The 72089-nt window shown below is 47.5% G+C and overlaps 1 protein-coding gene across 2 annotated transcripts; it reads left to right on the top strand.

The window, feature by feature from the left end:
- Nucleotides 1–27639: 27639 nt before the first annotated feature.
- LOC146822547 (endogenous retrovirus group PABLB member 1 Env polyprotein-like) lies at nt 27640–46875 on the top strand. 2 transcript variants are annotated; one of them, XR_014962840.1, is made up of 2 exons: nt 27640–28184; nt 43743–46875. XR_014962840.1 is itself a non-coding variant. In XM_085609472.1 (2 exons), exon 2 carries the CDS (start codon nt 44499–44501, stop codon nt 46044–46046), a length of 1548 nt encoding a protein of 515 aa, XP_085465598.1. In that variant the 5' UTR covers nt 27666–27809; nt 43743–44498; the 3' UTR covers nt 46047–46875. The 2 variants fall into 2 exon arrangements, 1 of the variants encoding a protein (XP_085465598.1); XM_085609472.1 differs by having other exon boundaries at nt 27666–27809.
- The last annotated feature ends 25214 nt before the right edge of the window (nt 46876–72089 follow it).

Here is a 72089-nt window from a genome sequence, read left to right as displayed (position 1 = left end):
AAGTCCAAGTCTCGAGCGACAATCACACACTGGCAGCGACATTCCACGTTACGGAAGGAGGCACGGTCACGCTAATAAGTTGCCACACGGCAGAGGACCTAGAGCTAGTATTCTTCGCCGAGCAAATCCATGAACACCATACCGAGGACATAATGAGAGAATTTCCTCTCCTCTTCATGGGCCTGGGCAAGCTCAAGAACTACAAGGTGTAATGGCATATCGACCGCGACGTCCAACCGAGAGCACTCCAACATCGGCGAATACCACTGCACCTCCGCCTGCTCGTGGAGCAGTAACTAAAGTCCCTGGAAGCCATGGGAGTAATCGAGAAGGTATCAGGACCCACCCCATGGGTGTCACCCCTCGTGGTGGCACCTAAACCAAAGCAACCTGGCGCCATCCGCCTATGTGTGGACATGCAGCTCCCTAACCAAGCCATCCGCAGAGAGCAGCACGTGACACCGACGATGGATCATCGTGGCGGACTTGAATGGGGCTCAGTGGTTTTCTAAGCTCGATCTAAACTCCGGCTACCATCAGCTGGAACCAGCTCCGGAGAGCAGGTATATAACCACCTTTTCGACACACTTTGGCCTGAGGAGGTACACAAGACTTAGCTTTGGGGTGTCGTCTGCGGCTGAGGTTTTCCAAAACGTGATCCAAGAAACCCTGTCCGACCTTGTTGGAGTGATCAACCTCAGTGACGACATTTTAATATACTCGCAGAGCCTCGAAGACCACCATGCTCGGCTGAGAGCCACGCTGCAACGACTAACGGACTGTGGTCTTACGCTGCACCGAAAGAAATGCGCTTTCTACCAGAGCTCCATAGACTTCTATGGGTATGTGTTTTCCAGGGAGGGGCTGAGAGTGGACCCCCAAAAAGCGGCAGCGATTCGGAATGCTCCAGTACTGCAGAATCCAACAGCAATCAGGAGTTTCCTTGGCATGGCTACGTACTGCGGGCGGTTCCTCCCAAACCTCGCCACGATCTCGGAGCCACTACGGCAGTTGATGAAAAGAGGAGCACCATGGACCTGGACGCCTCGCGAGGAGGCCGCATTTCAAGGAGTCAAGAAAGCGCTCCTGGACCAGATGACAATGGCATACTTTCACCCGGGCAGAAACATATACCGGGCGCTGTCACCGACCGAGACACGGTACGCGCAGATTGAGCGCCAGGCCCTAGCCATCCGCTGGGCCTGTCAACATTTCCACCTCTACCTGTTTGGCCACTCTTTCCGGGTCGTAACAGACCACAAGCCCCTACTGCCGTTGTTCAGTGGAACCAACAGATTGGCACCGCCCAGGATTGAGCGATTGGCCGTAAAGCTGCAACCCTACTCCTTTCAACTGGTATTCCAGCCGGGTGCCAACAACCCGGCGGACTTCCTGTCGAGGCACCCGTCACAAGCTGAAGATGGTCAAGTACCAGAGGACAGCGTGAAGACGGAGGCGTTTGTACGAAGATCGAGGATGATGCCTGCCCGCTGGCGGTCACCAAAGAGGATCTGTGCAGCGCGACCAAGTTGGATCTCACACTACAGCAAGTCAAGGAAGCTCTAACCACCGGCAGGTGGCACAGGTTTCTGGATGGCGTGTTGGATCTCATGGAGGAGGAGCAGAACGCTCGGAGGCAGTTATGGAGCGTGCGCCATGAACTCAGCATCGGAGAGTCTGGACTGGTGCTCAGCGGTCAGAACATCGTAGTCCCTCAAGGCCTTCATAGTCGCGTAGTGTCTCTAGCTCACCAAGGTCACTAAGGAGTTGCAAAGACAAAGGCCAGGCTCAGGTCCAAAGTATGATTTCCGGGGATGGACAGAATGGTTGATGAAGAAGTACGGACCTGCCACCACTGTGCCATCACCGGGGCCGATCCTGTTCTAGCGCCAGTCATCACTGAAGAGCCATGCAAAATGCCCTGGACTAAAGTGAGTGTTGACTTCGGCAGCTTTCCAGACGGACGGCACACGCTGGTCGTTATAGACTCCTGCACCAAGTTCCCGGTGGTCGGGTTAGTGACATCCACGGCATTCACGCACGTCCAGCCCGCTATCAAAAAGTTCTTTGCAATCTTTGGGCTGCCGGAAGAAGTGAAATCCGACAAAGGGCCAACCTTCCAAGGGCAGGAATTTTAAAACTTTCTGCAGAAGCGAGCGATCAAACACCGACGAATCACACCTCAGTGGCCCCCGGCCAACGGAGAGGTTGAGCGATTTATGATAACTCTGAATAGGGCACTGCGCATAGGAACAGATCAACATCAAGATCCAGAAACCTGTCTCCATCAATTCCTGTTCGCATACCGGCAGACACCCCACTCAACGACGGGGTGCGCCCCGGCAGCACTCCTTCTGAAGCGACTGCCTCGTGATCTCTTCCCCGAAGGCCCCAACTGGGCACCACCAGGTTTGGACTCGGAACGAGCTCAGCAGAAGCGCCAGCAGACCAACGACAAGGCCGCCATCAGCCGAAGAGCCAAGGTGCCAGCCCTTCGGGTTGGGTCTCGGGTGATTCTGAAGGATCGTCATCCCAGCTGGAAGTTTTGCACACCCTACGAGCCAGAAGAATGGACGGTCAACCAAGTGAACGGAATGATGGTCACCGCACAGAGAGGGCGACATACCGTGGTGAGAAATGTGTCGTGGTTCAAGGTGGTGACGAGTAAACCGCCATTGACAAGCGTAGCATCCGGGGAAGATGATGACACTTCGAGCCTCCTGGACGCCCCCGACGCCAACCCACAAGAGAGTGCATGACCGCAGCCACGGCCGGGCCCCGAGGACCACGCTGTCCCCAGCCAAGAGAAGGCGGTCGAAGGCTCCGACCCGGAGGGTCATCCAGGAGTCAGCACTACCGACTGAGGCCGAATCCCGCACCCAGCCAGAAACTACGGGACTATGCCTGTCAAGCAGCTGAGCCGGTGACAACATCATCTGGGTGCCTCCCCAGTGACTGAAGGGACATTTACCGCAGCCCTGGCTGCCACTTTCCTTTCTCCTTCTCCTTCTCTTTATCTCTCTCTCTATCTCTCTCTCTCTCTTGATCTATCTCTCTCTCTCTCACTTCACCTGAAGATCTGCCTTCACCCTGTTCTTTCCTTAATGCCTCTCATGCAGCTAAAGGTTTGAAGAGATGTAGAGTACCACCCGGCCTCTACGACAGTGTGTGTACGCACAGCACCCCTCGCGACCGGGCTCGGTCCGAGGGTATAAAATAAATGGGTCGAGGTTGCTCGTGACCTAACGGCCAAAGCATAACCACTGTGGACGTGTCCCCTTATTGCTCTGCCTGAAGTGTAGGCTGCTCCCTGTCCCAGCACGCTACTGATGATATTATCACCAAGAACTACAAAATGACGTGATGCTGCCAGGAAACAGTAGTTTTCTTTTACTTTTTATTTTTGGACCTCAACTAAGTTTATCGACACCTTGTACGAAGTCGAGACTCCGCAAGATAACTCGAGTCATTTATTAGCAGACTGTATACAGTTTGCCTTGTTCCCATGTTTTAGCTGTTAAAGTTGTTAAAATATGTGCAACCGCACTAAAGACGTGCTGCAGCTAGGGTATCACCATATATTATACTAATGTTATCTGGTGATTCTAAATCCATAAAAAGGACAACCCTCATCTGGCTATGTTAAGAGTAAGTGTAGCAGGGCAGTGTGTTAAAGGGGAAGGCGGCGTGTAATGGTGTCGTCAATGAGAACTACAGATTGACGTCACGCTGCCAGGAAATTGTGGTTTTCTTTGTCTATTTAGACCTCAACTGAGTTAGTCAACACAGTGTACGGAGCGAAGACCCCCAAAGACCTTCTCAAGTCATGTACTTAGAAGCTGTATACAATCAACTTTGTTCTCATGTTTTTGTGGTATTACGCTCATGAAAATGTATGTGCAACCACACTAAAAGCGAGCAGCGCCCTGGGCACAAACATATACTGTACTAATGTGATATGTTGATTCCAACTTTTCTTTTTGTGTGCATATTTATATAGCGCAAACTCGACCGGAAGGTATTGGAGCGCTTTACATGAGCACCGTATTTACATTACACATTCAGGCACGGGGAGATAGAGTGATTTGCCCAGAATCACAGGATGTGGACGCGACCCCGAGGCTCGAACCCTGGTTTCCAGCACCAAAGTCGACATTTTAGCCGCCATTGACATTGGCTCCAACAGACCCTGGATCCAAACGAATTTTACTAATTGCAATAGTGAAAATTGTATTTATTTGCTGAATTGCCCATGTAACATCAAATATGCGGGGATGATGACTCGCAAAGTGAACTTTAGAATGTTAGAACACAAAAAGCACTTTTAGATGTAAGACGACAACTACTAAATTGATAAGGCATTTCGTAGAATGCAGCCATCAAGCCGAGGATTTCTCATGGACAGTCTTAGAAAAACCTTACATTCCTACACATGTAGTGATGTGGCTACATTTCTTTTTATTAGAGAACAAAATGGGTGTTTAAGCTTCACAGTGACACACAAGGTTTGAATGTGCTCCAGGTGGTAAGGGCAAATTTACATATCCTCCCTGCGTCACAGACTTGTCATCACTCTTATTCATACACGCATTCATTGGTGGGGTCCATAACACCAACACTCATACGTCTCACTTTAAATCTGCACACAGGAGTAATGAAGCACTGGACATGTGGGGAGGTACCTTATTACCTATAGAAAGAAATATTTACAGTATTTACATATTATACATCTGCACTTATAGAATCCTAACTTTAACATCAATGCACTCCACCACTTGGTCGATGGGCCAATTAGTTGGACTGGTTGATGGTTATTAAGAACCAGCTACAACAAATTTAAAGTCTCAGAATCTTTAATCAATACCCTTCAAAGAATCCCAAACTCATTTTCAGTAAATAAATGTTTAGTTTATCTAATTAAATTCACTCTCATTGGCATAATCAGCGTCATAGTCTGTCAGAATTTTAATAACATTGGCATAAATCAGGATAACAATTCTATTTACCTAATTTCTGGTATTGGCGACCATTCTCCCGAAACCTATCAGCCCTGCATAAATCAAATCCCTTCTCGGTGTGACCCTCCAATCGAATGCATGCTACGACTCAAATCAGTCCGTTATGTTCTTAATATATTTCTTTAAATCTTGACTCTTGTCAGGAATATAAGTACAACAATGTTGCACTTTCAGCATTCCTCAGACTCTCCTTCTTTTGCCAAAATAATGTCAAGGGCAAGTCGATTTTGCATCACCATGGCTCTCATGGCTACCATTTCGGTATTTACCAGTAGGAACCCTCCAGCAGTGCTTGTCGATAAGCGATCCACTACTGTAGACAATTTTCTAATTTTATGTGCATTCAGAGATATTCCAACGGCTGGTATCAGTGCTCCAAAAATATCCCCTTTAACTTCTGACCAACTTTCCCTCCTTCTACGTGTTAGTTGTCTACCTATCTCATGCGCATCATTCTTTACCCTTCCCACATGAAATATCTTTTGGGAAGTCCAGGCCTAGGTAACATGTGCCATACCAATGGTCCGGTAACCGATAATACGCTTTGTTCCCGCAGATAAAATATAACCCAGGGAATACCGGATCGTTTCCTCCTTTGAATCCCGTCCTCCCATGATTCTATATGTATCATGGCATTCGCTCGCACCTATAAAATAGTTATCATACACAGTTTCATTTCTTCTGATACACAATTTCCCTCTCTGAGGCCAATCTAAAGCCATAGCCGGACTGGTTTCTTCCTTTAAATGTTTTTCTCTTTCTACGTCCCAAACTGTCTTTTCTCCTTTTTCCTCAGGTATCTTTCTTTGCATCTTAATTCTCCTCTCTTCCACCATGTCCAAGAAAGTCTTTTCTTCCTTCTTCAGACTACAAGTAAGATTATTCTTAAACACTGCTTCTAAAGTCAATTCTCTAGTTTCTAAGAAATATTCACCTAAAACTTTACCAGGTTTTATCTTGTTTAGTTCAGGAACTACAGGTACTTGTGAGAAAATATTATCTACATCCGAGAAATAGTATTCTAATTTCCCTGTTTTGTAAAACAAACTTGCTAACACACTACATGTTATTCCATAGGTCACAGGAAGGTGGTGATATGTCACCCCTTCTGACACTGATGCAGGTAATTGTATTCAAACATAACAATCTCTAACGTCCATGGTTTTTACATATTCATACAATAATTTTGAGAAAACGTTGTTAGAAAAATCAGTTATAGACCTATACTTATGTAAGTCAGTTCTGTCCCACAATCTAGTTGTATGAGTATCATGAATCTTTTCTACATTAGTCTTATTCTCAGTATGATCCTCTATCGTTTCGAAGGTTACTTTAAATGAAACTTTTAAGGCTAATACACTCCTCAGAAGCATTAGTAATCCTGCACAACAACAACACACTTTGCACCATCTCCGAAGGAACACACACGTAGATTTTCTACCTTCTGTGTTTGCCATTCCGGAAATGATCAGTGTCTTTTGTCTTAGCCTCTTCTACTCACAACTAGCTTTTGTCTAAACCCAAGGCTTGGTTCAGAATTTCCTGAACAGCCGTCTCTTCTCTAACTCTCAGGATTTCCGAATCTTCTTCCTCCTCAGCCACTTCCGGTATGATCACCCCTAGACTTTCTTGGCTGTCTGCTTCCTCTTGTACTTCAGGAAGTGCCACATACGTTCATTCTGGTGACTTATACCTCTGGTTGGGTCTCTTAATTCGTTTTCCCTTCTTCAAGTGAGTCTGAGCGGTGTCTTCAGGTTTTTCTTGGCTAGACACCTCATTCACTTGTTCTGCTTTAGATGACTTCACTCGTGTCAATCGATACCTCAGTCTTTTTATTTTGTTTGGCCAAACCTCCTCTTTTGCTGACCTTTTCAGTTTATTTCCCTTTTCACCTCGCTCGGCTTTCCAAGCTCTCTTTCTCAAGACTCGTCCCTCTTGTATTTCTCCTTCACTTTCCTCTGATTCGGTCTCAGTGTGACCTTCACCTTCCGTCGATTTTTCTTCCACAACTTCCTGTTCCCTATCTATACTTGGCCCTCCTCGTGTTTTTTCCAAGCAATCTTCCTGCTGACTAACTGTCCCTTCTTCTACCTGGATGTGTGGTTTCCCTACACCTCCTCAGGGGTCTTCCGCAACAATCTTACCCTCACTCTCTGTATCTAATTATTTACCTTCTACTTCTATGACCTCAGGTGGAATTTCTCTTGTACTTGCATGTGGAGCTTCTTTATCAAGAATTTCCTTAACAGTCTCTTCAATATTTCCCTTTACGTTTTCCTGTACTCTCACTTGTTCAGTATCTGATTCTGAGCTGGTATCAGAAATCTCCAATCGCCTTCTTAATGGCACATTCTCTGGTTCTGTCACTTGGCTTGGTTCCACCTCTTCCCTTCTCGGAGTTGGTCTTGCTCTTGTTTCTTCTGAGTCTGACTCGGAACTGGTATCGGATTCTCCAAAATATTCTTCTTCAGGTCTACTCACTGGACTAGGGATTCGCAGAGTATGACTTGCATGAATCCAATTGTTTACCCTGGCACATTTCACAGCTGTCGTCGTGGTCAAAATCACTTGACGTGGTTTTCTCCAACGTGGGACCAGACTATTTCTTCTTCTATGTACTTTGATTGTTACCCAGTCTCCTGGACTCAAATCATGAGATGGCTTTTTTTCAAGAGTGGTTGCATCCGATCCAACCTGATGAAACACAGAATGAACAGAATCAGCCAACCCCTTGCAATAATCCAACACAAAGTCATCAGGCATAGGCAGTAGTTTGTTGACAGGAATGAAAACATGTCTCATCGCCCTACCCATAATAATCTCATGGGGGCTCAGTCCAGTATTCCTATCAGGGATAGATCTAATAGTCATAAGCACTAGAGGCAAGACATCAGGTCATTTCAACCCTGTGGCAAAACACATTTTTCCTAATCTGTTTTTAATGGTGCCATTCACTTGTTCCACTACTCCAGAAGCCTTTGGACGGGAGGCACAGTGCAGTTTTTGTTGTACATTTAATGCTTCACAAATCAATTTTAGGATTTCATTCTTAAAATGCTTTCCTCTATCTGACTCGATCGTAACTGAGAAACCAAATCTAGGGATACATTCTCTCAATAGAAATGTTGCTACTGTAACCCCATCACTCCTTCTGGTTGCGTACACCTCTACCCACCTTGAAAACAGACAAACCACCACTAAGACATATCTTAGTTGATTACACGGGGGCATTTCAATTAAATCAATCTGCATTCTGGTCAAAGGACCTCCTTCCCGGACTATTGTTCCCAAACTCATCACGGTCTCTCTTCCTGGATTGTATTGCTGACATGTGAGACATCTTTGACAAAGGCTCTCAGCTACAAGCCGAAATTTGGCATTATACCATGTCTGTTTGAAAAGTCTGATCATAGCATCCCTTCCTACATGTGCCTGTCCATGGTACATCCGTGCCATGGTAGAGTCCATGCTATCCTATGCACATCCTGATTTTATCCACTGTTTCTTTTCCTCATCTCCTGCCTCTTCCTGCAACTGTCTCACCTCTTCCCACATATTTACAGTGTTAGTAAAAAGTAAGGGACATGAGTTCATTTCCTTTTCCCTGTTACGGTTGCCCGAATTCTTGTTGCGCGCACAATATTACGGCTATGTCGTTTGCGAACTCGTTTCCCGCCGACACATAGTCAGCAGTCTTCGAGTGGGCAGCACACTTTACTACTGCCAATTGCTTAGGCAGCTGTATCGCCTCAAGCAACTTCCCGACCACTTCAGCATTCCTTATAGGAGTTCCACTCGATGTCAAGAACCCCCTTTGGGACCATATCTGCCCAAAGTCATGTACTACTCCGAAGCCATACTGACTATCGATAATCACAGTGACTCTCAGATTCTTTCCCAATTTGCATACTCTGGTTAACGCAAACAGTTCAGCAACCTGAGCTGATCTCACTCCTTTCAAACAAGACGCTTCCAATACAGCCGCTACAGTACACACTGCGTATGCTGCACTCAAAATCCCTTCTTCTGTTCTCAAACATGACCCATCCACAAACATCACATAGTCACTTTCTTTCAGAGGCACATCTTTTATGTCCGGACGAGGCTTAGTGCAAAAGTCAAGCACTTCCAAGCAATCATGATCCACGTCATCCTTCACTTCCACATTTTCAGCATCAGGCAACAACGTTGAAGGTTTCACAGTGAGACACCTTACAAGGCTCACATTCGTTACACCCAAAATGACTTTCTCACACTTAGACGACTATACGTCATAAATTGGGTGCAGCTCCTTGTTAAAAGGATCGCCACATCATGCGGTACAAACACTCTCACAGGATATCCCATCACAATTCCTTCACTCTGTTCCAAGCTCTTACAGGTAGCAGCCACTGCTTTCAAACAACCAGGCAATGCCACAGCTACAGGATCTAATACAGCCGAAAAATATGCAATTGGTCGTCTCAATTTTCCATGTTTCTGTACTAACACAGAAAGTGCACATTCATCTCTCTCACTACAATACAGCTCAAACTCCTTTTCAGTAGTCAGGCATTCCAAGAGCTGGGTCTTCACACAAACTGTCTCTTAATTGCTTAAAAGCCTTCAACCCTTCCTTGTTCAGTTCAAGGGGGTCTTTCACATCACTCTTTGTCAATCGCATCAAAGGTTTTGCAATTAGTGAAAAGTTGCTGATCCACTGACGGCAATATCCAACCATTCCAAGAAACATTCTCACTTCTCTTTGAGTCATTGGTGCCCTCATTACTTATATTATTCTGATCCTGTCTGTAGTCACTTTCCTCAAACCTTTCTCAATTTTATGGTCTAAATATTGTACTTCCTTTTTGCAAAATTGTAATTTCGATGGGGATATTTTAAGTCCTCCATCTGCCAAATGATTCAACAATGCCACTGTATCTACCACACAGGATTCTCGGGTTCTCGATGCCACCAATAGGTCATCGATGTACTGCACTAGTACGGAGCTTTCGGGCATTTTTAAATCTTCCAGGGATTTCTTTAGAATCTGATTAAATATCGATGGACTTTCTGTATATCCCTGCGGGATTCGGCACCATGCCAAGGTACGTTTGCCGAATCGGAACGCAAAAATCTGTTGGCTGTCAGGGTGTAATAGGATAGAAAAGAAAGCATGACACAGGTCGATGACCGTGTACCATTCTGCATCATGAGGAATCTGGTATAGGATCACTGAAGGATTGGGTACTGTGGGACAACATGGTACAACAATTTTATTCACTTTTCTCAGGTCTTGTACTATCCTGAAAGTTCCGTTTCAAACCCATGATTGGTGAATTACATGGACTGCTCATTATCCCTCTCAAAATACCCTGCTCAATCATTTTATCTATTATGGGAGTGACTCAACTGCAATTATATCGGGTGTCAATTTATACTGGGGAATATTCTGGTAACTTATTCCTTCCTTTACAGTTATCGTTACAGGGTCTACGTTTCTCATCAACCCCATATCTTCTCCTGTAAAATCCCATACTTCGGGTTTCACTGTTTTCTTCAGCGCCTGAGGCAATTGTTATGGGTCAAATACAACAAATGCCTCAGTAACCTCAGGTTCCTTATTGGCCATGGTCATTTTGTACAGTACATCCTCATCAGGAGTTTCAAAAGCTATGCCATCCTGAGTACAGAAAATCGTGCAATTCATTTTACACAACAAATCCCTCCCTAACAAGTTTGCAGGGCTGGTATCACACATGCCAAAGCGGTGCATGTCAGAAAATTTCCCTATTTTAACTTTAACTGGTTCAGTTAAGATATGTTTTTATCTGTCTGTTTGAGACTCCGACTAATTGGATTGTGTCATCCGAGAGAGGAAGATTTTTGACGTCAGCTGATCTAACAGTTGAATGAGTAGCACCAGTATCTACTAGGAAAGTAATATTTTCATCATTTACCTTTCCGTCCACAAAAGGGCCTGTCTGGTCTACCTCTAAAGTCGTGCCAAGTACGCACTCTTCTTCCTCTCCTCGGCACCGTCAATAACTCTCTTCTGACTCACTCTCATCGCGTTGCAGCCAATACTGCTAAACAGCACTAGCGCGCGGTAGCTTTGTTACCTGTTCCTCGGTGTAGAATCCTGTCTCATTACTGTATCTCTGAGGGTTTACGCTCTGTGGAAAAGGTGTCTTTGGCACCTGACACTGTTGGGCAACAACCTGCTGTGGTCTCTGTGGTTGACAACTCACTTAATTCTGCACCTGTGGATTCAATGATGCATTATCACCTTTAGCACTTGGGGGCAATTTACACTCGGATTTCCAATTCCCTACCTTGCCGCAATTATGACAAGGCCACTTCTTTTTGGCTTCGTTTAAACTAATCTGTCCCTTTCCTTTTCCAATATTAGGGTTTTGTTTTACATCGCCCATGCCATTTGCTTGTTTAATCAGTTGGGCTTCCTGTCTTTCGCTACCTTACCCTGAGCCCACATGGCCTTCTCTTTTAGCTTGCGTTGCTTGGCTTAAATTTCGTCACTAAAATATTTTGCATGTCTCAGTACTTCATCTATCGTTTTATTTGCCAATCTACTGTATGCTGTTTAATCATTTCGCTTACCTCAGGTCTTAACCCATACACAAATTGATATACAAAATGACTTAAATCCTTCTCACTCAGTTTTTCATCACCACTGTATTGCTTATACGCCAATAGTAATCTCTCATAGTAGGCATGTACAGATTCTTTTACTTCCTGGTGAGTTCTATCAATCTTCACCCAATCTGTTTTTCTCGGAGGCACTTTATTTTTCAAAAAGGTGATTACCTGCTCATACTTTCTCATTCCCTCTGGATCAGGGGCACCTGTTTTAGGATCCCTAGGATACTCTTGAGTGGGCCAACCGACTGTAATTTTACATTGTGCCCATAGGTCTGCTGGCACAATTATGTTGAATAAACCATTCAAATCTATCCACAGTACTTTTGATAATTTGACAAACCTCTATACATGTCGATACCAATCCACCGGCTTTTCCCTTAGTTGGGGAAAATCATTTGTAAATGATAAAATATCCTGTCTAGTCCAAGGAACATGCACATACCCGCCTCCTGGGATCTCCCTCATGGGACAGTCTGTTACCACCATCTCCTTTTCTCTTACCGGGAACGCCGAAAAGGTCTTATCTGTTGCCTCATCTCTCTTTCGAAACCACCTACTTTTCCACCTATCTACATCACTCCATTTCCTTAGTAAGGCAGTCAGTTCTTTGATTTGTGTTAACCTTCCTGCAGTATTTAAATTTTCGATATCCTTTTCAGAGAAATGTACTCTATATGGTTTTTGTAGTGTTCTTATTTTTTCAAAATCAATACCCATTTCGCTTGCTTTCTCTTCTAGTTTCTCATGCAAACTTATTGCTCTCCAAGTTATACTCTTACACAGAAACATTAACTCTTCATCCTGATATGCTTTTAATTTTTCAGTTGGAATAGTCCCTACTATTAATTCATCCAGTGTTATTTTTAGTTTTGCCACATCTAAAGGTTGAGGTTCTGTATCTTTTCGCTGTAAACTCCTTAACCAGTCACTCAATTCATCAGAAGTTGGACCTACAGGAATTGTTTCATTTCTTATTCGCTCTATACTTTTCTCTGGGGTCTCTGGTGCTGATTCTGTTGTCATCAGTGTTTTACTGGCTGGGCTTTGATTCATTGTCAGATTTTTAGGAGTACTTAATCCTGAGGTTCCTACAAATTTTCCCCATGGATTTTCTCCCGAATTGCTTTTTCCTGTCTCAATTGGTTTATTACTATGGTACGGACCTGTCAAACAATGCTCGCTATCCTTCTGTTTATCAAAGACAGGCATCACTGGTCCTATAGTTACAGGTAAAGTTACGGCTTCCATATTTTTGGTTAATTCCCTAATTTTCTCAGTTAGTTCCAAAGTAGTCCTAGCCAATTCAGCTGAATTTTCATTTACCATCCTAACAGGTTGTACTATTTCTGTTTCTCTAAAGGCATTATTTTTCCCTAAATCAGGTGGCGTTTGCTCAAAAGTTTTATTTCGTGATACTTCTTTTACTGGCGCACTCGGCGTCAGCAACGTGGAGTTTGATTAATACGGGGGAGGATTTTTATAAAACATGTCTTCAAGCACATCATCCTCCGACTCATTCACACCATACTTGTAGCCTTCTGACCCTGTATTGTTTCTCTTTTCTGTACATTTTCTACCACTGGTTTCTTCAGCATTTCTCAACGGAAACATTCCATCAGCCATGTTTGCACTCCGCCATCTCCTCATCCTGTCATCATGACTTTCCTGTCCACACGGCCTACCAAACATGTAATAATGCCTTCCGCCACTCCGCTGTCGTTCTCTTTGGTACATCTCATCTTCCCATTCCGTTAAAGCTTCAAACTGAGTAGGTCTAGGTCTCGGTTCTAACCTCATCATACTTTCTCTTAAGTTCCTTAATACCGCTAAATTAAATGAACCATTTTCTGGAAACGCTAGAACTCCATCTTCTTTGGTATATTTTGCCCAATTATCTAGCCAAATACATGTATGATACCCATATTACGCTAATATGAAGGATGCGGGTGATTTCGGTGGAGGAAGTAACTGCCCCTCTCTAGTCACAATCGGCTTATCCTTTTTAAATAAGTTCTTGATTTTCCCAAACCATGACTTTTTCTCTTTCTCTGGTGGATCGTAATACATAATTTTCTTATTCTTTAATCTTGTCTTGCTAGACTCCTTGAATCGCTTTTCTATGACTATTCTGCTCGTTGCCCAATCGTTGCGCGACTCACACTAACACACCAATCCTGGGCGTGTACGTCACACCGGCACTTCTCTACTCCTAGTCCGTCTCACACCAACGCACCAATCAGTGAAAGCTTCATCTCTCTATGGCTGGCCAATCCCAGCGTGGTCTTTCGGACGTTAGTTTTTCTCACTTCTCCGGCTTTTCCCCACCCCTCCTTTACAAAAATGTATCGGCAATCTTTCTCTCAAATTCTCTTCAATCAAACATCTGTTAGTAATGACATAAAAACACCACCATTGCCTGTTCCGCTAAACCAAAGAGATAGTTTGTCCAAATACACAAGAATTCTGTATTTCTCGAGAGCAGCGCTTACCTCTGCCCTTCCACAGAATTATTCAGTTTCGCCAATAAAGTAGCACTTCCCTCTACCTTACCCTTCTAACAAGCAAAAAGTCTAACCGTTTCTCTGGGGATAAAACACATGTGGAGACTACACTGCTCCTGAGAATTAAGGCCAGAGTTTCACGAGAGAACCTGTTGCTATTTCACCCACGCACTTTCACACAGAAATATCCCTAACAGCAACACATGACGATGTTACCAATTCGAACCCACACAATGTGTTGTGCGACTCCCATCGCCACACGTTTTCCCAGTGTACCTACAGGGCAACCAGACAATACACCGTGCGACTTCACTTGCTACATGTTTTTCCGGAAGTCTTTAAAACAACATAGAACGCAACGCGACTCAACATAGAATGTTAGAACAAAATTAACAATCAGTCAGTCAATCAATCGATCATCAATAATCACCAAACCAATACAATAAAATCATCAATCTGCTACCAGAAAACTGCTCCAGGGGGTAAGGGCAAATTTACATATCCTCCCTGCGTCACAGACCCGTCATCACTCTTATTCATGCACGCATTCATTGGTGGGGCCCATAACACCAACACTCATACGTCTCACTTTGAATCTGCACACAGGAGGAATGAAGCGCTGGACATGTGGGGAGGTACCTTATTACCTATAGAAAGAAATATTTACAGTATTTACATATTATACATCTGCACTTATAGAATCCTAACTTTAACATCAAGGCACTCCACCACTTGGTCGATGGACCAATTAGTTGGACTGGTTGATGGTAATTTAGAACCAGCTAAAACACATTTAAAGTCTCAGCATCTTTAATCAATACCCTTCAAAGAATCACAAACTCATTTTCAGAAAATAAATATTTAGTTTATCTAATTAAATTCACTCTCATTGGCATAGTCAGCGTCATAGTCAGTTAGAATTTTAATAACATTGGCATAAATCAGGGTGACAATTATATTTACCTAATTTCTGATATTGTCGACCATTCTCCCGAAACCTACCAGCCCTGCATAAATCAAATCCCTCCACGGTGTGACCCTCTAATCGAATGCAGGCTACGACCCAAATCAGTCCGGAGAAAAGTTCTTTTCGCTCGGCACGGCACAGTCCCAAAGCTATCCGGGGGACCCGATAATCGTGCAAACAAATCAGTCAGCGGGGGTTTCGGATCACTCTTCTGGAACGCAATACAAATAACCCTTCTACTTACCCCCCTTTTATAATACATTTTTGGGTAACATGCTACATTTGCTGAGTTGGGAATGGCTCTGATTGGCTAAGCCATAAAATTTTATAATATCGGACGAGATTCACAGAGTCCCTTGGTTCTCATGGAACCGAAGATGTCATGTCCTGGTTTGGACAGTTCTCATACGAAAGGGTCCGAAGTATCAATGTGCAGGCCTCTTAGGACAGGTTTCTATTGTTCTTCTCTGTCATTCACACTGGTTGAGCTTTGGCAGTCCTCCGCGTTCCTATCCTTGACGAGTAACACTGTGCCCTGGCCGGAGGACGTATGGAGATCATCAGAGCCATCCGAGTCTGCGCAGTCGACATTGCGCTCACAAGACGGTGGCCACTTCCGAACTCCATTTTGGATATTGCGGCCTAGTAGGCCCGAATGCCAACTTAAGCGAAACAAACATAAAAAGTAATTAATATATGGAAATGAAGATTCTAATGTTTAAACCAACACTAATCCCTTTGTATATTAGTATTTTCCTAGCTTATAGCAACGTTTAAAGCAATAATACTCACCATTTCGTCACACTAGGAACGCAAACATTACAAAAGCAACATAAATCATGTAATTTTCTATATCGACACAATCTACTGTCAATATGCGTGCCACAGTTATTCATTAGGGTTATTTGCCATGCAATTTTGCCTTTTGTCCTGAGTGTAATTCGTGTTTATTAATGTGTAAGGTTGATTAATACCAACACTCCAAACAATTAGTACAGGTTAGTATTTAGAATGATTACGTAATTAGTATTTTCATGCAAAATAGCGAAGGTATGCAAAATGTTGTTTTACCTGCTCCACCAAATGACGCAATACCCTGGACAGCCCTGTGAAGTGTCTTCAGTATATTTTCCGGAATGGCTAAGAGCGATGATGCAGCACGCGGTAGGATTTGCAATTTCATGTAGCTTATTAAGACTTGGACCTCCAGCCCCTGCAGACACAATAACTATCCTACTGGTGAGGGTGCATGTGGGTATGCCTCTTGGTTTCAATTTAGAGAAGTAGGAGATACGGTTCCATATGTGTATTCCCTGGTTAGTTGGGTTTTCTCTATCTTTGATACCTAGAACTTTACTCATACTGTAGTTATGTTTGTCTGTATGCATGGTCACAAATATAGTTCACTCTGAGTGACTATAGCGATCACTAACAGCGGACGCATTAACAACATACTGCTATACATATTCTCATGATAGCCATGCTAGGGACGTGCTTTCTATCTAGTTGGAATCAACATATCACATTAGTACAATATATGTTTGTGCCTACTGCTCACTTTTAGTGGGGTTGCACATACATTTTCAAGAGTGTAATACCACAAAAACATGGGAACAAAGTTGATTGTATACAGCTTATAAGTACATGACTTGAGAAGGTCTTTGGGGGTCTTCGATCCACACACTGTGTTGACTAACTCAGTTGAGGTCTAAATAGAGAAGGAAAACCACCATTTCCTGGCAGCGTGACGTCAATCTGTGGTTCTCATTGATGATACCATTACACACCGCCTTCCCCTTTAACATACTGCACTGCTACACTTACTCCTAATATAGCCAGATGAGGGTTGTCCTTTTTATGGATTTAGAATCACCAGATTACATTAGTATAATATATGGTGATGCCCTAGCCGCAGCACTTCTTTACTGCGGTGGCACATATTTTAACAACTAATACATGGGAACTAGGCAAACTGTATACAGCCTGCTAATAAATGACTTGAGTTATCTTGCAGAGTCTCGACTTCGTACAAGGTGTCGATAAACTTAGTTGAGGTCCAAAAATAAAAAGTAAAGGAAAACTACTGTTTTCTGGCAGTGTCACGTCATTTTGTAGTTCTTGGTGACAATATCATCAGTAGCGTGCTGAGATGGGGAGCGGCCTACAAATCGGGCGGAGCAATAAGGGGACACGTCCACAGTGGTTATGCTTTGGCCATTAGGTCACGAGCGACCTTGGCCCGTTTATTTTATACCCTCGGACCGAGCGTGGTCGCGAGGGGTGCGTGCGTACACACACTGTCGTAGAGGCTGGGTGGCACTCTACATCCCTTCAAACCTTTAGCTGCATGAGAGGCATTAAGGAAAGAACAGGGTGAAGGCAGATCTTCAGGTGAAGTGAGAGAGAGAGAGATAGATCAAGAGAGAGAGAGAGATAGAGAGAGAGATAAAGAGAAGGAGAAGGAGAAAGGAAAGTGGCAGCCAGGGCTGCGGTAAATTTCCCTTCAGTCTCTGGGCCGGCGCCCAAATGATATTGTCACTGGCTCAGCTGCTTGACAGGCATAGTCCCATAGCTTCTGGCTGGGTGCGGGATTCGGCCTCAGTCGGTAGTGCTGACTCCTGGATGATGCCACTCCTGGTGGCGGAGTGGCACAGCTCGGGGGCCCCTCCAGGCCGGAGCCTTCGACCGCCTTCTCTTGGCTGGGGACAGCGTGGTCCTCGGGGTCTGGCCGTGGCTGCGGCGATGCGCTCTCTCATGGGTTGGCATCAAGGGTGTCCAGGAGGCTCGAAGTGTCATCATCTTCCCCGGATGCTACGCTTGTCGATCGCGGTTAACTCGTCACCGCCTTGAACCACAACACTTTTTTCACCACAGTATGTCGCCCTCTCTGTGTGGTGACCATCGTTCCATTCACTTGGGTGACAGTCCATTCTTCTGGCTCGTAGGGCATGCAAAACTTCCAGCCGGGATGAAGATCCTTCAGAATCACCCGAGACCCAACCCGGATGGCTGGCACCTTGGCTCTTCGGCTGATGGTGGCCTTGTCGTTGGTCTGCTGGCGCTTCTGCTGAGCTCGTTCCGAGTCCAAACCTGGTGGTGCCCAGTTGGGGCCTTTCGGGGAAGAGATCACGAGGCATTCGCTTCAGAAGGAGTGCTGCCGGGGCGCACCCCGTCGTTGAGTGGGGTGTCTGCCGGTATGCGAACAGGAATTGATGGAGACAGGTTTCTGGTTCTTGATGTTGATCTGTTCCTATGCGCAGTGCCATATTCAGAGTTATCATAAATCGCTCAACCTCTCCGTTGGCCTGGGGCCACTGAGGTGTGATTCGTCGGTGTTTGATCGCTCGCTTCTGCAGAAAGTTTTGAAAAACCTGACCTTGGAAGTGTGGCCCATTGTCCGATTTCACTTCTTCCGATAGCTGGCTGGACGTGCGTGAATGCCGTGGATGTCACTAACTCGACCACCGGGAACTTGGTGCAGGAGTCTATAATGACCAGCGTGTGCCGTCCGTCTGGAAAGCTGCCGAAGTCGACACTCACTTTAGTCCAGAGCATGTTGTATGGCTGTTCAGTGATGACTGGCGCCGTAACAGGATTGGCCCCGGTGATGGCACAGTGGTGGCAGGTCCGCACTTCTTCATCAACCATTCTGTCCATCCCCGGAAACCATACTTTGGACCTGAGCCTGGCCTTTGTCTTTGCAACTCCTTGGTGACTTTGGTGAGCTATAGACACTACGCGACTATGATGGCCTTGAGGGACTACGATGTTCTGACCGCTGAGCACCAGTCCAGACTCTCCGATGCTGAGTTCATGGCGCACGCTCCATAACTGCCTCCGAGCGTTCTGCTCCTCCTCCATGAGATCCAACACGCCATCCGGGAACCTATGCCACCTGCCGGTGGTGAGAGCTTCCTTGACTCGCTGTAGCGTGAGATCCAACTCGGTCGTGCTGCACAGATCCTCTTTGGTGACCGCCAGCGGGCAGGCATCATCCTCGATCATTCGTACAAACGCCTCCGTCTTCAAGCTGTCCTCTGGTGCTTGACCATCTTCAGCTTGTGACGGGTGCCTCAACAGGAAGTCCGCCGGGTCGTTGGCGCCCGGCTGGAATACCAGTTGAAAGGAGTAGGCTTGCAGCTGTACGGCCAATCGCTCAATCCTGGGAGGTGCCAATCTCTTGGTTCCACTGACCAACGGTAGTAGGGGCTTGTGGTCTGTTATGACCCGGAAAGAGTAGCCAAACAGGTAGAGGTGGAAATGCTGACTGGCCCAGCGGATGGCTAGGGCCTCGCGCTCGATCTGCGCATACCGTGTCTCGGTCGGTGACAGCGCCCGACTAGCGTATGCTACTGGCACGTAGATTCCTTGCTGCGCTTCTTGTAGAAGCATTGCACCCAGCCCCAATGGACTGGCGTCCACTACAAGCTCTGTGTTTCTTCCCGGGTGAAAGTATGCCATTGTCATCTGGTCCAGGAGCGCTTTCTTGACTTGTGGCCTCCTCGTGAGGCGTCCAGGCCCATGGCGCTCCTGTTTTCATCAACTGCCGTAGTGGCTCCGAGATCGTGGCGAGGTTTGGGAGGAACTGCCCGCAGTATGTAGCCATTCCAAGGAAACTCCTGATTGCTGTTGGATTCTGCGGTACTGGAGCATTCCGAATCGCTGCCGCTTTTCGGGGGTCTACTCTCAGCCCCTCCCTGGAAAACACATACCCGTAGAAGTCTATGGAGCTCTGGTAGAAAGCGCATTTCTTTCGGTGCAGCGTAAGACCTCAGTCCGTTAGTCGTTGCAGCGTGGCTCTCAGCAGAGCAGGGTAGTCTTCGAGGCTCTGCGAGGATATTAAAATGTCGTCACTGAGGTTGATCACTCCAACAAGGCCGGACAGGGTTTCTTGCATCACGTTTTGGAAAACCTCGGCCGCAGACGACACCTCAAAGCTAAGTCTTGTGTACCTCCTCAGGCCTACGTGTGTCGAAAAGGTGGTTATATACCTGCTCTCCGGAGCTGGCTCCAGCTGATGGTAGACAGAGTTTAAATCGAGCTTAGAAAACCACTGGGACCCATTCAAGTCCGCCACGATGATCTATCGTCGGTGTCACGTGCCGCTCTCTGCGGATGGCTTGGTTAGGCATGTCCACACATAGGCTTTTGGCGCCAGGTTGCTTTGGTTTACACCCACTGGGTGGGCCCTGATTCCTTATTGATTACTCCCATGGCTTCCATGGACTGTAGTTCCTGCTCCACCAGCGGGCGGAGGTGCAGTGGTATTTGCCGATGTTGGAGTGCTCTCGGTTGGACGTCGCGGTCGATATGCAATTACACCTTGTAGTTCTTGAGCTTGCCCAGGCCCATGAAGAGGTGAGGAAATTCTCTCATTATATTGTCGACATGGTGTTCATGGATTTGCTCGGCGAAGAACACTAGCTCTAGGTCCTCTGCCGTGTGGCAACTTATTAGCATGCCCGTGCCTCCTTCCATAACGTGGAATGTCGCTGCCAGTGTTTGATTGTCACTTGAGACTTGGACTTCAATCATCCCCCTCAATGGGAGAGGTTCTGTGCCGCCGTATGTGAAGATCCTGTCTTTGCTGGGGGTCAGCGGTGGTTTGGGCTGTAGTTGGTCAAACTGATAGGAGTCCATTACATTCACCGACGCTCCAGTGTCGAGTAGAGCCTGTATGGGAAATTCATTGATGCGGACGTGGCATATTGAGGGCGGACATCTCTTCTTTCCTGGTCGCCCCGCGAACGAAATGACAAACACATCGTCGTCGTCCTCATAGTAGGCCGTATCAGCCGCTCTGTCTGGGACGTCGGTGGCTTCCTGGTCATCAAGCGTGAGGTGCCTCAGACTCGTCTGGTGACCCCTCAGAGCACCACTACGTGACCGTCCTCCTCGCCCCCGGCACACACTAGCGTAGTGGTTGGCTTTCCCGCACTTTGCACACGCCTGTCCTCTCGCGGGGCACTTGTCGTGTTCGCCATGATCAAATCCGCAGTAGCCACATCTGCCGCTGGACCTGGTACCTGTGCCCCGTCGCTGAACTCCCCCGGGCCATCTTTGAATGGCTTCCACCATCTCCTCCTTCACACACACCAGTTTTGGCGCTGTCGTCTGCGACGTGTTCCGTATCCGCACCGCCTCCATCTCCTCCGCGCGGTTGTCGGATCAGGATCTCGTCCAGTGAGATGCCCGGTTGCCGGAGGATGAGGTGTCTCAGGGCAACCGACTTACATCCAGAGATCATTTGGGCTCTGATTTCATCGTTGTGATCTTTGCCTGTGCATGTGGCCGCTAGCTTCCGAAGTCTGGCGTAAAACATATCCATCGACTCCACTTTCGTCTGTCGGGCCTGCTGCAGTTTGAACCGCTCATAGTCCGGATTCAACTGGGGATCGAAATATTTGTTCAGAGCAGCAATCGCGGCCTCGTAGTCGTCGTCTGTGCCGGTATTGGGTAGGGATTCAAACAGCTTGTACAGCTCATCGCCTCCAAAGTGCATGAGGAGCGAGCGCTTCACCTTGCCGTCGTGTTCATGAGTCCCGGTGAAGTAGTGATTCAATCTCCCTATCCACCACTTCCAACGTGGCACCGCAGTGGGAGGGTCAGCCAGCTGGCTGAATGGCGTCAGGGACGTCACCGAGGCATGTGAGTGTGGAGGCGCTGGGGACGGAACGTGGGCAGCCGGGTAATCACCCATGGTGCTGCACTATGCCTGGCAAGAGAGCCTTGCTGTATGGGCCTCTTCCCCTCCCTGGGATAACCTATGCGAGCTCTCCTCGTGGTGCCCACTTGCAGTGTCTACCTGTGAACGCGCTGCGACGCTTCACTGCTGCTGCAGGGGTTATGTCCTCTCACCCCCGGGCCCTTTCTGCCAGTGTTCCCCTCAGGATATAGCTGCCAGCACCCTGTATGCTGTGAGGATACGTTTTCCTCTCTTGCCGGGGTAATGCGGGGGACTAGGTCGCTCTTCTGTGCGCATGCGCGTGCAGTCTTGCAGGGCCGACATTAGGCCTCACAGCGTGCTCCCCCTCCACAAAAGTGGGCGCTTTTTGGATGCAGGTTCGGGGCATTCAGGGCAGCCAGCACTCACCGCAGGCAGCTCCAACGGCCAGATCCAGGAGGACAGCGCTCCGCAAGTAGCGCTGCCCACGGGGAAGGAGCTCAACCGGCCGGCAGGCCAGTGCGGCCTCACAGGTACAGCCGCAGGCAGGGGCGAGACCGGGATGCTGTGGGCAGGGGCGAGACCGGGATGCTGTGGGCAGGGGCGAGACCGGGATGCCGTGGGCAGGGGCGAGACCGGGATGCTGTGTGGGTACGCAACACACCCTCGTCGCCAGAGTAGTGTGCTGGGACGGGGAGCGGCCTACACTTCGGGCGGAGCAATAAGGGGACACGACCATAGTGGTTATGCTTTGGCCGTTAGGTCACGAGCGACCTTGGCCCGTTTATTTTATACCCTTGGACCGAGCCCGGTCGCGAGGGGTGCCCGGCATACACACACTGTTGTAGAGGCCGGGTGGCACTCTACATTGTACGCCGCTGTTTCTTCAATACATTGCAGCTGGGCTGCATCCACGCGATAAAAGACGGAGCTGAGACCGATCCGTCACCTCGACACCCAGCTCAGTCTGAGCGTGAGGTACCGACGGATAGGGAAGGGACTGTTTCGCTACATTCTTTTGAGCATGCTAGATCGGTAAAAGTCACGTTAGATCTGCGGCGGAGTTTCCAGGACTTAGAAGTATATACCGGTTTTTGGTCTGGACAGTTTGTTCTTCCTTGGTCATGGTCATAGACATTTATGAAGACCAGTAGTGTTGGCATTGTTCGGGACTGGAACAGGCTTAGATTTCTTCTTTTTAACATTAAGAACCAGAGACTCACTCAGCTGATTACAAGTATGACGCGAGATGATGCAGTTTTTAAACAGAGCCTTTGTGAGGGGTCAGCTCAGTGTCTTAAGATATAATAAACAGATGGGTTGACATTCACATTTCATTTTGGCAAATATAACACCTAGGAGATATTGGAAATGCAGGCACTAGCTCGTCTATTTATTCTCTAGGATGACAAAGAGCTAAGATCATTAGCCTGCCTTTGTTCCTCTGGAGGACATCGAGCTAAGGTATTCAAGTATGAGCAGGAGTGTGAAGGGGCTTGTTAATGACAGAATTAGTGGGAAGTGGTGACATTTGCAGCTTAGAGTGTGTTTACCCCCTGCTCTTCTGTTATTTTTTCCCCCTTTTTTTCTCACTGCACCTATTTTTCTCACCTACTGCTTGTGATCATATCTCTATACAAATTCAGAGCTTGTTTCTCTTTGTTATTCCTACATGACCTGGTCGAGATACGATCCACCAGACTTCCCCCTATGATCAAGAGGGTCAGTGGATGGTAGGAAGGAGATTCAAATGATGATATTGATCACTATGGTGAGTGATGGGAATCCGATTTCTCGCAAGTGTCTTTTCACCCTATACTTTGGCCTTTTGTAGAACTCTATTTGTTACTTTTTGCTTCGAGTCCTCCTCCCAGAAAAGAGACTACCGGATTTAGTTGTTCTTCTAATGTAAACCAAGTGCCTGATCTGTTTGTGAACAATAAAGTGCATGATTGTTCATATAGGTGTTAAAGTGCAAATGCATTAATCATAATATCGATATCGAATACATAAGATACATAAACAGGGGATTGCATACAAAGTGTACAATACTAAAATCGATAGTTAAAATAGTCAATGTTTAAAAATTTCAGTCCATTTCTCTTGCGTATTAAATTTATGGAAAATAGATATGTACGGAGGCTAAAAACTATTTTCTGAGATGTCTCTGTTTTTAAAATACATAATGCTCCTAAATTGAACCTGAGTCCCATGTTAATACACATCGGTTTAACCCATTTTTTCCGGGGAATATTGTATGCTGGCCAGAAGAATAGTATGTGGGGATAATTTTCTACAGCATTTGGGGGCATATTTACAAGGGCATTATCTCCCCTTTTTTGGCTTAAAAAGCCCAAAAATCGGAGATAAAACTTCTGCCCTATTTACAAGAGGGTGCTGACATGCATAATCGCATGTTAGCACCCTTTTTCCCAATGCTCCCTTAGCATCTCTAATGAGATGCAAAGTGGGCGTCACTGGGCGTACCCCAGATGGACCACCTTGCAAATATCGCTGATGTTCACATCGCGATATTTACAAGGCAGCCCACAGGATTTTAGCACATGTTAGATTTTGGCAAAAACTGCGGTTTTCGCCCAAAATTTGCGTCTGCTAAAATCCTGACCTACCTATGCTTAACATATGGGGTGGATTGTGCTGATATGACCACAGGGTCATATCAGCAAGGTTATCGCCGTTTAGCAGGGAACATCGCTGGAAAACCAGCGATGTTCCCTGCAAAACGGCGATTTCCCCACTATCGCTGGTAATTATATCGCCCTGGGAAAACGCGTTGTAAATAACGCGCTAACAGGGGATATAATACAGCGATAAATAAAAAAGCGCTAAGCGCGCTTTGCATTTATTTATCGCCGTCCTTGTAAATATGCCCCTTAGTGTGCATAAAGTGCAAGTGGCCTCTTATTGTTTCACAGCCACATGAAAGTGAAACTTCAGATACAGGGATTTTGCCAGTTGGGGTTGTATTTCGTCCATATAAACCTCAAAGAGAGGGACCAGTTTTATAGTTAAAAACTGTGTGGTGAACCTTCCCTCTTTTGAACTGTGATCTATGCTGTCCTGGGTATACATCCAAAAGATGAAAAACTCGAAGAAAGGGTTTTTAGAAATCAGGGAAGGTCCTAGGCGCTGTGCCCTATAAACGCACGAAATCTGGAGTGGTGTGCCATCTGTATGGTGCAGCTAGGAGAGGGGATAAGCCCAATAACCCCTCGATTGTGTGTGGGTGAAACCCTCACTTGACAAGCGAAACAAAGACCTAGGCACCCATAAATGGTAGGTTAACACAGTACGTACAAATAAGGCCTACAGTACAAATTGTATCAAACTAAATGAAATTTAATTTTGTTTGATACAATTTGTACTGTAGCCCTTATTTATACGTACTGTGTTAACCTACCATTTATGGGTGCCTAGGTCTTTGTCACACATCCAATAGATATTTTTCAAGATTCTTTTTGAGTAGTGTGTTAATGATTGAGGATCATCCCGATAACTATTGAAACATAATTTATAGAACCAACTGCGCCCATGCCGGAGCCATGGAAGGGTTACATTATGATCGAGACTCAATATCTCGATTTGCCCATCTTTGTAATGTTTGAGCTCTTGTGAAGTCCACAGATGAACCCAGACTAACAAAGGTCTTAATGTGGCTTGGGGCTCAATTTTTCTAAGTTTGATATCTTGGATTATGGGGATCATGGGTGTGCGTACCGTAAACTGCAATAACATCCTTATAAATGCATTCTCTACCACAATGAGCTTCTTCTGGTTGTTGGTGCCCCAAAGTTCTGCACCATAAAGGGTTGATGTTTGCGCCCAACACTTATAAACTTCTAGGGCAGGTGACACTGCTTTGGATGGTCTTTTTTGATGTTTTTTCACAATTGCCGTGGAATTTTGGACCAGGATTGACTTGCATTTAAGCATATGCGGCTTCCATGACAGTTCGGTGTCAAGGGTAATACCCAGATAGTTGAAGCTCGGCACATATTCAAATTTATGCTTTCCAAGAATGATGTTTTTCTTGAAGGATTTGTGCGGATTTAGGGCCATCTATTTGGTTTTATTTGTATTTATCCCTAGACCTTTTTCATGCAGAACTCACTAAAGCAATCTAAAAGATTTTGCAGACCCTTAGGCATTTGAGATAGTAAGATTGTGTTGCCTGCAAAGAGTAAGGTGGGTACTGGCCCCCCTCCTAACTTTGGTGAGTCGTGCTTGCATCCCTGCAGATGTTGTACGACATTGTTAACATATAGTGAAAAGAGGGTGGGTGCCAGTACACATCTCTGTCTTACTCCTCTTTTTATTGGGATTGCCTCTGTGAGTTTGCCACTATTTCCCCATTAAGTTTTGTGTAATTGTCTGTATGTAGTTGTACTATTTGAGTTAGAAGGTCATCGGGCACTCCCTGGACATTTAAGAGGTTCCACAGAGCGCCCCTAGGAATGAGATCAAAAGCGGCCTTCAAATCAATGAAGGCTATATACATGTGGCCTCCCTTGAGTTTGGTATACTTCCATATCATACATAACAATCTGATGACCTGGTCTATCGTGCTTGTTCTAATTCTAAACCCCGCTTGATATTGGGACAGGATATAATTTTCTTCTATTATACGCAAATGGGGCCGCTCCTATTAGAATGACCTGAAAAGTGCTCAGAAGTGTTATGTGTATGTGAGTGTGGACATCTCACAAAAAGTTTAGGACTGGCCTCACACACCACCTGGTGTCATGCTTCATCATTGGCCAGTCCTCGCCCTCTAAAAACTCGGTTTGCCAGAGGGCGGGCATACACCTGACGGCAGGGATGCACTTCTAACTAAGTGGGGGCCCAGAGTGAGTGAGTGAAATTAAAAGCCATTACAGTTACCTCATTTATTTTAATGAACTAGCTGACTGTATGGTGTATAAAAACAAGTGAATGGTGAAATGGGGAAAGTTATTAACCCCTCGCTGTGTAGAATTGGGTCGACATGTTTCTGCCTTGTGTCAACAGTGATACATGGCATTCATCAGGACCTAGATAATGTATTATATAAAGGGCTCCACTCTTACCAATACTGTGGTTAGAAAAAACCTGTGGTGGGGTGACCTTAGTCACACTCTGCTGTCTAGTGGTCTTTAGTACCCTGTGAAATAGACGACACATACCAAGAAACCATCAGAAGTGAAGGTCATTCAAACACCACTCCACACATTTTAAGCGTGCATTGTTTAAGTGTATAACACGTGTCTGTCATACGTGGATACACACATGAATATAAAAACAGGGGAGATTTATCTCCCACATCTTACCCACAGTCTTTACCCTGCGTGCTTCATGGGAGGGGAGTAAAGGAAAGCCCCTGTAGAGGTAAGCACACGTTAAACAGCATTAGAGGCATAACTCAAGGATAGGTGAAAAACGGGAGACTGATTCCTCCTAAACATGTATCCATCGTGCATTCATACCCCAACGCCTTACTTCATCAAGGTGCGCTCTCCATGGCATCACCTAGCAGTACTCTGCTCGCCTCCCCGGTGATAACTGAGCCCGGAGGAGGCAGACGTATAAGTAGTACCCTTAATTGGTAGAATCATTGGGAGGGGCCGGCTTCCATTGTTAACTGGAACCATCTGTGTGGTTTCCGGTGTCCTAAAATGCGCCCTACCTAGATAGTGCACAGTTAAGCCTGACCTGCGTGTAATGCGTCGCTCTGCATTACGGTAGGATCCGGTGTCCGACCTGCCCTCTGTCTAAAACGCCCGGTCTGCCTGATCCTCGCAGCTCCCAGTGGGGCGCAGCTCAGACAGGAAGTGTCTGTCCCGAGAGTGTGATAACCGGAAGACAGGCAGGTGTACTACTTTGCGGGTTAGCAATATGCCCCGAAGTCGCTGAACTATTTATCCCTGGTGTCAAAAGAGTCTATTTGTTATACCCAAGAAGTGATCTCCTGTGGCTGCAAACATGTTGGCGCATCACATGTCTGAAGTTGAAATATAAAGGTATTGGAAAACGTAATATTACGTAGTGTTCCGATGCGGAAAAAGCTTTAATGGTGGAGAAGTGTGGCTCAATGATTAGAGCGGCAAACCCTGATGTAGAGGTCTAGCCTGGGACCAGGGTTCAATTCCCCGCCTCGGCGGGTCTTGGGCTCAAAAATTCCACGGACCTGATAATTCTCGCCTCGGTGCCTATTCCAATCATGGAGTCCCACTCTGCAACTCTGGGCAATAGCTTGCTTAATCTCCACAACGGCCCCCACAACGCTAAGGATGCCTGGCCTCCACCTTGGGGGTGCCCAGGAGTGGACGCCTCACAGGGAAAACCAGGATGGATTCCACAGCGGTATTCGTACAAGCGCCTTGAGACCCTTGCGGGTGAGTAGTGCGCTATACAAGTATCAAATTTACATTTTTAATTTATTTATTTTAATGTGACGACCCCCTGTTTCGGTATGTTAATTTGGGAATGCGGGAGCCTCGTAAAAATGATATATAAACATATAATGTCAGTGTGCCTAGAGGTGAAACAACAAGACGTCAAATGACAGCTCTAATATTTAGTTAGTGGGAGAATTTCATGACTATGAGGAAAAAGCTATTTTAGCATGACTATAGGGTCGCATCAAGGTCTTAGAAGTATTGGCAACTTTAGAGGTACCGTGCTGTTTCCTATTAGGGCCCAAATTAAATCCAACACCAAACTAACCAAACACTGCCTTGAGGCAAACCACAAAGACACTGACAGAAGGTGGCTGCGGGGGCCTGTGTTACGCCCCTGCCTCCAGCATACCGTGAGATGGAAGGTTCCTAATTAGTCTTTTTAGGGGGGCAACTGCCTCTGTCAGGGCATCTACCTTCTGCGCAGTTATCACCTGGGCGGAGACATTGGTTTGGGCCCTTTGAGGCAATGTTCCTGGGTCATTCTTAGGACGGGGGGGGGCCTGCTCATTGTGATTGGGGAGTGTTATTGGAATCCGATTATGGGTTGGAGAGAGTGCACGCCCACTAACTGACGTTGGTGCTGAGGCCAATGGTGAAGATCTCTTAGTGCAGACAATTGGTGGGATAGCCTCCATACCCCCATCAAGAGGTTTTGGGGTCAATAGAGTGGACTGACTGCAATGTTTCTATGTCAGTTTCTATTTCAGGCTGGACTGTTGCTGCTGGGGGGGGGGGGGGTTGCTGCTTCATGGGTGGGGTCTCAATAGTTGCAAGTGCTTCTCCTGGTCTTGAAAGGATTCTATTCTGAGGATTTGTCTCTCGTTTCCCATAAAAGGCAGTGACCTTGGATTTGTGTTTGTAACTGGCTTGTGTTTGTTACTTAATAGCGCCTCTACTTCTTCTAACAGGTTATCAATCTCCTGTAGGGTGCAGTTCTGTGCTACACTTTTCCTTATTTCTGGTGTTTTCCCCTTGTCTGAGCCCTCCATAGCTTTCCGCTTGCCCATAATAATGTTTGTGATGTGGAATCTTTCTCTCCAAACCTTCCCCTTGTTGAGGGGTTGATGTTACTATTTCATATCCAGAGGGTGGCATGCGGGTCAGGAGCAGAGAAGAGAGAAATGCTTTTTACAGCAGGCTAACAATGACCTTTGAACTCAACCTCTGTACCACCCCTCTTGCTCAGGTGATGATGAGAATGAAGTTACAGAATAGTCCCCCACCAAACATGATAATTAGGGGCGAAGTTCGACCGTTTCCGAAGCTAGGCTTCGCTACTGTAACAGCTTAGCTCCACGATGGAAGTTAGCAGGTACTTTAACAAGTGTCCAGTTCCAACCCAAGCAGCAAAGGACGGAGCACAGAACATGACCAAAGCAATCTTGCCAGCGAAGCAAATCTGCAAAGTTGAGACCAAGGACGGTGGCCCTGCCCTGCCTCTTCCTGTCGCTGACTGATGTGGGACGGGCCTGCCGTTGGCCGGGGTCTCATCCGGGCGAGACCTGCGCGTGTCCCGTGCTGCGGGGGAGAAGGCAGTGCTAAGAGCGCAGGATGACCACGCCTCTCCCCTGTCAGCTGTGGAAGATTGTGGCCCTCTGTGCACTCTGGGGCCTGATGTCCCACCAGAGTGTGAACGGCAGCAGCGGCCAGTGCTGCCCCAGCAACAACGGTGTCCCCAAGTAGTGCATTTATTTACAGGTGTGTTCATTGGCTAAATTCAGAATATAATGTGGCAGGGCCACTTGCGCAACCTCTCGTGTGTTTCTACAGTAATTCTGCGTGATCAGAAATCTTGGTGCTTCAAGGGAGAGCGCAGCCACTACCCTCTCACAACAACTGAGAAAGCCCACTATAGACAATATGCAGATTGTCCCGAGCAATCAACATGTATCAAAAAATCAATGCGTCTAAGTACTCTTGTTCTATATTCAGTTTGGTTTTATTGTTTCAAAATCTTCAGTAACCAACACGTTTCGTCCGGTAGATGTGTATACATCATTAACTTCATCAGGGCTCAAATCTTTTCTGCGTGGTGACCACGCCAAATTAGTTATCTTCTACAAGTAATCTCCTTGAAGGAGGTGGACAAGATATCATCATCAAAACCTTTATTTCGGCACATTTGGCCATAAAAGCACAGTGTAAAATAGCAATGCAAAATACAATATAATACGAATAAAAGGGAAGGAATAATAAAAAAGATCTACATTTCACGCTCAAGAACAGCGAGTCCAGAAATCAGCCATCTTGAAAGACAGAACATAAAGTGGATATGCAATATACATTTTGGGGTTATCTCCAAACGAAAAAAAAAATATTTGATCCATTATAAAACATGACTAAAATGGCGGTGCATATCGGGAAAATAACAAGAACCAGAATAGGAATGTATTTGCTCGACCCGCATGTTAGCCCCCATTTATCAACATGGTGATTTAAATAAAACCAAAACATTGAGAGGCAATGATCTCTATACATTCAGTGTCAGCGAGCAATGGTCAATAAAAGTAATTCACTCATCTCTACACCGACCAAATAAGTACAGTGTGTACAAAAATCATCAATTGAGACATGTATCATAAGCAATTGTCATTCCTGATTGCTGACATTTTTAATATGGCTCTGCGTACTATGCACCATATGGTAAATAAAAAGCGTGAAATTGAAAAAACAAAAGGGCATATGGATGTCAGTTTTTAGAATCCTGTATACGTCGCAGCAGTGTCTGGAACCCAGGTTCCTACAGAGTTGAAGTAGCCATCGCGACCTTGCCTTCCTGGACCCCTGGCAAAAAAATACCACATGGAGTTCAGACTCATCTGTGTTGTTACACGCAGGACACTTAGCGTTTGTGTGACCCTCCCAATTTTTTGTAAATGAACGCAGCAGGAGGACTCCATGCCTGAATTGCAAATAAAGCTTTTTAGCCAAAAGTGGCTGTATGTCGTCCAGCACTGGTTCTAAAATATATACGTTCATTACTTCCAGAAACTCAGTGGTCAGACGTCCCACTGAGGGCCTCCTCTCAAACTGGGTGAGCTTCTAGGCTCTATAACTCTCTACCAGGGCTTTTCTGGAAGTCGTTTGAGAGATTTCATCTGCATTTTGCCACAGACTATCCCGGCCCAATTCCTCGCTACATTTTTTTGATGTGCAACAGCCATGGCTACTTCCCTGCACCTCGCAACCCCATGATGTCAGTCAGTTCTTTTCTGTAAGAGGCTAATTCAGGGGTGCACCACAGGCGACGCCAGTATAATATAGGTCTAAGGGCAGCTTCTTCCTCAATGGGTCTAATCCCAAGATCCATGCGGAGAGGTGTTAGTGGTGTACTAGGAGGCAGTCCCATAAGTTGTCTAGCAAATTAATTCTCAATGCGGGCTAACTGGCCAGATGGACAATGCCCGCTTAATTCTGCTCCATAGAGTGCAGCAGTCCTGGCCTGTGCCTTGTAAATTTCCACCACTGGGCTCACCAGTTTATCAGAACAGGTCCTATATCATTTCAAAATACCCCCCTGTAGTCTGGGATAGTTTCAAGCTTGTTTTACTGATTTGGGCTCCCCAATCCATTCTCTCTGTCATAATTGCCCGGTACTCAAAGATGGTCACCCTCTCTAGAGGACTTCAATCCAGGGAAGGATTTGGGCGAGTGGTGTTACCTACATTAAAAGCCATGTACTTTGTTTTTTGTAGGTTAATTCTAGTCCCTGCTGTTTGTAGAAGGCGCTAAAGTTGTTGAGGGTCCTCTGAATACCCATAGGAGATTTAGCAAGCAGGAGCGTATCATCTTCAAACATGAGGGCAGGATTTTTGCGTTTCGCCAGCCTGGGAGCATCGATATTATCCCCGGCATTCAATGATTCTATTAGGCCTTTAATAAAAAGGCAAAAGGGTTTGGGCCAGGACACAACCTTGCCGGACCCCTCTCTCCACAGGCAGAGGGGATGACAGTTCACCATTTTTACCAAATCTGATTTGAGCAAAGTTGCCCTCATTTAAACGTTTTAATAGATGGCAAAGATACTCTGGGACTCCCATGTCTAGCAGAGTTACCCAGAGTTTGTCCCTTGGTACCAGGTCGAAGGCAGATTTAAGGTCTACGAATACAAGGTAGAGGCTGCCACCCTCTATACAAACAGTTTTGCAATGTAACACCTGTAGCCTTAATATCCGATCATTTGTTGATGTCCTTGCTCGAAACCCGGCTTGGAGGGGAGTAAGGATGTTTTGTTCCTCCATCCAGTTCTGGAGACGCTCTAGTAGGACACGTGCAAATATTTTTTGGCTTACATCTATCAAACTAATTGGACGATAGTTGACAGGTGAAAGTGGGGAGCCCTTTTTGTAGATTGGTATTATTTTGACCCCAGCCCAGGTGTTATGAATCGCCATGCCTTGGAGAATAGCATTGAACAAGGAAGACAGATAGGGGGCCCATACAGTCGGCTCAGAGTGAAAAAGATCGCCAGGGATCTTATCCAGCCCTGCTGCTTTGGCTGGTTTGATCATGCCCGGGGCGTTGGTGACCTCTCTCTGCGAAATTGGGGGGGTATCTGCAGGTATCGGGCCCAGCGACAGTAGACATCTGTTCTCTAGCTCTTCCCCGTCATTGGCCCTTGTATAAAGTGATCCGAAGTGGGCCTTCCAGACTTCCTCACTGATATTCGGCTCAATTGCTGGTTTGCCATCCTGAGACCTTGAATTGATGATATTCCAAAAGGTCCTCAGGTCGTGATTTTTAAAGCACATCTGAGCTCATCCCATTTTTGCGATTCCCAACTTTTTTTGGCCATGGCAATAGTGTTCTTGTATTGTACCCTAGCTTCTTTAATCGCCGGCCTAACGTTGCTTTTGATGGCGGAGACGAGGCCAGATTTAGCCACGCGGCAAGATATCATTTTTAGAATATTGAGTTATGTATCAAATTACTGAGTTTTCAAGGTTTAACCAATCTAGAACATTAGACATGATGATATGGTTATTTTAGGGAAGGTAACCTCATCGACAGACCACAAATGGATCAGATCAACAGGTGGCCATACAAAAAGGGGACAGTGCAAGGTTACAAGGGCGATGGCATGATCATAAACACAATGGCCAAGAGGCACAGACGAAAGTTAATGGGTAGGTCGCCGCCTGAAAGTGGTGTAGTCCATCTTCCTCCTCTGGTATGTGTTGTGCCCCCCCTCAAGGCATCTGAAGCACACACATATCAGGGGCTAGAGATGTGGCTCCCCTGTCCCTAGCATTTACCTGTGCCAGCAGGGAGGGCAGCACAGCACTGACACGGCCTCATGCAATGGATGCCAGCATAGTAGCAATTATAGAGTTCTGCTACCACGCTATATAGATTGGAGGATGGGGCGATGCCCCCCAGCTGGGTGGCAAACACATTGGCAGAGCTGTTGTTGTTGCCTTTGCCTTATGACATCAGCAATGTCAGCCAGGGACTGTTCCATTCTAAGGAGCGACGGGTAGGTGCCTTTGATAGCCTCTGATAAGTCCTTATTGGGACTGAGGCACCCACAGATTCTCTCTAGACTGCCCGCAATGGTCTCTATTTCCACCCGAACATCATCTACCAGCTGCCGCAGGACTCCTACCACTCACCATTGGAAGACAAATTGGGGGTCCTTGGAGTCCAGGGTTGGGCAGGCAGATGGGGCATGTTCTGTGGCAGGCGATGCTGTCACCCCTTGCCCTGACTGGAGAATGTGTTCCAATGGAGTCCGGAAGTTGCTGAAGGGTGTCATCGTCCATGCTGGGCAGGATGTCATTTTCAGATTGGTAATCGAGGACAGCCTGGTAGGTGTTGTTTCTCCCTCTGCAATGAAATTGGAATATGTTAATGGTGATCTGTGCTTGTTGTTGACACGAGTAACTTAGGCAGACATACAGATGTTATTCTCATTCCCTTGCAGTTCAACATTGATGTGTAGGACATATGTTACTCTTAGAAATTGTGCCCATGATTCATAGTAGTTACCTTTCAGATGGCATTATCTCTACTTTGTGCACAGGACCCCTGTGTGACATGAGTGATATTTGGTGTCATACAACACATTGCATCGCAGTTACACAGCTCGCTTGCGTGCCCCGCCGGGGAGTGTAAATTGAGGTAAGGTCCACATCTGCCCTAGTGAATAGCTTTCTTTTTCATGATGGATACCCTGGATGGAGTTTCACGTCTTGACACCACGTCCGTGCATATTGCTCCAAGTGACCAGGGTGCCTGCATTTCCTCTGGCCACTACTCAACCTACAGCCCCTGTGACAGTGATATGGCTTTGGTCATATATAATTGTTGATCCTGCAGCCTCCTTTCCCACAGTGCACTATGCCAGTCTGCCTTGCTGTGCTGTCTTGCATGCACATTGTGAATTTATGTGGCCAGGGTCTCATATTTTACACGCATCTACACAACTCTACACAGCTAGCAACCTTCTTGCACTGCAGGTTTGTGTAAGGGCATGTACTTACCATGGTTTTCCTAAGTGGGTATATTCCTGTGATTTCAGTACACACACAGTTGTCTCCTTAGTTCTGTATCTTGGTCACTGTGTATCAGCTCTGAGGGGATAGGCCCAGTCAAACTAGGAAGGTTGCTAAAACTGAGGCTCAACCCATTACTCTTCCCTTCGGGGTCCGTCTTGACATTGTAGCTGGCGCTGGGGTTGTTGGAGTTGTTGACCCTGGCTGCTGCTGCCTGCTCCAACTCTGAGATATGGGGAAAGTTTTTTTTCTCCAAATGGGTCACTTCATAAGAGATTTTTAAACACATGACGCACTTCAATGTGACGCTAGGGTGATTTGCGTTACTTTACGTGCTACAAAGCAGCCTATCGTCCTATCGCTGCACATGCATTCAGTTTTCTCTGCGGAAGCTGTCGCACGGAAGCATCATTTTTTTGAAGCACCATTGTACCATACGCCGTGGTGCATGTACCATAAATACAAGGATCCCAAGGCGTTTGAAAATGTCACACTTCAGCGCAACGTTTTCTGACGCATCACTGCCTCACCACAGTGATGAGCTAGTTCTCATAAATGAGTTCCTAAATGTAGTATTCATTCTCGATAAGGGGGCTAACATCCACTTTCTCACAATAGCCTTCGTTAGGTCGATCCTAGGCAGCGCGCATGCGCTGTCTCTTGACATCCGGTGTCTCCTCTGTGGACAGCACCTATTTCACGTCCACCTGTTTTCATTTGTTCCTTTGTGTGCCTTTAAAAAATCCTTGCTTTCCTGTAGTTAATCTCCTGTATTTGTCCCTCTTCTTGCCCTCCTCTTGGGGTGTGGCTTCTGCTCCTCCCTCCCACCTCCCCATATATGCCAGACGCTGTGCGGTGAGGTGCGCGACCCCTGACCTTCCTGGTAGGTCGCTCCCCCTCCACGCAGCGCTGACTGTGTGCCCCTGCTGCCGCTGCCACTGCCGCTGGTAAGTGCCCTCCATCCGTTGTTTTCTGTGCCACTGTTTCCCCCTCCTTGGGCCCCGCTCCTGCTCTGTGACACTCGTTTACCCCCCCTTTTTTGTGCCCCATTTTTCTTCTGTGCCACTGTCTCCCCCCCTTTGTGCCCCGCTTCCTGCTCTATACCACTCGTTTTCCCCCCTTTTCTTGCCCACTTTGCCTTCTGTACCACTGTTTCCACACCGATGCGTCCACGAGGCCCCGCCCCCTGCCCCCTCGCTGCTCCCGCCTCCTGCTTCCCAGCTGCTCCTCCCTCCCACCTCCCCATATATGCCGAACTCTGCGCGGCCTCGCGCAGCGTGCGTGCCGCTGGCGCACCGAAGGCACGCCTAAGGCTAGCCCGTGTACGCACGTCCGTGCCCGTCCGCGCCTGGAGCGCGCCCAGCGCCAGTACCCCTGGACCTCATGAACGCCACAACACCAGACTCCGCTACGATGCCAGCACCCTTCACGCACTCAACACCGGCCGAAACCACACCTGTTTCCAGGCCGCCCCGAAACAGACCCACGGACCCTTCTCCTGCCGCACCTGCAGCTTCACCTGCGACAGAGCCACCAAACCTCCAAGGACTGGACCCAACCACCTCCGCTGCATACTTATCAACACCCGCTCTGCACACAAACACGCCGTCGAGCTCTGAAATCTGCTCAACATCTCCGCCCCAGACGTGGCCTTCCTGACCGAGACCTGGTGGAACGACTCCTCGGCGCCCGACATCGCCATAGCCATCCCGGATGGCTACAAGATCACCCGCAGGGATCGCACCAACGGAATCGGAGGAGGAATAGCCATCATCCACAAGTCCACCCTCAAGGTCGCCACCCATGTAGATGACACCCTCAACACCGCCGAACACCTGCACTTCCGGATCCACACTGACCCCAACACCACCCTCAGAAGAACACTCATCTACAGACCCCCCGGACTGAGGTTCCGTGTGAGACGGGACGGCACTTTTTGAGTGGTAACGAATATGGACGAGTGTGGGTGTGCGAAGTTTCGCTATGCAGCCTTGTACGGTTCGTCTCATTTTTGTGTTCGTTTATTCGAACCCTCGGGTTCCATTTTAGATACAGCGTCCATTTTGTTTCTTGCCCTCAAGTAGCCAGCGAACGGGCTTTTGTCCGCTTCGTGACCCTGGGACTTCCAAGATAGTACGAAGGACACGTGTTTCTTTGAGGTGACTTTACGACGAGGGGAATGACACGAGTAAGGCAGATGGCCCCGCTCGAGGCTCATCTTGCCGCTCCGGTCTATTGTTTCAGTCACGCATACATTAGACACGAGGTCTTTGATCCCCCTATCGAGTTTCCTTTATTACCCTAACACTCTTTTCTAACCTGTTGTGCATCCTCATCCTTTCCTCGCATTCTGTTTTTCGTCCTTCCTTAATGTGTTTATGGTTAAGAGGAAATGTGTTTATTGCGGAGGGGGTATGTTTTTACAGTTGGGAACCGGCAAGACTGTTGTAATTATGTTCCGGCCTCCTGAAACATGAACGCGACCCTTTTGAAGTTTATTGTGGGAACTGAGTTGTAACCTTTGTTCGCCATACTGCGCTATGGCAAAAACGTGTATAAAAGGAGCGACCCACTTCTACGAATTTGAAGCAGTCTCCGAGAACCTACACGCTGTGTACTTCTTGTGACCTCTGTATCCCTGCAGTAAATAAACGCTGATCTCTGACGTCGCTGGAAGTGTCCCGTGTCTCTGTGTTTTGTACGCCAGAACAGGTAACCCACGAAGGTTTCAGGTGTTGTCCCCTGGCACCGCTGGGTCTTAAGAAACCCAGTCCTTCAGTTGGCGCCCAACGTGGGGCGACATCAACGGTACCGGTCCAAAGCCCGACGATCGTGAGGAACTTCGTGTGAAATCTCCGAGGGAAGGTGCACCCCGCTTCATCGATCCAGTTGTCGAAATAAGTGGCCCGACGTCCTTTCCGCGAAGATCCCCCGCCTCCTGACGGCTGCGACGGACCGATGCCCTGACTGTCGACCTGTTTGGCGCCTGGCGTAGTCCTTTGTACGGCGAGACGATAGACGGGCCTTCCTGGTGACGCCATTGCTCTCTCTCAGTTAAGTATTTGTGGGTCGCTCCCAGTGTTGCTTTGTTGTTTGCATGGTTCCATTGCATTTGTGGTTCTTAGTTGTTGGTTCTTAGTTGTTGGGTTTTATTTGACGATTGCAATTGCCAAAAACCGAGGGTCTTGCATTTTTGCGAGGACATCGTAATTCGATAGCCCTTGAAGTTTGTATACTTGGCTAGTGTGCACGATGCCTGGCCGTAGTACTTTGTTTGGGTTTCTCCAATGTTGCAGCATGGATTCCCGGCTGGAGGATTCCTGCCCGATACCTCCGGTTGGAACTCCGCTTTATGAGCTCTATAGTCGCCATGGCGTGGGTCCTATCGTATATAATGAATATTGGGTTCGCTATACTAAAAAGGATGGTGTCCTTAGTTGGCCACCTCATGGTAGTTTTGAGACTGCCATTTTAGATAACTTGGAAGCGAAATTGTTTAAAAAGAAAGCTAGGCCGGCCATGTTTGATTCCTTCCGGTTATGGCGGAAAGAGGCCAAGCAGAAAGAAATCAAACAGAACAAGAAAAATAAACGAGAAGGTGTCATTACGGTGATGCGCAATGCAGAACAGTATCAGTTAGACAAGAATGAGAAGGAGCAAGAAGTTAGTGCTCGGCTTCACCATATGTCGGTGGACAAATGTTACCCGACGCTACCTTCTACGATCGATAAGACAGGAGAAGAATCGGTGGAAGATTCGCTTTTGTCTTATCTGATGAAATCGCCACCTCCTTATGCTCCTGATGTTATGGGTCTTGTTAATCCCCCTTTTCCTCAACCTGCTGTTTTGGCGGCTGCTGGTCAGCCCGCCGTTCCTCCTGTACTCCAGAATCCCCTAGGGCCACAGATCGTACATCCCCTTGGTCCGGCTTCTCTCCCTGTTGCGCCTTTCCAAGTCCCTCCTCAGTCTGTCGTTCCCGCTACTCCTGCTGCTGCATCCACCTCTACTGTTTCTGCCCCTATGGCTGCTACACCTTCGTCTTCTTCCTCCTCTCCTTCTGTTCGTAGTCGTCTCTTGACTGCTGTTGCTTCTCTTTATTCTCCGTTCTTTGGGCCGATACTTGGCTCGACTCTTTCGGATGTTGCTCAAAGACGTAGTCAGCTTCCTGATGATAGGGAACATGAGTCGTTGGTAAAGACGGCGCGCAGATGGATTCGCAACCCTGTTAGATACACCCCACGTGTAGTGTTCGAAACATTTTCTCAGTTCAATGCGCCCACGCAACGATTTGTGTTTGAAGAATTGTGTAAGTCATTAAAAGAGGAGTGGGATGATGATATGGCTGATGATATGCCACCTGAGGTTTCCGAGCTACAGCTCCGGTTTGCCACGGGTGTCATCGTAGGCGATAAAGTCCGAGAAGCTTTAGAACGTTTGTTGTCCTTTCGATGTACAGTGCAACCACGCGCACTGTTTAAGGACGCGACCACGGAATGGATGGCACAACCTGGTCAATATCCAATGCGAGAAGTTCCCCCAGTATGGATGCCAGGTGATGCTGCTGCTAACCCTCCTGTCCAACCGCATTTCCAGAGAGTGTGGATACACCTCCCCTGGAAGCGATCGGAAGTTTTGCAAGTGAAGCAATCCCTACCTGATCCTCGTAAGAACCCTGCGGGTTATTATAAGGAGCTGTCCCAATTGGTGGATGCTACAGTTATGAACCTAGCCGATATTGATATGCTGTTCGGTAATGTGGTGCCTCAGCCGGTTTGGGTGAAAATACGTCATGAGAATCATGTAGCCGAGTTAGGCGGTGACTGGGCTGCCCTTACAGCGGCAGATGCCCGGCAGGTCGGTGGGGCTAAACCTGAACAGGTTATTGCGGCTTTGCCCCAGAGGATTATCACCCTCATGAAGACGCTTATGCCAGCGATGCGCGTCAATTGGGACAAATTATCAGCATGCAGGCAAAAGAAGGATGAAAGTGTGTCCGACTTCTTTACTAGGTTCGAAGAGGCGTTCCTTGATCATAGTGGTCAGGATATGGGTTCTGAGGGTGGTCAACGGTTGTTCGTTGACAAATTTGTATCGAATTTGTTGCCCGACTTGAGCAACAAGTTGAAGAATTCTGAGAGTGCGTGGGCTGTTTCTACCACTGCCCAAATATTGGCTACGGCCCAATATTATGAGAATAGAGAAAAAGAGGAAAGTGAGCGTGCAGAAAAGAAAACTAAGGATCTCAAAACTAAGGTCTTGTTGCAGCAAGCCTATCCGCCGCGTTCGAATTTCACTGATACGCAGCAGTCGAACAGATCGCAATCACAGTTCTCTAGACCACAGCAGCGCAATGCTTCGCCTGCGCCTCGCGCTGTGCTGGGATATAATCAGTGCGCATATTGTCGTGGGGAAGGCCATTTGAAGTTCGATTGTCCGGTTCTACGTGATAGGGCTAATGGTGTGTCGGCTCGGGGAGGACGTGGCGGTCCTCAACAGACTTCTCGTGGTAGAGGTCGCGGAGTTACTCAGAACCAGACCGAACGCTTTGCGACGTCTTCGGATTCGCAGAATTGTTTCGATCGGCGCGAATCATCGTCCGGTCGGTCTGCACAGTATCATGTGGATGATCATTATGTTGAGTGTGATGTTGATGCGGATGGTATCTACTAGGACAGCCGTAGACAAAGGAAGGGAGAAGTATCAGTTCCGGTTGATCAGAGAGGGCCCTATGTTGCAGTAGCCACTTTGGGCGTTGTTGAGCCTTTTCTGTTGGACACTGGTGCAGCGAAAAGTTCCATCATGCATTCTAAACTCCCTGGCGCGCCTTTGTCTGGCTTAACGAATGTTTCCGTTGGATTTTCTGGCGCCCCCGTTAGCAATCCGGTCTCCAGCCCTTTGCCCCTTACAATTGGGTCTCATGAGCTGGAAGCTCCTTTGATTTTGACTACTGGTTGTGGTGAGAATCTTTTGGGCTTAGATCTGTTGAAGAGGCTACATGCGACTTTGTACTGTTCTCCTACGGGTGTGGAGCTTACGTTGGGTAAGAGTGTGATTTCCCCTATGTATTTATCGATCGACAAACTCCCCTCGGAATTGAGGTCTCTTCCAGATTCCTTGTGGGCAACAGGTCCCAATGATGTGGGCCTGTTGGATATACCACCTTATGTTGTCCAACTAAAAGTGGGTGCGCGTTTGCCACGTATACCTCAGTACTGTATCTCCCTTGATGGTGAAAGGGCACTGTTAGCGATCATTTACGATCTGATCGGTAAAGATGTTATTGAGGAGACACGAGGTAATGTGTGCAATAGTCCCGTGTTGCCTATTCTGAAACGAACGGATCCCTCCAAGCCTCCCGTGTATCGTTTAGTTATCGATCTGCGAGAGGTAAACAAAGTTGTTGTTCCACAGTTTCCTGTGGTACCAGACATTACAGCTTTACTGACTCTGATTCCAGCCACTGCATCATGGTTCTCGGTCATTGATCTGAAGAATGCGTTCTTCAGTATTCCGATTGCTGAGGAAAGCAGAGACTTGTTCGGTTTCTCATTAGGTGGTCGTAGCTTTAGATTCAAACGCGCTCCACAGGGCTACTGTGAGAGTCCATCAATCTATAGTCAAGCTCTTAAAAGTCAGCTCGATGCGTTTGTGTTACCGGCTGGTGCAGCCTTGATTCAGTACGTTGATGATCTGTTAATTGCTGCTGATACTGAACAGCTTTGTCAATCTGCTACAGTGTCTTTGTTACAGCACCTTTGCGACTTGCATCATAAAGTGTCACCTTCCAAACTACAATATTGTTGTCAAGAAGTAACCTACCTCGGTCACTTATTGTCAAAGGCGGGAAGAAGGTTGACCCCTGAAAGAATTGCAGCAATTGCTCGAATGACTGTGCCGACAACCCAGAGAGATGTGCGTGCCTTTTTAGGTATCACATCGTACTGCAGACAGTGGATCCCGAATTTTTTCACTGCTAGCGAAACCATTGGTAGCGCTCACGTGCAAGGACGTTTCGACTCCTTTGCCTTGGACGGAGGAATGTCAGAAAAGTTTTTCTGAACTACGTGATGCACTGTGTTCGGCTCCTGTGTTAGGTACTCCTGATTACAGTAAGCCTTTCACATTATACGTCCATGAGAGGGACGGTTGTGCGTTGAGTGTCCTAACGCAACAATTTGGTGATAAGCAGCGTCCGTGTGCATATTTTTCCTCGACCTTAGACCCGGTAGCTAGAGCGTTGCCAAGTTGCTTGAGGGCGACGGCGGCAGCTGCGGCGTCTATTCGACAGTCCGCAGGTTTGGTCATGGACAATATGCTCATAGTAATGGTTCCGCATGCAGTTGATACGCTCTTGAATCGGACAAAGACTCAACATCTAACGAGTGCACGGTTGTCTGGGTATGAGCTTACCCTTTTGGCAAGTCATATACAGATTAAGCGCTGTAATGTACTGAATCCGGCGACATTGTTGCCGATTAATATGGAATCAGATAATGTGCTGCCCCATGATTGTTATTTACGAACTGAGGAAGAAACAAAAGGTCATGTGGACCTGAAAAACACTCCCTTGTCAGATCCCGATGGTACTTTGTATGTGGATGGCTCCTGCTTTAAGTTGCCGAATGGTGATGTGACGACTGCGTATGCTGTAGTGACATTGAGCACGGTTGTGGAAACTGCGAGATTGAACCAGAATTCAGCACAAGCGGCAGAATTAATTGCATTAACGAGAGCGTGTGTTTTGTCGAAAGGAAAGCGTGTGAATGTGTTTACCGATAGTCAGTACGCATTTGGTGTTGCGCACAACTTTGGAAGATTGTGGAGAGAGAGAGGATTTATGACATCGCATGGTACGAAGATCCAACATGGGCAACTAGTGAATGATCTTTTGGATGCACTTACATTGCCTAAACAAGTGGCGATTGTCAAATGTAGGGCGCACCGGAAAGTGACGGATGATGTTGGTCGTGGTAATGCATTTGCGGATGAGATTGCTAAAGAAACGGCTAAGAATCTTGCGACTCGAATGTATGTTACGAGTTCAGTGAGATGGCCGGAAGAGACTGGTATGTGTGAAAATACTGTTGAGAGTGTGAAAGAAATTCAGAATGGAGCTACTGAAGCTGAAAAATCCAAGTGGAAAGAAAGTACAGGGAAATTGGATATGCATGGATGTTGGGTTGATCTGACGGAATGTCAGAGATGGATGCTTCCAGATGCATACGTGTTAGCTGTTGTGACGATGGCTCATGGATTGTCACATATTAGTGCGAAAGGAATATGTAAGTTCTTGTCTCCTGTATGGAGGAATGATGGGATTGCTAAATGTGCTGAAAGAGTGGTTAAGAATTGTATGGTGTGTTTGATGCACAATCCCGGAAAAGGCACTCCCACTCCACCTGGTCATTTCGCTCCTCCTACCTGTCCCTTTGAGGTTATCCAGCTAGACTTCATCCATATGGAGAGATGCAATAACCTGAAGTATGTTTTGGTTGTGGTTTGCGCGTTCTCCAGATGGATCGAGGCCTATCCTCTTAAGGATAATACTGCCCTGTCCACAGCGAAAATCTTACTGAAGGAATACTTCCCTAGGTATGGAATGCCGCGGATTGTGTGGTCGGATAATGGAAGTGAGTTTGTGGGAAGTGTAATGCAGAGTGTGTGTAAGGGCCTTGGAATAAAGCAGAAATTCCACAGTGCCAACCATCCTCAGGCAGCGGGTTTGGTTGAAGGGTACAATGGTACCCTGAAGCTGAAACTCGCTAAGATCCAGGCCTCGACTGGTCTGTCATGGCCTGACGCCTTGCCTCTGGCTCTCCTATCGACCAGAGCGACGGTACACTCTCGAGTAGGGCTCAGCCCATATGAGATTGTGTTCGGTCGCCCTGCAAATATTTGGGGAGTCCCGAGACCTAGGGCTTTTGATAGTCTTGAATATCCAATGTTGATCGATTATTTGTATGATTTGACCACTAAACTACGATTAATTCATCAACAGGTCTTTGAAGCTCTACCGGCGCAGACAGAGGGTCCTGGACATCAGCTCCGGCCAGGTGACTGGGTAGTCACCCGAAATTTCGGTCGGAAGCGTAATCTGGAGCCAAGATTTGTTGGACCCCACTTAGTCCTGTTGACGACGAGGACAGCGGTTCGACTGGAGGGCCGGAAGAATTGGGTCCACGCCAGTCATACAAAGAAGGTACCGATCCCCTTACCAACCGACGGTTGGGTGAGAACAGGGATTTCGGCCGAAGAGACTGAGACTCCCTCGCGTTTTGTGCCATTCAGCGACGCTCAACTTGTGGAGGATTCGTCATTGCCAGATCCACAAGTGGAGTCATCAGTAGCAGAAAACCCAAGGTCCGACTCGTCATCTGTTTCATTGAACACTGCTGCGCCATCTGAACAATTGTTCGTAGAGCAAACTCAACCTGGAAGAAGTCGATACTTTCTTCGTTCAAGGACTTCAAGGACTAATAAAAATTGATAGTATAGTGGTTTCGACGTTACGAATGTTATGAACAATTACATCCTTTCTTCTTAAGTTTTTTCGTGCTTTCCACTGCTAAGAGACTTGTAATAAATTTGAACCTCTCCATCCGGGTTACCGTAGGGCCGTGCGGGTACTTCTTTCTGTTTAGCAGGTTTCTGACGCTAGGTTGGTTACTTTTGTCGATTCCTGGGAACTCCTGGGGATTGATAATCGCTGCTCAGAACGAAGTGCGTCAAGAACGTCACGGACGGTTTGTAGAGGATGGCATTCTCTAAGCTGATGGAAGAAGAAAGGGTATTGGCACAGAGATCAGAGTTATGGGGGGTCGTGCGAACAAAATGTTTTCTGTTTCAGGTGTTTTTGTTATTCCTAACTGTATCTATGTTATTGGTGGGCGGAGTGTATTTTGGGGTATCGCAATTTTTGCCTTCTGTTTCACCTACCTTTTCTCCTAACCTAAGTTCCCTCACTACTGTTTCCCCACATTCTTTTCATCCTTTGCCTCAACACGAACAGGTTAGACGTGCGGAATTTAGGAATAATTCTTTTGTTCAACTCCTACATCAGCATCAGTTAGTGGTGAATACTACAAATTGTTGGGTATGTGGGTTAATGCCACACACCATGGATAGGGGTATTCCGTACTTGGTCCTTCCATACAGCTCCCAGGGTTCAGCTCGAGCATTTCAAACCATGTTTCGCAGTGCACTAGACTCCTACCCCAGTCGAGAGCCACGATCTGTCAAGTCCGGTCCTGGTCCGTACCACAAGCCTCTGGCGATGGCCATAGCAGATCTGGACAGAGATGTTTTCGATGCATCACTCATTCCAGACGAAGAAGTGCAGGCTTATAAGGATCTGAGTGAGGCTGAGTATGGTACGTCAGTGGGAGATAGACAGTTGAAGAGCTCGTCCCCTATATGGATTGTACCGCACCTTGGTAATTTCTGTTTGCAAGGTTTGGGTCGAAATCCGAGAGCACAACTTGGGAACAGTGCTTGCACTGAAACGTATGTCCTCCCGATGCTCTCCTCCCCTGTTTTTCTGACCGCCAAGGGCACCTATTTTGTGTGTTATGAGCGCGCATATACATGGTTACCCCGCGACTTCTCGGGTACCTGTTATATTGCGAATCTCTTACCTCCGACCTTCACAGTTGCTTCGGACTATCACAAAACTAGAGTTGTGAGAGGCGTAATTAGCAAAGAGGATACTGCTGGTCAAGAAGCAGGAGACTTCTTTAAGGGTTTCTTGCCGTTTTGGGGACCTATGGTTAATAGTAGGAACCTAAGACAATTGACCCGTGTGGTGGAATCGACTGCTAATATTACTGCAAACGCCCTTGGTAATCTAACAGCGGAACTACAGGCGGATAGACTCATGACGTTGCAGAACCGTATGGTTCTAGACGTTGTTCTTGCAGATCGAGGGGGTGTGTGTAAAATTATCCATTCTAGTTGTTGCATTTTCATCCCTGACAATGCTCCGACTGTATATCAAGCCATCTCGAAGTTGCATAAGATTTCCGAGTCCATACACGTGGACGAAGGTAATTGGACGCTTCTAGGATGGTTTTGGGGCCTGATGTCAACTTGGGGTTGGAGTATTCTGATGATTGTAGGGGCTGTTGTAGCGTTTCTGTTCACGTGTTGTCTTTGTGTGCAGTGTGGTCCTGCCTTATGTGGCCTATGTGCTGCGACGTGTATAGGGCGGCCATCTGTTACCAAGGAGACATTGATGGATAGAATGATGTTTCAGCAGCATCTGAACGATCTGATGAATATCGATATAGATTCTGATCTAGACTAGTGCTTGCCTACATGAGGGCAAAAGGAGCGTCTGAGGTTCCGTGTGAGACGGGACGGCACTTTTTGAGTGGTAACGAATATGGACGAGTGTGGTATCTATGAACCGCAAATGACGAGTACAGTGGGTGTGCGAAGTTTCGCTATGCAGCCTTGTACGGTTCGTCTCATTTTTGTGTTCGTTTATTCGAACCCTCGGGTTCCATTTTAGATACAGCGTCCATTTTGTTTCTTGCCCTCAAGTAGCCAGCGAACGGGCTTTTGTCCGCTTCGTGACCCTGGGACTTCCAAGATAGTACGAAGGACACGTGTTTCTTTGAGGTGACTTTACGACGAGGGGAATGACACGAGTAAGGCAGATGGCCCCGCTCGAGGCTCATCTTGCCGCTCCGGTCTATTGTTTCAGTCACGCATACATTAGACACGAGGTCTTTGATCCCCCTATCGAGTTTCCTTTATTACCCTAACACTCTTTTCTAACCTGTTGTGCATCCTCATCCTTTCCTCGCATTCTGTTTTTCGTCCTTCCTTAATGTGTTTATGGTTAAGAGGAAATGTGTTTATTGCGGAGGGGGTATGTTTTTACAGTTGGGAACCGGCAAGACTGTTGTAATTATGTTCCGGCCTCCTGAAACATGAACGCGACCCTTTTGAAGTTTATTGTGGGAACTGAGTTGTAACCTTTGTTCGCCATACTGCGCTATGGCAAAAACGTGTATAAAAGGAGCGACCCACTTCTACGAATTTGAAGCAGTCTCCGAGAACCTACACGCTGTGTACTTCTTGTGACCTCTGTATCCCTGCAGTAAATAAACGCTGATCTCTGACGTCGCTGGAAGTGTCCCGTGTCTCTGTGTTTTGTACGCCAGAACAGGTAACCCACGAAGGTTTCAGGTGTTGTCCCCTGGCACCGCTGGGTCTTAAGAAACCCAGTCCTTCAGGACCCCGGGCTCAGTTCAGCAACACCATCACGACCTCACCAGCTCCCACGCACTCGCCTCCATGGACTACATCCTCCTCGGGGACCTGAACTTCCACCTTGGGAACAATGACGACGCAAACTCCGCCACCCTGATTTCCAACATCGCCAACCTCGGCCTCAGACAACTCGTCACCGCACCCATCCATGCCGCCGACCACACGCTGGACCCCGTCTTCTCCACAGGCACCCACGTCACCTTCGACCACACCACTGAACTCCACTGGACCAACCACCGCTGCATCCACTTCACCTTCAAGAAACCAACCTCGCACCACCACACCCAACAGCTGCCTTGCCGCTGCTGAAGCAAAGTCACCGAAGACCAGCTGATCGCCACCCTCACCCAGAACCCACCTCAGACAGTGGATCGACGACTGCGCCAACACCCTCGCCCCACTCAAGAAACCCTCCAACAGCCATGCCAGCAAGAGAGCCACCTGGTTCACCGACGAGCTCCAGACCTCCAAACGCACATGCCGGAAACTGGAAAAGATATGGCTCCACGAACGCACACTGGACAACCACGCAGCCCACAAGGATGCCATCCGCAGACATCACCACCTCATCAGATTAGCCAAGAGATCCTCCTTGAAAGACCGCCTGGACAACAACGCACACAACAGCAAAGAGCTCTTCAGCATTGTAAAGGAACTCTCCAACCCCAGCGCCAACGACATCCCACCCTCACAAGAACTGTGCGACTCACTCGCCACCTTCTTCCACCGCAAGATCGCTGACATCCATGACAGCTTCAACACCACGACCGCCCCGACTACACCCGACTCCACCTCCCCTGCGAACACCACCAGCGCCAACCGCCTGACCTCCTGGTCCAACGTCAATGACGACGAGACACGCAAGGTCATGAACTCCATCCACTCAGGATCTCTGTCAGACCCATGCCCACACCACATATTCAACAAAGCAGACGCAGCCATCGCACCCCAACTACGGAAGGTCATCAACATCTCCTTCGAAACAGCGACATTCCCGGAAAGCTGGAAGCATGCCAAAATCAACGCCCTCCTAAAGAAGCCCAAGGCGGACCCCAAGGACCTCAAGAACTTCCGGCCCATCTCCCTGCTCCCGTTCCCGGCGAAGGTCATCGAGAAAATCATCAACATGCAATTAGCCCACCACCTGGAAGACAACAACATGTTGGACCCGTCCCAATCCGAAACCACAGAACCGAGACAGCCCTCATTGCTGCCACAGACGACATCAGGTGCCAACTAGACAACGGCGAAACATCAGCCCTCATCCTCCTAGACCTGTCAGCCGCCTTCGACACGGTCTGCCATCGCACTCTAAAGACACGCCTCTTAGAAGCCGGAATCCAAGAGAACGCCGTTGACTGGACCACGTCCTTCCTCTCCGGCAGAACCCAGAGCGTCCGCCTCCCACCCTTCCGATCCGAAGTCACCGACATCATCTGCTGTGTCCCCCAGGACTCATCCCTCAGCCCGACGCTATTCAACGTCTACATGGCCCCCCTCGCACAAGTGGCCCGCCATCATGACCTCAACATCCTCTCCTTCGCCGACGACACCCAGCTCATCCTCTCCCTCATCAAGGACCCACACACGGCCAAAACCAACCTCCACGAGGGATTGAAGGCCGTTGCCGACTGGATGAGGAACAGACGCCTTAAGTTGAACTCGGACAAGATGGAGGTCCTCATCCTCGGACCCACCCCCTCAGCCTGGGACGACTCTTGGTGGCTGATCACAATGGGAACATCACCAACACCCACCGACCATGCACGCAACCTATGATTCATCCTCGACTCCTCCCTCTCCATGTCTAAGCAGGTCAACGCCGTTTCCTCCTCCTGCTACAACACCCTCCGCATGCTCCGCAGGATCTACAAGTGGATCCCGACCGAAACAAGAAGAGCGGTGACACAGGCCCTCGTCAGCAGCAGACTGGACTATGGCAACGCACTCTACTCAGGAATCCCAGCCAAATACCTACGATGACTACAACGCATCCGAAACGCCTCAGCCCGACTAATCGTCAATGTCCCCGGCGCAGCCACATCACGTCCCACCTGAGAGACCTCCACTGGCTCCCCGTCAACAAGAGGATCACCTTCAAGCTCCACACCCACGCACACAAAGCACTCCACGATGCCGGACCAGCCTACCTGAACACCAGTCTCAGCTTCTACACCCCCACCTGCCAGCTCTGCTCCGCCAGCCTCGCCCTCGCTGCTGTCCCCCGCATCCAACGAACAACCTCCGGTGGCAGATCCTTCTCCTATCTCGCCACCAAAACGTGGAACACCCTCCCTACCCACCTACGGCAGTTCCAAGACCTACTCGCATTCAGAAGACTCCTCAAGACCTGGCTCTTCGAGCAGTAGCGGCACCCCCCTCTCAGAGCATTGAGACCCCCACGGGTAAGTAGCACGCTTTACAAGTACTCTGATTGATTGATTGATATGGCTACTGGCCCTGTTACTTGGGGGCTTTCACTTTTGGCTATATATGTTTCGGTGCACTATTTTTTTTTTCTCCAGTTGCCGCATGTCGGTGTTCTTTGCTTCCAAAAGGCGGCCTCCCCACTTCACATAGGGAGTCCTACATAGACAATATGTTTATACAAATGTTGCGCCCTCCCCACTTCACGGCTGGCCACAGCACTTTCATCACAGTGGATCAGATCCACAAAAGCGATGTGCATGTGCGGTACAAGCAGCAGCTCTCCCATGGCCTGGGAAGGTGAAGGAAGTCACCCGCTTAGGGTCACTCACTACCACCTCTCGGCGTTCCCAATACCAAATGAAGAGTCGGTCAGAAAGTAGAGAATACAAACCAAGATATGTTTATTCTGGTACACTCAAGCAGAGCCCGTTATGCCCAGTCGCTTCGGAGTGATGCAGAGGAACTGGCATCAGCAAGCATACAGATCCATTATGTACAATTCAGAACACCTGAAGGCACGCCCACAATGGAATTTTCCAGGCAGATCCAGCTGAAACAAAGGGGTACAGAAGTATAAGTTTCGATTCTAAGGCCGGGCTCATGCTATCTCTATCTGAAGGTCATTCTGTCTGTGCCCGCCGCTAGACTGGTGGGAGAAGGCCTCTATCTAGTGGGAAAGGTATTCGTCTATAAGAACAGTGTATTCATTAGCAAGCAAGGCCCAACCTTGGAGAAGGAAATGCGTCCCAAGAGCTGTTTTTCGACAGACAGAGATTAGTTTCGACCATAGTGCAAAATGGAGGCCAAATATAAATTGGTCCCACGAATGCTAACTTTACATAGAACAGTCTGCAAGCAATGAGAATAAAACATTTTCATTTCAACAGACCCTCCTTTTAGCAGTAGCTAACTATTTTATGTTGCTATCAGAGGGAATATAACATTTCAGGAACAAGTGCATTTCTATTGGGAGCTATCCATACATTCAATATCAGAAATGGAGCCTGCAAGGGATGAAGTATCCTCAAAAATACCTCTGTCAATCTCCATTAAAGCATCAATGTCAGTTTGCAACATAATCGCAGCATTGGTATCAGGAATCGAAATTTTCTGTTTGGGGGAGAGGGCATTAGCACAATAGGAGCAACAAACTGGGAGACAGTGCATGCAGAGGCAAGATGTGAGAATGATACCAGCAATCACAGCTAAAAAGGTGAGAATCTTCCAACCCCAGGATGTTTATGCGTTCTAAAACCACCCCGACATTGTCCAATCACCTGTCTCTTGGTGTATTTCAGCTGACAGTCTATGTAGCTTTTGTATGGCCGAATAAACATTGGGAGCGTTATCAGGTATGTAAATACAACAGCTACTGCCTATGATGTGACACTCCTCTCCCTGGTCTGCAAGGATGACTTCTACCACCATCCTGTTCTGAAAAATGAATAATCTCATAGCCAGGAGCTTAGCAGTGACATTGTTCAGGATCCCAGCTGTTAGACATGGTGCCCCAAAAGGAGAGGAGGCTCATAAGAGCATTCCCAAAATGCTGTGCAGTGGTGCCTGTCTGATCTATATCCTTTGTGTCAATAACCCTTTGGACTCGGGTCAAGAATGTGCTTCTTCGCTACACCCGATGAGTTCTGTGATAACTAGACTGGGCAACATATACAGGGGAAAAAGGAAAGAAAGATAACATGTGCCTGACCACCCTCTCGGGAGCCAGACATGAGCTTGTGACCCACAGACAAAATAGACATTATGGGGTGGGATCAGGGGCGGACTACTAGTCGTATTCCGTTTGTAGGTGAAATTACACTTACTCTCCCCCACCTTTATTCCACCAGTTCCCTGGACACAAAACTTAGCTGTCGTATTAACCACTGACACAGGTATTGGCTTGTCTTTGGTAATATTTTGGACCTGGAAACCTTGAAAGTACTCAAACATTAAAACATTGGAAATCAGCCATCTCCATCCGAAACACTCCTCATTCCTTATTTTAAGGTACGTGTTCCTACATGACGTTGGAGATAATGTCCCTAAAGTCCTTGCTCCCGCTGGTCCTATAGGGGTAAACCAGCTGTAAAAGAGTAAGTATTCATGCACAGTGAAAGACTCAGCGCTGGTCAGACTTAAAGAAGGAAGTTGTGATTGGTAGTACACCAGCCAAAACAATTCAAACCAACGCTCGCAACTACTCATGTATGTCAGTGGCATAGACAACAAGTTGTCACTCTTATGAGTGACTGAAGGGAGGAACCAACAAACTCAGCAATTTGTTGTATTAGACACATTATGAGCATGATGCAACATTTGTATAAACACATTGTCTGTGTAAGACTCCCTATGTGCTTCTTTGTGTGGGGCTAGAGTAACAAAAACATGCTCGGGGGGGAACAGGTGTCATATTCGCCAAGGAATGTACAGGATATTTCTCCTCCAGAAACCAGGATATCCCAACTACTGCTGCTGCTGCAATGAGAACAATCAGTGTACAAATAATTTTACTCTTCCTGGACCAACCCCTTGCCAAACACGGTGGTGCAAATGGCTGTTCCTCCCCATTGACTGGGTGACCAAAGGGATGCATAATGAAGCAAGGTGGGAATGCAATAGTAAGGATAAGTGTTCCCAGAGTCAGTCAGAGCCTCACTAGCACAGGCTCCTATTGTTCATCGATAAGTTGGCATTCTTGAGCATGGAGCTTGCTCTGTCCTAAGCTCGTGCTGGTACCATGTCGATCAGGATAAAGTACCCCAGAGGGATACCCTTTTGGTGTATACTGCCCAATGTTCGGAACAGTGCACAAGTCTCATCACTCTAAACTAATCCCATTTGTAATATTGCAAAGTACACCTGACTTACACAGTCCATCCCTGTCTAATCTGACTTCTCTTTTTGTGCACCGTTCCTCAACCAAGGACACAAATTGTACCTGGCAGCCCCAGGCACAGGTGGGTCAGTGAATAGGGGCTCCTGAGCAGCTCGTATTTCCGGTGGAACTGCTGCATTCAGCACTTTGTCATTCTCTGCATCTGTTTGGGTCCAAGTGAACTTGGCATCTCTAAAGGGGACGAACTGAGGCACCTTCTCGAATTCAGAATCCCCAATCCCGTCCCTCACCCATTGGTCATAGGGCAAGGGCAGAGGTACCTTATGGCAATGCGAGGCATGTATTCATTTCTTTCAGCCGGAAACCTTGACAGCGGTGCAGGTGGATAGGAGGTCCAGCTCAGTTCCCTTTCAACGAGGCTCCAAGCTTTCCTTCTGCTTAAAGTTTTTAGTCAAAACATAATCTCCAGGCTGGATATCGTGTCCAGGCCCCTCTGGCATAGCTGGTAGGGACTCGCGGACCTGTTGATGAATAAAACGCAAACTTTCAGTTAACTGAGCAAGGTAGTCAATCAATAAAGGGTACTCAATATCAGAAAACCAATGAGGACACGGGACGCCCCAAACATTTGCCTGGCGTCCAAACACGACCTCGTACGTTGACAATCTTGTCCTAGAATGTGCTGTTGTTCTTGTTGACAAAAGAGCTACTGGTAAAGCATCTGGCCACTGTCACCCTGTCGTCTCCTGAATCTTAGCAAATTTTAACTTGAGAGTACCATTGTACTTCTCAACCAGTCCTGCTGACTGGGGGTGATTGGCAGCCTGAAATTTCTGTTTGATACTCAACCCTTCTCATATTAACTGAATTACCTCAGCATTAAAATGACTTCCGTTGTCACTCCAAATCAAATGGGGCAAGCCAAAATGAGGAAAGAACTCCTTCAGGAGTACCGTTTGCAGTCGTAATGGCTGTATTGTCTTTAGTGGGATGTGCCTCAACCCATTTACTGAATGCACAGACAACCACAAACACGTACTTTAAGTTATTACACCTGTCTAACTCTATGTAGTCCATCTGAAGGACCTCAAAGGGGAAAGTTGGTGAGGCAAAATTACTGGGTGGTGTGCATCATGCACACCATAAAGTATTTCACTAAATGTGCCGCTGTCTTTGGAATATTGTCATTCTGCCATACAGGGTCTAACAATTTGCAGATACCCTTACAGCTAATATGGACTGGACCATGGGCCATCGTAACCACAAGGAGAACATATGCAACTGGCAACATCCATCTCTGTTTCTCTGATTTATTAGTCCATCATCCCTCTTCATCCAAATGTGCTGTACTTTCTTGCCATATTGCTAATTCTTCTATCGTAGCCTCACTTTGTATCTCTTTCACATTCTCAAGTGTGTCCTCAAACATGGTGACTTCAGGCACCCACCTAGTAGGACCTGCTACAAACATTCTGTTCATGTTAGTCCGTGCTGTTTCCTTAGCTGTCTGGTCAGCAAAAGCATTTGCTCCACCTACATCATCATTAATTTTCCTGTGGGCGCTACACTTCACTATTGCTATCTTCTTAGGGAGTGTCTGTGCATACAAAAGCCTCAATATAAAGTGACCATGTTGAATCTTGGTGCCATGGGAAGTAAGGAACCCTTTCTCAGCCCAAAGTCGCCCAAAATTGTATGCGACTCTAAAGGCATACTGGCTGTCAGTATAAATATTGACAACCAGCCCCTTGCTCAATTCACAACTTTGAATAAGGGTGGCTAGCTCAGCTGCTTGGGCTGATTGATAAGGGACTTGTGATGTCTCTACGACCGTGTGCAATGTGGTGATAGCGTAAGCAGCGGTAGTGGTGCCATCTGGTAATTTAAAACAAGAGCCATCAACATATAGTTCCCCTTGGGGGTCAGATAAGGGAACATCAGTCAAGTCTACTCCTCCTTTCATCTCTTCTTCCGTCCAGAAGATACAATCATGTTTCTCTGTTTCATCATTTTTTGAAGGGAGGGACAGTGTAGTGGCTGGGCTCAGAATGGAACATCTTTTAATCGTGATATGTTTGGCAAGGAAAGTTAATTCATAACCTGTCAGACGTGCACAGGTGAGGTGCTGTGTCTTAGTCTTATTCAAAAGAGTATCCACAGCATGAGGTACCATGACTGTGAGATCAGTATCAAGCACAAGTCCAGCCGATTGTCTTATCGAGACTGCCACAACCATGACCGCTCTTAGACAGCTCGAGAGGGCTCTTGCTATAGGGTCAAGGACAGCAGAGAAGTAAGCACACGGCCGTTGCTTATCCCCAAGCCTTTGTGTTAAAACAGAAAGCGCACAACCAGCCGTCTCATGGACGTACAACACAAAGGATTTAGCATGGTTTGGGGTGCCAAGCACAGGAGCGGAACAAAGCGCAACCGTTAATTGTTCAAAAGACTGCTGACATTCAGGCGTCCAAGGCAGGGGATCATGCACATCTTTAGTGATCAGTGCAAGCATGGGTTCGTTAATAAGGAATAGTTAGGGATCCACTGCCGACAGTAGGAAGTGATACTTATGAAAGCGCGTACATCTTTCTGAGTCTGTGGGATGGGCATTTTAAGAATGGTACTGATGCGCTCTGAGGTCAATCTCCTACCCTCCTTCGACAGTAGGTGACCTACTTAGGTGACCTTCTGTCAACAATACTGAATTTGGAAAGGGACACTTTATGTCGGTGCTGTGCCAAGTGCAATAACAATTTAACTGTACTATCCCTGCAACCGTGTTCTGTGTCGGAGGCAATGAGGTGGTCGTCAAAGTACTGAACCAATACATTACCTTCAGGAAGGGAAAGGGAATCCAATTGGCTTTTTAGAGCTTGACTATAGATACTCGGACTCTCAGTATAGCCCTTAGGGACCTCGACAGAATCTAAAACTTCTGGCAGCTAGTGTGAAAACAAAAAAATACCTACTATCTGGATGAGTCGAAACGCTGAAGAAGGCGTTTTTTCAGTTAATGAGAGAAAATAATTTAGCAGTGGTGGAATCATTGTCAAAAGAGTAGTAATGTCAGGGACCACAGGAAACTGGGGAACTATTATTTTATTAACTTTGTGCAAATCAATCATAAAACGATAAACATCTATATGATCATTAGAGGAACCCGGAGGTGCCCTTTTAAGAATGGAAAGAATAGGACTATTACAAATATTAGCAGTAGTCTCTTCAACAACTCCTTTCTTAACCATGTCCTGTACAATTTGCAATCAAGCTTGCTCTCCTGACTGTGGTATTTTATACTGGGGAATACAAGGCAGAATAGCATTGTCTTTAACTTGGATCGAAACCCGTGATATCTGCAATAGTCCTATATCCGTGCTGCCTGTAGCCCACAAAGTGGGCTGCACATCTTTAAATTCAATAGGAAGGGGCGCATCTTTGGATAGGCACTGTTTAGCGCGTACCACATCCAGACCCATTGTCATGTAGACACCCGCCGGGGAACAATAAATTGTGGCATGCAATTTCTTTAACAAGTCCAAACCCATCACATTTTCAACGCAATTAGAAGTCAACAAGAATGGCGACTCCACAGTGAAAGGACCTATAGTCAAAGTAAGAGGTCTTGAAATGGGGCTTACAACCGGTACACCAGAGAAGCCTACCAAAACATTATTATGGCCAGACAGCGCTGCCCCAGGGATCAAAGAACTAGAACTGTTTGTTGCACCTGTATCCACCAAAAATTCCTTAGCCGAGCTATGCAAATCTGCGGTAATGTATGGTCCGCGCTGGTCTACAGGTATTGGAACTGGTCCCTCACACTGTCCTGGGCTGTCCTAGCTGTAAGGCATTCTTGTCAACTCATCTGTATCATAATCCTCGTGGTAATATTGTTCACCTCGAGGGTCATTGAAATAATTATTATCGGGAACGACCCTGCAAGTCTGCCTCGTGCTGAGACATATCAACTCCACCAGCTACACGGCCCGGCTCACGGGAATCTCGTCCCCTGGGGACAGCTACCTTTTGCAATAAGACGGGACAATCGCTACGCCAGTGTCCCTCCTCTTTACAGTACGTGCATTGATTTGGTCCCAGAGTCGTAGTGCCCGACTGCATACTAGTGCGTGGAAGCTGTTGTGCCGAACCACCATATCCTCCACCTTTCCCCTAGAAGCCTGCTGTAACAACACATTCGTCTTCAAATCCTTGTGCCTCTTTTCCACCTTCTCCTATCCTCATTTACCTGTGCTCATAATACTGAGACATATTCAAAATAACAGAAGGAGTAGAAGTGGATCAGGTTCTTTCAGAAGCCTTCAATCGAGTCGCAATTTCGGGAAGTAAATTAGAGACAAACCTATTCACAAACAACCTTATACCTCCCTCAATAGACAAATCCTGCCCACTATATTCCAAAAATGTACCCTCGAAGCGAGTGAAAAAATCAGACACATTCTCATCCTTCTTCTGTCGACAAGCCGACAACTTATCCCAATCAACTTTTTTGGGTGGTATGAGAGAAGGCATGTGGGTAATAGAACATATGATGTTACTTAGCATACCGTTACTCCGCAGGTATTTACTTCAAAGTTTTTACTTCGTAAATACCATTACTACGCATGGTTTTAGTGTGCATGCTTTTACTTCGCAAATATATACAAATACATTAAAAATGCTTTTACTTCGCAGTTAATTACTACGCATACCATTACAACGCGTTATTGGCACTTTAAAACAAAAAATTTATCATAATAGTAACCTTTCCCCTGGCACGCACCCTGAACCCTAAAAATACCCCCTACACCCCAAACCCTATCTCACCATGACTCCTAAAAATATCCTAGCACCCCAAAACCTAAATGCACCCTGAACCCCAAAAATACCCCAGCACCCCAAAACCGTAAACACACCCTGAACCCTAAAAATACCCCCCGCAACCCAAAACCCTATCCCACCCTGACCCCGCAACAAGAAGACCAAAAAACAGTTCAACATCAGCAAGTGTCATTACCGTTGAGGTAGCAGCTTCAGTCAATTCTTTATAATAGGCAGTAGGATTTTTCCTAGAATCAGGCAACTGACTTTTAAGAGCTAAAACCTCACTCCTCTTCCACGGAGTATAAACCCACTGTTCTTGGAAACGAGCCGCCACACCTGGTCTAATAACATCACCAGCTTGATTTCTTAACTCTGGAATCTCCGGATGATACATAGGATGAAACTCTCGCACCGGAAACTGAGATATCGAAGTAGGGCTCTTCTCAAGTAACCTACCCCGGTAAGCAATCAATGTCGTAATACTGCTAAAAACGTGGTCAGGCTCCATATTACTAACATACACACGATCTTTAATATCATATCAAATCTGTGGTGCCGCATCTTTGAAACACTGCTCCTAAAGACTAATCACGCTACATAATTGCTGTGTGGTGGGGGGAGTGCTATCTGCGTATTTTGCACATCTTGCACTGATTTTTTTAAAACTTTTATATCGAGGAAACCTTAAAAATTGTGATTGTACTTTTCTGATCAATAGCTGTATTTTGCACATCTTGCACTGATTTTTTTTAAAAACAACTTTTTATCAAGGAAACTTTTAAAAATTGTGATTGTACTTTTCTGATCATTAGCTGCTCTGCCTCGTCTGCTATTCGAGCTCGCCTAACTTTGACGTCACGTTACTTCCCTTGATTAATACGACCTCGCGGAGCCCGCCGGTTCGAGCGGTACCGCTAGCATTGAGGTCAGCAGTCTAGTTGTTCTCTGCCCTGCCCTATTTGAGAAGCACGCTGGCGCGAACGTGCAGCGGACGCGTGCAGCGGGCGTGCCGCTGGCGCGCTGAAGGCGCGCCTAAGGCAAGCCCGTCTGCGCCCGTCCGCGCATCGACCTCGCACAGTGCCAGCCATGCTGCTCAAAATATTGAAGTGGATGAAGGCGTCAAGAGACTGAGTTCCTCCAGCAAGATATTAAGACTGATTGGTAAGTCAGTAAACAATAAGACCCATATGCCCCACTGGGAGAGCACAGCTGGTATCAAGGTCGACTTCATTAAGAAAGAGACTTTACTAGGAGAGCTGCTTAATGTGAGCTCCCTGCCAAAGCATCAGGTGGAGATCCAATTGTTGCTTGAATTTCACCAACTAGATGTTTTGTTTATGACAGAAACTTGGACCCATACTGGTCTGGAGGTAGAATTAGGACTAGCTTGCCCTCCAGGCTATAAAATTCTACATAAGCCCCGAAGTAAAGGAAGAGGAGGTGGAGTAGGAATTATTTTTAGAGAGGCCCTAGATTTTGTCCAGGTTGAGATCGATGATGTAGAGGGCCTTGAACTTTTTGGTTTTTCTCTTAAAGACCCGAAGGGCTGCGTACTGACAGGCATTGTTTGCTACAGACCGCCAGGAACAGTGAACTCACTCCACCTGCATGGTCTCATAGATATTATCTGCAACATGGCCATCTCCCATTCCAACCTGTTTATACTGGGTGATTTCAACCTATGGTGTAACGGTACACTGGACTCTGGTTATCTTAATCTTATTCAGGCCTGTGAGAGCCTGGAATTGTACCAAGGAGTCAGTAAGGCCACTCATATAGGTGGAAACATACTAGATCTAATTTTCTCCAAGGAACAGGCCCTGGGAGTGGTAGAGATCATCCCGGTTGGATGGTCCGATCACCATCTGGCAAAGTTTGAGATACTTGACCTTGGAAGAACACAGCCCGCCACTAGAGATGCTAGGATGTTTAGGAGCAGAGATTGGAAGGGACTCCTTAAGAAAAAGACTAGCTCCCTTCCCGTTTTCTCCTTTAAAGACAACTTTGTTAACAGTAGAACTGTGGAAGACAACTACTGGCCTTCTGTGATCTGATCGAAAGTCAATTGGCTATAATTGCTCCGGAATTTTTTTTTAAAAAGTTCGGTAGACCGTCTGCCAGATGGTACAATGATCATCTTAAATCTTTGAAACTGGGCTGTCGGTGGGCTGAGAGGAAATGGAGAAGAACCTACTCGGACGAGAGTAAGTCCGCTTGGAAGGTTTTAGTAAGGGAATATAAGAGGGAAATTGATCTGGCCAAATCGGAATATTTTGCCAATATCATCCTAAACTCTAAAAACAACTCTCGTACAATTTTTAAAATAGTGAAGGATATGACTGTCCCGAAGTGTATACAATCTAAAATTCTGCCTACCCAAGCCTTGTGTGACAGTTTAGCTGCATTTTTTATGGAAAAAATAAGTACCATAATTGATGGGCTAAGGAGAACTGATCCACCTAGTTGCGAAGACTCCATGGACAATGTCACTGCGATACTGGAGCCAAGTAGGGCTAAAGGAACGAAGACAGGCTTAGGGCCTACTCTGGACCACTTTGAGCCATTCTCGAAGGACACTTTTGAGAGAATCGCAGGTAGCGTATCTTCAGGCTCCCCGCTAGACCCCCTTCCTAATAGAATTTGGAAGAAGTTGGGCTCTGAGCTTTTTCCTCTCCTACTACAGATTTGTAATAGCTCCTTGACCTCTGGGTCAGTGCCAGCATGCTGGAAAAAAGCAGTGGTTACTCCACTTCTGAAAAAATCAACTCTGGATCCGACTTGTGCGGCTAATTACAGACCCATCTCTCTTCTTCCCTACCCAATAAAAATCATTGAGCGACTGGTCAGCAAAAGCTTGTCTCAGTTCCTGGAATCCAATTCTTGCCTGGATGATGTCCAATTTGGCTTCCGGCCTGGTCATGGTACTGAGTCGGCACTTGTCACCGTATTGGATGATTTTCGTCTGCGGACAGACAGGGGGCAATCGGGTATTCTTATTTTACTTGACCTGTCTGCTGCTTTCGATACGGTCAATCATGACATTTTGCTGTCCAGGCTGGAAGAAGTTGGGGTGTGTGGTACTGCTCTCGAATGGTTTCGCTCGTATCTCTCTGACAGGTGTCAGGCGGTTTCTCTTCCACCGTATCAATCCAAGTTCTCCGATGTTCTCCACGGCGTTCCACAGGGGTCGGCCATAAGTCCCATTCTTTTTAATGTCTATATGCGACCCCTGATTGAAATCATAAAGTCGCATGGTGTGAGACTTGTGAAGGTGAACAACCTTTACAACGCAACTTTTACAACGCACTACACTTACAACGCATTTTTTACAATGCAACATCCACTACAACGCATTCCATTACATCGCATGACACTACAACGCATGTTTAAAAACTACCTTTACAACGCATTCCATTACATCGCATACTACCTTTACAACGCATACCATTACAACGCAATCCAACACTTACCCTACTGTTGCACCCTCTGGAGTTAGAATAGTAATTTTTACCCCTATACTATGCGTTGTAATGGTATGCGTTGTAAAGGTAGTATGCGTTGTAATGGAATGCGTTGTAAAGGTAGTTTTTAAACATGCGTTGTAGTGTCATGCTATGTAATGGAATGCGTTGTAGTGGATGTTGCGTTGTAAAAAATGCGTTGTAAGTGCATGCGTTGTAAAAGTGTGCGTTGTAACGACATACATCCCTTGTGAATTATGCCGATGACACACAAATCTTTTTTTCCTTAGAGGGAAATCGGTCGATTCCATTGACAGCCTTTCATGACTGTATGCGAGACACGGCCCACTGGCTAAGAATAAATTCTCTTCAGTTTAATTCAGCTAAGACTGAGGTCTTATATTGCACTACCGGGAGGGTTCCTCCTCCTTTTCCTGGAAATCTTTGGCCTTCTCCATCTACATGTACTTTGGTGCCGGCAAAAGCGGTACGTAACTTGGGTGTCATGTTTGACGCCACGCTAACTTTGGAGACGCATGTTACTAAGGTGGTAGGAACCTGTTTCTCTCTGATTAAAGCCCTGAAGAAAATGTTCCCACTATTGCCAGTAGCAGCAAGAGCGCTGGTCATTGGTGGTATTATTCTCAGTAGATTAGACTACTGTAACGCTCTATTGCTGGAAGCCCCTAAATTCTTGATTGAGCGCCTTCAAAGAGTACAAACCATGGCAGCTAAACTAGCTCTGATGAAACCACGGCGCTCATCGGGCTCGCTGGCACTTGCTGAGCTTCATTGGTTGCCACTTAAGCAAAGGGTCCAATTTAAGTCCCTATGCTTGGTTTTTAAGGCCTTGCATGGTTTAGGCCCCTTACCCCTTCAAGAAACCTTTACGTGGTATACACCTAAAAGGTGTCTTCGTTCTGCCACTGCTCATTTGGTGAAAGTACCAAAGATTCGGAAAGTTAAGTCAGGAGGTAGAGCCTTTAGCTTCGCTGCAGCTAAGCTCTGGAACTGCCTCCCTCTGGAACTCAGACAATCACAAGATCTTCTGCAATTCAGAAGAAAGCTTAAAACCTGGCTATTCCCTAGAATTTATTAGCTTCTTTCGCTGTTCCATCTGCTCTACTCCTGTTTTCTCCTCCTACTCACCCGTTATTGCATTATGTATTGCAGCGCCGAGATACCCGTGGGGTGACTGTCGCGCTTTATAAATGCCGCATACAATACAATACAATACAGTAGCGGACATATGCTTAAGGGTCATGCTGTTGTACAAAGGGCTCCTAATCTTTCATCACACTCCATACATATTTCACACTGTAAATGGGATTTCGGGCCCACTACACAGCCTGATTAGCTACTATCTGTTTTTCGGCATCCTCTACTCCAGACCGTACATACGGACCCATACACACTTTAAACTTTGTCCAATCTTCATCTCCAAACCTGCGCACAGGGGTCGCATCGCCCAAGGAGACCGGAGGATGGAAACCTAGAGAAGGAGAGGCAACAGAATTGACAGGTAAGATCGACGTTGAGTGTTGTGTCACAGGAGAAAAGGCTGGCGAGAAGGATGGTGAGACGATTGGCGAGAGAGGAGTACTTGCAGTCAGAGTAGCTACGGAAGGCAAAGGAGCAAAAGGAAGATAGAGAAGAGAAGGAGTCGACGCTACAACCGTCGACAAAGCAGCAGCAGATACAGGAATAGAGACAATGGAAGCAATAGTAACAGGCGGCTGTGAGGGCAATGGAACAGTGGGGTATATTCTTTGCGGGGCATATGGGGGTGGGGGTCTAGTATCTAATAACTCCCCCATGAAAGTATCATTTTCTTCTTGGGCCACATAAGATTTAACAATATGCAAATGAAACCTCCTATCCTCACGTTCAATCCCTGTCTCTTGGTTCTCTCTATCAAGTGCTACAGCCTTCTGATTCAATGTTTGCATTCTCCCCTTTCGCGCCTCCTTTTCCATCTTTAATCATTTTTGTTTAGCCTCCTTCTGCCACATCCGAAGATAATCAAACATTGACTGCCTACTTCGTCTCGCAAACAATTTTTCCTGTAAGAACTCAATTTTCTGTTCATCAAAAGTACCCGTCAACGGCCATTGCAAATCAGCATTGTCCCTTGTATATTTGTGCCATAGTGTCCTAAACATAATAGGGCCAAGGTCATGTTTCACATACATATCAATATTAGGGGTGCCTTCTGGAGGCACCGGCTGACTTTCTTCCTATTGAGCATCTGCAGAACAACAGCGGCAACAAGAAACCAAGAGTCGGCTAAACCCAGGCATTTTAAAAAAGAAGCCAAATTCACTATTCTAGGCCAAGAAAAACATTTGCAAATATTGTTATCCAAAAGACAGTCCTTAGACCTACCAAATGCAAACCAAAATGGTACCATATCCACAAAGAACCAAAACAAACTCACCTGGCATACGCAGATCAAACAAATGTATTCTCCACTGCTGACTCTTCGGACCAAACAGTCAGATCCAAGGGTTTCGCCATTCAGGACTCCAGTCGGGATGACCACTGGACGAGGCACCGTCTGGCGGGACAGAAGGGGCCGCTGCGATGACAAAAACTCTCTCATTCAGGGATCCCTGATCCGTCCATCCAACCCGACCATAGCCTTGTCCTCCCCAGAAGGGGGATGGGTAACTCACCGGAAGGAGCCCCTGTCCGGGCGCCAACTGAAGGAAGTGACCCACTTAGGGTCATCCGGGTCACTCACGACCACCTCTCGGCCTTCCCAATATCAAATGAAGTGTTACTGGAGAGGTGTGGTGCAGTGGCCAGGGCAGCTGACTTTGAAGCACAGGGCTCACGGTTCAAGCTCTGGCGACAGCTCAGTCCAGCACCATGTGACTCTGGGCAATAGCTCACTTAATTTCCACGACGGCGCCCTGAGACCTGTAGGGGTGAGTAGTTTGCGCTTTACAAATACCGGATTTATTTATTTATTTAAGAGTCGGTCAGACAGTAGAGAATACAAACCAAGATATGTTTATTCAGAGCAAGACCACTGACTCATTGTCAGTGAAATTTCTCTCCCCCCTCGCATCTCCACCATCAAGTGAGGCCTTCCCCCAAGCCCCTGCTCTCTCGAGTGCTGGTTTTCGAGGCCCCCCTCCACCCGCCTTATTCCTGGTGGTCCAGTGGACCTCTGTCTCCTTTTTCTCACTGCGCTCTTTCTCTCCGTTTTCACTCTTTTTTCACGGATTTCAATCTCCCCCCTTCTACTCTCCTTCTGTGTCTTAACTCTATTTTGACTAGATTTTTACTGATTTCAATCTCCCCCTTTCACTCCCCCTCTGTGTCTTTCCTCCATTTCACTTTGTTTCTTACTGATTTCAATCTCCCCCTTTCACTCCCCCTCTGTGTCTTTCCTCCATTTTCACTCGTTTTTCACTGATTTAATCTCCTCCTCTCACTCTCCTCCTGTGTCTTTTCCCCACTTTTCTTGCACCTTTCACTGCCTCATTTCCACTCTTTCTTCTTTTTTTGCCTTTTTCTGGCCGTTTTTCCCTGCTGCCCCCGTGGCCCCTCCCCCCCCCCCAGCACGACCAACACGACCGGCCCAATCCAGATCCCTTCCCCGCTCCCGCCTCCCAGCTGTCCAGCCCTCCCCGACCCCTACTTAATGGCTGCAACAGACGACGTCCGCACCCTACTGGACAAAGATGAAACAGCAGCCCTCATCCTCCTCGACCTCTCTGCGGCATTCGACACAGTCTCTCAACGCACCCTAATACGCAGACTCCAAGACCCTCAACTGGATCCACTCCTTCCTCTCCGGCAGAAGGCAACGGGTCAGACTCCCTCTTTTCCTCTCGGACCCTACACTTACCAACTGTGAAGTCCTCCAGGGGTCCTCCCTCAGCCCTACACTCTGCACGTCTACATGGCTCCGCTCGCCCCCATCGTCAGAACCTACGGACTCAACATTGTGTCATACGCAGACGACACCCAACTCATCCTCTCCCTATCCAACGAACCCAATACCACAAGACACAATTTTCGAGAAGGCATGGAAGTCGTCACCAAATGGATGAAAAACTGCTGCCTACAACTAAACACCAACAAAACACAATCATGGGCCCAAACCCCAACACCTGGAATGACACCTGGTGACCGACCGCCCTCGGAAGCCTGCCCACCCCCACGCACGCAACCTGGCAATCATCCTGGACTCAAAATGGACTGCCAGATCAACTCCGTCTCGTCCTCCTGCTTCCACACTCTGCCTCCTACGTAAGACCTTCAAATGGATCCCCCTTGAACACAGAAAGACCGTGACTCACGCCCTGGTCACCAGCAGACTCGACTACGGCAACGGACACTACATTGAATAAACAAAGACCTCACCCGCAAGCTACAGAACATCCAGAACGCTGCCGCAAGACAGGTCCTCGACCTGCCAAGACACTGCCACATCTCCCAGCACCTGTGCACCGAAACTGGAGTCACCTTCAAGATGCTCACCCACGCCCACAAGGCCCTCCACGACACCGGACCAGCATACCTGAACAGCCGACTCAAATTCCATGCACCCCAGAGGACCCTATGATCAGCCCAGCTCTCCTACGCCGTGGTTCCCCGCGCCAGAAAGACCAGATCAGGAGGTCGCTCATTCTCCTTCCTCGTGGCCAGAGCCTGGAACGACCTTCCGCTGCACCTCAGACAGACAACATCGCTCCCCATCTTCGCAAGAAACCTCAAAACCTGGGTCTTTGACAGACCCCCCCTCTTGATGGACTGGAGCATGCTAATCCCCCCCCCCCCCAGCACCTTGAGACCCTCACGGGTGAGTAGTCGTGCTTAACAAATGACTGACTGACTGATTGATTGATTGATTGATTGATTGATTGATTGATTCAGATACACTCAAGCAGAGCCCGATCTGCCCAGTCGCTTATGAGTGCTGTAGAGGGACTGGCATCAGCAAGCACTGAGATCCATTATGTACACTTCAGAACACCTGAAGGCACGCCCACAATGGAATTTTCCAGGCAGATGCAGCTGAAACAAAGGGGTACAGAAGGATAAGTTTCGATTCTAAGGCCGGGCACACACTATCTCTATCTGAAGGTCATTCAGTCCATGCCTGCCGCTAGACTGGTGGGAGAAGGCCCCTTTCTAGAGGGAAAGGTATGCGCCTTTAAGAACTGTGTATTCAATTGCAAGCAAGGTACAATCTTGGAGAAAGAAATACGTCCCAAGAGCTGCTTCTTGGACAGGCAGAGATCATAGTGCAAAACGGCGGCCCAACATAAAATGGTCCAGCGAATGCTAACTTTACATAGAAGAGTGCGCAAACAATGAGAATAAAACATTTTCATTTCAACAAAGGGCATTTCACCGCTGTGTGTGCAGAAGTTTCAGAGGCTGCTATAGTGACTAGTACGTCATAGTATTCAGTCCATCTGAGAATATGCAACGTCGCTCTCTGGGCAATAGCTCTATCCCGTCACCCTACACGGACGGCGCGCAAAGCAGGCACCATGTTAATTAAAGAAATCTGCGGACATCATTGTTCCCACTCCCTTCCCCATCTATGCCCTTTGTGCGCCTTGTGTTTTTAGATCTCGCATAGCGTTGCAGCGCAACGTGCTGCTCGCTTTGCGAGGCATGCAGTATACAGTATAGTGGGGGGAAGCTCTGCCCACTTTCCGTCCATGTTTTGCATTGGCTTAAATCTGAAATGCTTCATTCTGATTTGTTTTCAGCTTGTTTGTCCCTCCTCCTGACGACCATGTCGTCATTTTTCTCCTTCCATGGCTATCAGCCCCTTTACTTTACAAACTCTTTTGTTCCTCTGCCCCCCTTCCCTCCCACAGTCCGTAACTTCTCTGCCCACCACCACCACCCACACTCCCGATCATGCCTTCTTGGACGCACGCACTTTTGTTTATAATGCAATAGGTCTTGCGTAATACGAATCCTATTGCATTTTTCAATGCTTGTTTTCTCCTGGGATTGGCTGGCTGAGTCTCGCACTTTAATTTGCCTGACCTGTCCAGACGGCTATGTTATGCATGTGTCATCCAGCAGCCGCTATACAGACGCTCCTGCACACGAAGAGGAAGGTGTTTACCAGGACCCAGGCAGCCGCCCAGCAGAGCAGGAGGAGAAGCGCGCTGCGCCCGAACCCCCAGAGCTGCAACCTCTTCAGCAGCACCGGGGTTCACACAGTAACACGGGGGAGGTACAGACGACCCATCCCGGTCTAGGGGGTGACTGTCCCGGGCAGGAAGGGGGACATGGCGTATGTTCAGACTTGCGATGCCCTGCCTGGGTTTAGACACATGAACCGCTTCGCGCTCACCCAGTGTGTGGACAATGAAAGTGTGTGTGTGTGTGTGTGTGTGCGTGCGTGTATGTGTGTGTGTGCGTGCGTGTGTGTGTGTGCTGATTGCACTGGTGCACATGCTCTGTACAGTGCATGGCATGGTTGGCTAGCAGAGAGGAGCTTTTCAGCACCGTGCACAGATCCGAAGGGACGGGCACAGCCACAGGCGCTCCAGCCCTGACCGGCCTGGGAAGCAGCGCATGCCTCCTGCATCAGGGTCATGGTGCTCGAGGTGCCAGGAACTGTGGGGGTCGTGGAGCGTGAGGTGAGGTTGTGTGAGGTGCTCAGTGTGGCCGGCGTTCACAGGGCTGAGTTGCTAACTGTGGCAGGGGTTCACAAGACTGAGGTGCGGGGTCAGTGAGCCTGAGGTGATGTTGCGTGAGGTGCTCATTGTGGCCAGGGTTTACAGGGTGTAAGTTGCTCAGTGTGGCCGGGGTTTACAGGGTGTAAATTGCACAGTGTGGCCGGGGTTTACAGCTCAGTGTGGCCGGGGTTTACAGGGTGTAAATTGCACAGTGTGGCCGGGGTTTACAGCTCAGTGTGGCCGGGGTTTACAGCTCAGTGTGGCCGGGGTTTACAGGGTGTAAATTGCTCATTGTGGCCGGGGTTTACAGGGTGTAAGTTGCTCATTGTGGACGGGGTTTACAGGGTGTAAATTGCTCATTGTGGACGGGGTTTACAGGGTGTAAATTGCTCATTGTGGACGGGGTTTACAGGGTGTAAATTGCTCAGTGTGGCCGGGGTTTACAGGGTGTAAATTGCTCATTGTGGCCGGGGTTTACAGGGTGTAAATTGCTCAGTGTGGCCAGGCTTTACAGGGTGTAAATTGCTCAGTGTGGCCGGGGTTTACAGGGTGTAATTTGCTCATTGTGGCCGGGGTTTACAGGGCGTAATTTGCTCAGTGTGGCCAGGGTTTACAGGGCGTAATTTGCTCAGTGTGGCCGGTGTTTACAGGGTGTAATTTGCTCATTGTGGCCAGGGTTTACAGGGTGTAAATTGCTCAGTGTGGCCAGGGTTTACAGGGTGTAATTTACTCATTGTGGCCGGGGTTTACAGGGTGTAAATTGCTCAGTGTGGCCAGGGTTTACAGGGTGTAATTTACTCATTGTGGCCGGGGTTTACAGGGTGTAAATTGCTCAGTGTGGCCGGTGTTTACAGGGTGTAAATTGCTCAGTGTGGCCAGGGTTTACAGGGTGTAATTTACTCATTGTGGCCGGGGTTTACAGGGTGTAAATTGCTCAGTGTGGCCGGTGTTTACAGGGTGTAAATTGCACAGTGTGGCCGGGGTTTACAGCTCAGTGTGGCCGGGGTTTACAGCTCAGTGTGGCCGGGGTTTACAGGGTGTAAATTGCTCATTGTGGCCGGGGTTTACAGGGTGTAAGTTGCTCATTGTGGACGGGGTTTACAGGGTGTAAATTGCTCATTGTGGACGGGATTACAGGGTGTAAATTGCTCATTGTGGACGGGGTTTACAGGGTGTAAATTGCTCAGTGTGGCCGGGGTTTACAGGGTATAAATTGCTCATTGTGGCCGGGGTTTACAGGGTGTAAATTGCTCAGTGTGGCCAGGCTTTACAGGGTGTAAATTGCTCAGTGTGGCCGGGGTTTACAGGGTGTAATTTGCTCATTGTGGCCGGGGTTTACAGGGCGTAATTTGCTCAGTGTGGCCAGGGTTTACAGGGCGTAATTTGCTCAGTGTGGCCGGTGTTTACAGGGTGTAATTTGCTCATTGTGGCCAGGGTTTACAGGGTGTAAATTGCTCAGTGTGGCCAGGGTTTACAGGGTGTAATTTACTCATTGTGGCCGGGGTTTACAGGGTGTAAATTGCTCAGTGTGGCCAGGGTTTACAGGGTGTAATTTACTCATTGTGGCCGGGGTTTACAGGGTGTAAATTGCTCAGTGTGGCCGGTGTTTACAGGGTGTAAATTGCTCAGTGTGGCCAGGGTTTACAGGGTGTAATTTACTCATTGTGGCCGGGGTTTACAGGGTGTAAATTGCTCAGTGTGGCCGGTGTTTACAGGGTGTAAATTGCTCAGTGTGGCCAGGGTTTACAGGGTGTAATTTACTCATTGTGGCCGGGGTTTACAGGGTGTAAATTGCTCAGTGTGGCCGGTGTTTACAGGGTGTAAATTGCTCAGTGTGGCCGGTGTTTACAGGGTGTAAATTGCTCAGTGTGGCCAGGGTTTACAGGGTGTAATTTACTCATTGTGGCCGGGGTTTACAGGGTGTAAATTGCTCAGTGTGGCCGGTGTTTACAGGGTGTAAATTGCTCAGTGTGGCCGGTGTTTACAGGGTGTAAATTGCTCAGTGTGGCCAGGGTTTACAGGGTGTAATTTACTCATTGTGGCCGGGGTTTACAGGGTGTAAATTGCTCAGTGTGGCCGGTGTTTACAGGGTGTAAATTGCTCAGTGTGGCCAGGGTTTACAGGGTGTAATTTACTCATTGTGGCCGGTGTTTACAGGGTGTAAATTGCTCAGTGTGGCCGGTGTTTACAGGGTGTAAATTGCTCAGTGTGGCCGGGGTTTACAGCTCAGTGTGGCCGGGGTTTACAGGGTGTAAATTGCACAGTGTGGCCGGGGTTTACAGCTCAGTGTGGCCGGGGTTTACAGCTCAGTGTGGCCGGGGTTTACAGGGTGTAAATTGCTCATTGTGGCCGGGGTTTACAGGGTGTAAGTTGCTCATTGTGGACGGGGTTTACAGGGTGTAAATTGCTCATTGTGGACGGGGTTTACAGGGTGTAAATTGCTCATTGTGGACGGGGTTTACAGGGTGTAAATTGCTCAGTGTGGCCGGGGTTTACAGGGTGTAAATTGCTCATTGTGGCCGGGGTTTACAGGGTGTAAATTGCTCAGTGTGGCCAGGCTTTACAGGGTGTAAATTGCTCAGTGTGGCCGGGGTTTACAGGGTGTAATTTGCTCATTGTGGCCGGGGTTTACAGGGCGTAATTTGCTCAGTGTGGCCAGGGTTTACAGGGCGTAATTTGCTCAGTGTGGCCGGTGTTTACAGGGTGTAATTTGCTCATTGTGGCCAGGGTTTACAGGGTGTAAATTGCTCAGTGTGGCCAGGGTTTACAGGGTGTAATTTACTCATTGTGGCCGGGGTTTACAGGGTGTAAATTGCTCAGTGTGGCCAGGGTTTACAGGGTGTAATTTACTCATTGTGGCCGGGGTTTACAGGGTGTAAATTGCTCAGTGTGGCCGGTGTTTACAGGGTGTAAATTGCTCAGTGTGGCCAGGGTTTACAGGGTGTAATTTACTCATTGTGGCCGGGGTTTACAGGGTGTAAATTGCTCAGTGTGGCCGGTGTTTACAGGGTGTAAATTGCTCAGTGTGGCCAGGGTTTACAGGGTGTAATTTACTCATTGTGGCCGGGGTTTACAGGGTGTAAATTGCTCAGTGTGGCCGGTGTTTACAGGGTGTAAATTGCTCAGTGTGGCCGGTGTTTACAGGGTGTAAATTGCTCAGTGTGGCCAGGGTTTACAGGGTGTAATTTACTCATTGTGGCCGGGGTTTACAGGGTGTAAATTGCTCAGTGTGGCCGGTGTTTACAGGGTGTAAATTGCTCAGTGTGGCCGGTGTTTACAGGGTGTAAATTGCTCAGTGTGGCCAGGGTTTACAGGGTGTAATTTACTCATTGTGGCCGGGGTTTACAGGGTGTAAATTGCTCAGTGTGGCCGGTGTTTACAGGGTGTAAATTGCTCAGTGTGGCCGGTGTTTACAGGGTGTAAATTGCTCAGTGTGGCCAGGGTTTACAGGGTGTAATTTACTCATTGTGGCCGGTGTTTACAGGGTGTAAATTGCTCAGTGTGGCCGGTGTTTACAGGGTGTAAATTGCTCAGTGTGGCCGGTGTTTACAGGTCTCTAGGCGCTCAGTATCACAGGGGCTCACAGGGCAGTGTGTGCGCGGTGCCCAGGGTGACCGGTGTCACAGTGCGTGAAGTGCTCAGGCTGACCCGAGTCACACACTACGTCAAGTGTCTGGCGGCACAGTCTGCACAGTGATCTGGGCGCCAATTCACACGGGACTCAGGGTGGCAGGGGTCACATGTTGGGTGATTGCAAAGGCCTTGATATGAGTCACCGTGCACGAGGTGACTCTTCAAAGTACGGCATGGGGTCGTATCGAAAGGGATCCCCATTTCGGCGCTGCTGAATGATAGGTGTAATTATGCAGGCATTTAAGGGGATTCTCCGATGCCCCATGAGCGTACTGTGAGACAGAGAGGATCGTCTAGCAACAGCCTGGGAACTTGTGCACAATAGTGTTACCACAACGGATTACACTGAAATACACCATAGAATGCCTTCAGTTTCTCTTAGATTGCACCACACAATCCTCAAACTCCCCCATATTCATCCTCCGCAGTATGACACGTGAGCCTGAAGTGCACAAACTGAAGGCGCTTCACTTCTTGACGACAATATTTTCACAGTTGCGCATCACTAAAAAACAAGCATTGCAAATGCAATAGGTCTCGCCTTTTTTTAAGATAAAGCCATTTGCTTTGCTATACAATACCATTAGCAGAGCAAATGGCTTTAACTTAATCAAAGGCGAGACCTATTGCATTTTCAATGCTTGTTTCCCCTCTCTCGCCTTTTAGGTCAACCCCAGTCGTGCACTCGGAAGACAGCCCTCCGAAAAGAAGTTGTCCCTTTTGTACTGTGGCTGCAGACATTAAGTGCAGAGCCTCGGGACCATGAAGACGTTGGAGCAGGTATCAATAATGCATGATTCCAACTGGCGAAGCAACACAAAGATCGGGGCTGCTCTTCTGTGTTGTAAATATTCTGCATGTGATGGAAGCTTGCACCGCTGTATCTAGGCGATACTTGTGCTGTTGCTGGCAGTGATGTACTGGTTTGGCATTTCACATTACCACTGCCTGTGCCGAGGCTAGGAACATGAAACACTATGCACTTCACATTTAAAATTACATTCATGAAAGGTGGATATACCTCTGCTTAAGTCCACCGATTCTCGCAGCACAGAGCCCCTTCTATCCCCACCACTGGTGTAAAATGTTGGCACCTCAGGTCGGTTACGCAGCTATAGAAACAGATCCTCAGGCAATCCGATCCCAGCAACTTAATCAATATTTCATCGAGGACCTGCCTGCAGCCTATCTATTGGATGATGAAGCTTGTACTGTTGGCTTCA

The sequence above is a fragment of the Triturus cristatus genome, chromosome 6 (assembly GCF_964204655.1).
Source record: "Triturus cristatus chromosome 6, aTriCri1.1, whole genome shotgun sequence".
Lineage (NCBI taxonomy): Eukaryota > Metazoa > Chordata > Amphibia > Caudata > Salamandridae > Triturus > Triturus cristatus.
Note: the sequence above shows the minus strand (reverse complement) of the source record. Positions and strands in the feature narration are given on the sequence as shown.

Bases quoted from the DNA above. Each gene is read 5' to 3' on its own strand.
- LOC146822547 (XM_085609472.1), top strand. From the start codon at position 44,499: ATGGCATTCTCTAAGCTGATGGAAGAAGAAAGGGTATTGGCACAGAGA.